This window comes from Hordeum vulgare, chromosome 4H, assembly GCF_904849725.1.
Source record: "Hordeum vulgare subsp. vulgare chromosome 4H, MorexV3_pseudomolecules_assembly, whole genome shotgun sequence".
In the NCBI taxonomy this organism is placed as follows: domain Eukaryota; kingdom Viridiplantae; phylum Streptophyta; class Magnoliopsida; order Poales; family Poaceae; genus Hordeum; species Hordeum vulgare.
The window spans coordinates 127761518-127833606 of NC_058521.1; positions in this window are offsets into that span (position 1 = coordinate 127761518).

A 72089-nucleotide genomic window follows, 5' to 3' on the forward strand; every position below is an offset into this window, starting at 1 on the left:
GTGTCAGTGTTATTTATATGTGTATCATCGCTATCAAGATTCAATATGAACAATCCTCTCACATTGGGTGCATGACCATAAAAGATATTACTCATAGAAATAGAACAACCATTATTCTCTGACTTAAACGAGTAACCGTCTCGCAATAAACAAGATCCAGATATAATGTTCATGCTTAACGCAGGCACTAAATAAGAATTATTTAAGTTCGTAACTAATTGTGATGGTAACTCAAGTGAGACTGTGCTGACGGCGATTGCATCAACCTTGGAACCATTTCCCACGCCCATCCTCACTTCATCTTTCGCCAGCCTTCGTTTATTCCGCGTTTCCTGCTTAGAGTTGCAAATATGAGCAATATAACCGGTATCGAATACCCATGCACTACTACGAGAGTTGGCTAAGTACACATCTATAACATGTATATCAAATATAACTGAATTTTCCTTGGCCGCTTCTTATCAGCCAAATACTTGGGGTAGTTGCACTTCAGTGACCTAGTCTTTTGCAATAATAACACTCTATTTCAGGCTTAGGTCTAGCCTTGGGTTTCTTCGTCGGATTGGCAACAGGCTTGCCGCTCTTCTTGGAGTTACCCTTCTTACATTTGCCGTTTCTCTTGAAACCACTGGTCTTATTGACCATCAACACTTGATGCTCTTTCCGGAGCATCGCGAATAACTCGTCAGGTGACTTGTTCATCCCTTGCATGTTATAGTTCAACAAAAAGCTCTTATAGCTAGGTGGCAGTGATTGAAGAATTCTGTCAGTGATAGCCTCTTGTGGGAGTTCAATCCCCAGCTCAGCTAGATGGTTTGAGTACCCAGACATTTTGAGCACATGTTCATCTACACACGAATTCTCCTCCATCTTGCAAGCATAGAATTTATCGAAGGTCTCATACCTCTCGATACAGGCGTTCTTATGAAATATAAACTTCAATTCCTAGAACATCTCATATGCTCCATGATGCTCAAAACGACGTTGAAGTCCCGGCTCTAAGCCATACAAGACTACACATTAAACTACTAAGTAGTCCTCCTTATCTGTTAACCAGGCGTTCAAAACATCTAGTCTTGACGTAGCGGGTGGTTCATCTCCTAGCGCGGCATTAAGGACATAATCCTTCTTCCTAGCTTGCAAGAGCAGCATTAGATTACGAGCCCAGCCTACAATGTTGCTTCCATCATTTTTCAACTTAGCTTTCTCTAGGAACGTATTAAAATTCAGGGTTGCTACTGCGTGAGCCATTGATCTACAACACAAATATTGCAAAGTGGACTTAGACTATGTTTAAGATAATTAGAGTTTAACTAATCAAATTACTGATAAACTCCCACTCGAAAAGTACATCTCTCTAGTCATTTGATTGGTACATGATCCAAATTCACTAACTCAAGTCCGATCATCACGTGAGTTGAGAATAATTTCAGTTGTAAGCATCTCTATGCTAATCATATCAACTATACGATTCATGCTCGACCTTACGGTCTCATGTGTTCCGAGGCCATATCTGCACATGCTAGGCTCGTCAAGTTTAACCCGAGTGTTTCGCGTGTGCAACTATTTTGCACCCGTTGTATGTGAAAGTTGAGTCTATCACACCCGATCATCACGTGGTGTCTCGAAATGACGAACTGTTGCAACGGTGCACAGTCAGGGAGAACACAATTTGATTTTGAAATTTTAGTGAGAGATCACCTTATAATGCTACCACAGTTCTAAGCAAAATAAGGTGCATAAAAGGATTAACATCACATGCAATTCATAAGTGACATGATATGGCCATCATCTTGTGCTTCCTGATCTCCATCACCTGAGCACCGACATGATCTTCTTGTCACCGACGCCACACCATGATCTCCATCATCGTGCTGTGATCGAGGTTGTCGTGCTATCTATGCTATTACTACTAAAGCTACGACCTAGCAATATAGTAAACGCATCTTCAAACACAAACGTTAGTTTAATGACAACCCTATGGCTCCTGCCGGTTGCCGTAGCATCGACGTGCAAGTCGATATTAACTATTACAACATAATCTTCTCATACATCCAATATATCACATCACGTCATTGGCCATATCATATCACAAGCATACCCTGCAAAAACAAGTTAGACGTCCTCTAATTTGTTGTTGCATGTTTTACGTGGCTGCTATGGGTATCTAGTATGATCACATCTTACTTATGCAAAAACCACAACGGAGATGTGCAAATTGCTATTTAACCTCTCTCCAAGGACCGCCTAGGTCAAAACCAATTCAACTAAATTTGAAGAAACCGACACCCTCCAGTCATCTTTATGCAACGGGTTGCATGTCAGTCGATGAAACCAGTCTCTCGTAAGCGTACGAGTAATGTCGGTCCGGGCCGCTTTAATCCAACAATACCGCCGAATCGAGAAAAGACTAAACAGGGCAGCAAATCGAACATCAACATCCACAAAACCTTTTGTGTTATTCTCGAGATAACATCTACGCATGAACCTAGCTCATGATGCCACTATAGGGGAACGTTGCATGGGAAACAAAAAATTTCCTGCGCAAACGAAGACCTATCATGCTGATGTCCATGTAAGAGAGGAGATTAGATCTACGTACCCTTGTAGATCGCTAAGAGGGAAGTGTTAAGAAATGCGGTTGATGTAGTGGCACAACCTCGTGATTCAAATCACCGTCGTCCCGCGATCCAACCCACGATCCGTTACGATCTAGCGCCGAACGGCTGGCACCTCCGCGTTCAGCACACGTATTGCTCGATGATGATCTCGGCCTTCTTGATCCATCAAGAGAGACGGAGAAGTAGATGAGTTCTCCGGCAGCATGACGACGCTCCGGCAGTGGTGATGATCTACTCCTGCACGGCTCTGTCCGAGCTCCGGAGAAATCCGATCTAGAGGTAAAACTATGTGGTATAGGTTTGAGTTGCACGTGGCAAAGTTGTGTCTCAAAAACCCTAAAACCACCAGTATATATAGGAGGAGGGGAGGGGTTAGCCTTGGGGCTCAAGGAACCCAAGGGTGCACCTGCCGAAGGGAGAGGAGGACTCCTTCTCCAATTCGGTTTGGGGAAGGAGGAGTCCTCCTCTTCCTTCCCACCTCCCTCTTTCCTTTTTTTCCTTTGGTTTTTTCAGTTGTTGCGCCATAGCCCTCTTGGGCTGGCTCCACCAGCCCACTAAGGGCCGGTGCGCCACCCTAGGGTTACTCTTCTCACTCCCGGGTGGGTGGGCCCTTCCCGATGAACACCCGGAACCCATTCGTCACTCCCGGTACACTCCCGGAAATGCCCAAAACTTTCTGGTGACCAAATGAAACCATCCTATATATCAATCTTCGTTTCCGGACTATTCCGGAAGTCCACGTGACATCCGTGATCTCATCCGGGACTCCGAACAACATTCAGTAACCACACATATATCTCAACTATACTAAAACATCATCGAACCTTAAGTGTGCAGACCCCGCGGGTTTGAGAACCATGCAGACATGACCCGAGACACCACTCGGTCAATATCCAATAGCGGGACCTAGATGCCCATATTGGAGCCTACATATTCCCTGAATATCTTATTGATTGAACCTCAGTGCCAAGGATTCATATAATCCCGTATGTCATTCCCTTTGTCCTTCAGTATGTTACTTGCTCACATTGCTTGCAAGGCTTGTGTGTGATGTTGTATTATGCTACCTTTTGAGCTTGCGTTGGTTTTTCCATTGAAGAGGAAAGGGTGATGCAGCACAGTAGCAGTAAGTATTTCCCTCAGTTTGAGAACCAAGGTATCAATCCAGTAGGAGTATCAAGACAAGTCACCAATGTACCTGCGCAAAAACAAACAAACTTGCACCCAACGCTATAAAGGGGTTGTCAATCCCTTCACGATTATTTGCAAGGTGAGATCTGAAGGTGGAAAGTGCAACAAAGTAAAAGTGTAGATCTAAAAATATGATGTGAAGTAGACCCGGGGTCCATAGTGTTCACTAGAGGCTTCTCTCATGATAGCAAGTATTACGGTGGGTGAACGAATTACTGTCGAGCAATTGACAGAATCGCGCAAAGTCATGACGATATCTAAGGCAATGATCATACATATATGCATCACGTCCGAGACAAGTAGACCAATACTGTCTGCATCTACTACTATTACTCCACACATCGACCGCTATCTAGCATGCATCTAGTGTATTAAGTTCATGACAAACGGAGTAACGCCTTAAGCAAGATGACATGATGTGGAGGGATAAATTTACGCAATATGATATAAACCCCATCTTTTTACCCTTGATGGCAACAACACGATACGTGCCTCGCTACCCCTTCTGTCACTAGGTGAGGACACCACACGGTATGAACCAAAAACCAAGCACTTCACCCATTGCAAGAATCATAGATCAAGTTGCCCAAACAAAACCCACAACTCGAAGAGAATTACAAGGATACAAAATCATGCATATAAGAGATCAGAGGAGACTCAAATAATATTCATAGATGATATGATCATAAATCCACAATCCATCGGATCTCGACAAACATAACACAAAATAAGATTGCATCGGATAGATCTCCATGAAGATCATGGAGAACTTTGTATTGAAGATCCAAGAGAGAGAATAAGCCATCTAGCTACTAGCTATGGACCCGAAGGTCTGTGGTGAACTACTCACGCATTATCGGAGAGGCAATGGTGTTGATGAAGAAGCCTCCGTGTCCAAATCCCCCTCCGACAGGGCACCAGAACGGTCCCCATATAGGATCTTGCGGAGACAGAAGCTTGCGGCGGCGGAAAAGTATTTTCGTGGCTCTCTCCCGTGGTTTTGGATTTTTAGAGAATTTATAGGCGGAAGAAGTGGGGAAAAGGAGCCACGGGGGGCCCACAAGTCTGCTAGGCGCGCTCCCCAGGCCGCGGCTAGGGGTCTTGTGACCTCCCCCGAGGTCCCTTGCCTTGGTTCTCAAGTCCCGTGCGTATCTTCTATTATGGAAAAAATCATTCCGCAGGTTTTATTCCGTTTGGACTCCGTTTAATATTCTTCTGTGAAAAAGTTCAAAAACACGGAAAAAAACAGAAACTAGCACTTGGCACTGAGTTAATAGGTTAGTCCCAAAAAAGATATAAAATAGCATATTAATGCATACAAAACATCCAAAGTTGAGAAAATAATAGCATGGAACCATCAAAGATTATAGATACGGTGGAGACGTATCAAGCATCCCCAAGATGAACTCCTGCTCGTCCTCGAGTAGGGAAGTGATAAAGACTGAATTTTTGATTTGGAATGCTACCTAACATATTTGTCCTTTGTAACTTCTTTATTGTGGCATGAATGTTCAGATCCGTAAGATTCGAAGCAATAGTTTACTATTGACATGAAAACAATAATACTTCAAGCATACTAGCAAAGTGATCATGAACTTTTGAAGCAGCAAGGCCAAAGAAAGTTATCCCTACAAAATCATATAGTCTGGCAATGCTCCATCATCCGCACACAACGAATTTAAATCATGCACAATCCTGGTATTGGCCAACTAATTGTTTTCGCACTCTTAATTTCTCAATCTTTTTCAACTCTCACACAATACATGAGCGTGAGCAATGGATATAGCACTATATGTGGAATAGAGTGTGGTCGAGGTTATGACGAAAAAAGGAGGAGATGGTCACATTGACTTGGCGTATCAATGGGCTATGGAGATGCCCATCAATAGATATCAATGTGAATGAGTAGGGATTACCATGCAACGGATGCACTTAGAGCTATAAGTGTGTGAAAGCTCAAAAGGAGAACTAATGGGTGTGCACCCAACAACGCAAGTTATATAATGAAAATTCCCACTAGTATAAGGAAGTATCAAAACAAGAGACTCTCTATCATGAAGAACATGGTGCTATTTTGAAGCACAAGTGTGGAAAAGGATAGTAGCATTGTCCCTTCTCTCTTTTTCTGTCTTTTTTTTGTTTGGTCTCTTTGGCCTCTTTTCATATTTTTTTATTTTTGATGCACATATTTGGCCTTTTTTTATTTCCTCACATGGGACAATGCTCAAATAATGATGATCATCACACTTTTATTTAGTCACAACTCAATACTTAGAGCAACGATGACTCTATAGGAAATTCCGCCGGCAGTGTACCAGGATGTGCAATGATCTAGCTTAGCGTATGACGTTGAAACATCTCGCTAGATATCTTACGATCATGCAATGGCAATATGAAAGTGACGGCACATGTCATGAGATGGAACGGTGGGAGTTACATGGCAATATATCTCGGAATAGATATGAAAATGCCATAATAGGTAGGTATGGCGGCTGTTTTGAGGAAGGTATATGGTGGGTTTGTGCACCGGCGAAAGTTGCGAGGCACTAGAGAGGCTAGCAATGGTGGAAGGTGAAAGTGCATCTATACCATGGACTCACATTAGTCATGAAGAACTCATATACTTATTGCGAAAGGTTTATTAGTAATCGAAACAAAGTGCTAAACGCATACTCCTAGGGGAAGGGTTGGTAGGTGTTAACCATTGCGCGATCTCGACCGCCACACAAAGGATGACAATCAATAAATCAATTATGCTCCGACTTCCTAACATAGCGGTTCACCATACGTGCATGCTACGGGAATCACTAACTTCAACACAAGTATTTCTAGATTCACAACACCCTACTAACATAACTCTAATATTACCAAATCCATATATTAAAACTTAATTTTGAGGAATCAAACTTGTCTTACTAATCAATGTACTAGAATATGGAAGTTTTTATTATATCCTCTTTGGATGCCTATCATCTTTAGGACTAATTTCATAGCTCACGCCAATTACCAAGTTACTTAGAGAGAGCACTCTCAAAAAGATATAAGTGAAGATCGAGAGTTTTTATTTCTACAAAATATGACACCGCCGTGATCTAAAAATATCTAAGTGAAGCACTAGAGCAAAGTTATCTACCTCAAAAGATATAAGTGAAACACATACGAGCTAAATTGCCTAACTCAAAAGATATAAGTGAAGCTTAATGAGTATTCTAGCAAATTCACGATGAGTGCATGTCCCTCTCAAAAATGTGTGCATCAAGGATGATTGTGACACAACAAAAAGAAAAGACTCCTATAATACACGACGCTACAAGAAAAACACATATCATGCGGTGAATAAAAATATAGCTCCAAGTAACGTTACCAATGGATTGAAGACGAAAGAGGGGATGCCTTCCCGGGGCATCCCCAAGCTTAGGCTTTTTGGTGTCCTTGAATTTGGCTTGGGATGCCTTGGGCATCCCCAAGCTTAAGCTCTTTCCACTCTTTATCCCATTGTCCGTGAGAACATCACCCAAAACTTGAAAACTTCACAACACAAAACTTCAACATAAACTCGTGATAGCATTAGCATAACAAAACAAACTACCAACTCTTCAGGTACTGTAGTAAACTTGATTTCTATTTATATTGATGTTAGATTACTGTATTCTCACTTTTCCATGGCTAATACCCCCGATACTATCCATAGTTTCACCAAAATAAGCAATCAACACAACAAAAACAAAATCTGTCAAAAACAGACCAGTCTGTAGCAATCTACATACTTCGTATACTTATGGTATTCCAACAATTCGGAACAATTATGACAATAAGGGCAATTTTCATATCAACCAGCATAAAAAAGAATCAACTCCAAAGCTCTTTGTGGATAAGAATTAAAAATAATTTTGTGAGCACAAAGTTTCTGTCTTTTTCAGCTTGATCAAACAACCATCACCAAAACTGATCATAAAGGTTTTACTTGGCACAAACACAAAAATGAACACAAAAAACACAATCATAACAGAATTATAAAGGTGTGGACACAACAAAACAGAAAGCAAAAAGCAAAGATAAATTCATTGGGTTTCCTCCGAAGAAGCGCTATTGTTTAATGCCCTTAGCTATGCATAAGGCGATAGAATCAAGTATCGTCGTCTTTGGTGCTCAAACCATAAGTAGCCCTCGTCATGGATTCATAAGGCAATCTTATTTTCTTTCTAGGAAAGTGTTCCATGCCCTTCTTTAATGGAAATTGAAATCTAATATTCCCTTGCTTCATATCGATGACAGCACCAATAGTCCTTAGGAAAGGTCTACCAAGAATGATGGGACATGTCGGATTGCAATCAATATCAAGCACAATAAAATCTACGGGTACATATTTCCTATTTGCAATCATAATAACATCATTGATCCTTCCCATAGATTTCTTAACAGTAGAATCCACAAGATGCAAATTAAGAGAGCACTCATCAATCTCGTTGAAGCCTAGAATATCACATAAAGACTTTGGAATAGCGCAAACACTAGCACCCAAATCACACAAAGAATTGCATTCATAGTTTTTAATCTTGATTTTGATAGTAGGTTCCCACTCATCATGAAGTTTTCTAGGAATAGATATCTCCAACTCAAGTTTCTCTTCAAGAGATTTCATCATAGCATCAACGATATGATCGATAAAGGCCTTATTTTGGCTATAAGCATGAGGAGAGTTTAGCATGGATTGCATCAAGGAAATACATTAAATCAAAGAGCAACTGTCAGAATTGAATTCCTTGAAATCCAAGTAGTAATTTCAATACTACTCAAAGTTTTGATATCCTCTACTCCACTTTTAGTGCTTTTAGCATCAAGATAAATAGACTCCGAATCATTGGGGTGTTTCTCAACCAAAGTTGATTCATATCCAGCCCCATCATAAACTTTTGCTGGACCCACGAGATCCGGGAAACTTCCGTGTCATCCATGACACACGGTATATCACATACCCGAGGTAAGTACCCGATCAATGCCTTTCCCCTGATGATACTAGACAAAGAGGTCCACTCGATTGGTACCCAGCCCACATGTTGTACGTCTTACGAGCACCAACTCTGGACAATACCAACCATGCGGGGACCAACAGTGTGACTAGAACTCATGAAAATGGCATAGTCGTCCTACCTGGCACGACCCCATCACGAGAGTGACCACACATCACTCCCGCCACTAGTAATGTGACTCTTTGCTAGCATCGACCAGAGTAATTAACATAGCCCCGTCCCATAAGGGGTAACGTAACGTGGTCGTACTGGTAAGGTTGGACGGTCGACACATCTTAAATCTAATCCTCTTTCCGAAACCATACTCACACAAATACTGGGTCCATCACTTCACCAAAAGTGACCACCTAATTTATCATCACCCTCGGGCATTAGTGGCACCCGACGGGGTTTTCATAAACTTTTACTTTATGTCATCATCATGCTCATGATAATACTACTTCTATCATTAGTTGTCAACATGGTATTAGCATGACCCTCAAGGGGTAGGTTCAAGCTCAATGGATGTGCTCCGGGGAGCCTTCGGTAAAATCATATCAAATGATTATCGGCACTATGATCATATGCAATGGGAATACTTGCTATTTTAATCATGCAAAGTAACATATGCTCAGTCATGGTCAATGGGCTGCTTGCATTGCTCACGTAAATCCCGGGGGTCTTCGATGTCTTTCGCTCCAACTCTGAATACTCCGTCTACCCGACAACTATCGTCAAAAACAACCACGGTAAGCCACACAGCAAGGAGAAATAAAAGTGCCACAAAAACATAAGTTTTATTTTTCTTGGACCTCTCTGGTCATAAGAAAAATACCTGAAGCCTTCCATAGGAGATTAGAATCGCCAAGGATTTTGATTGGATGGCAGGAGGAATAGGTGATTTTTGAAGAAGCCTACATAAATCATTCTCTTCAAAATGAGTGGAGGCACTCAATAAACAGAGCATGATTTTAGAAATATTTAGGAAGCTGCTTCACTGAATTTGGAGTTGAAATGATTATACTAGGATTTTTCCAGTACTGGACAAAGAGAAATAGGAAGCTATGTATTTTATGCAACAGAATAAAGCCTGATAAAAATGTTTATCAAGGCTCTCAAAATATGACATGATATAAGGACACTCTGGAAATTTGAATCACTCCATTTGGAGTTGATTTGGATCCTCTAGGAATTTGCAATGGTGGTGTTTAAAATATCTAAATGGGTATTTAGATATTAATATCACAGGAAAGTAATTTGGAAAAAGTTGCAATCCTCAGATCTGGATAGAACAGGATTTTAGAAACCTGCAGAATTTTGAATCATCAATTTTGGAGTTAGAATGGATTTGATATTGATTTTTGAAATATCTGATATAATAAAAAGGAAATGAGAACCTTCAGAGGGTTATAACACGCTCGGCACATTAGATAGACAATGGGCCGGCCTAGCTGCTCCACCACGCGGGCAGGCCGGCCATGTTGAAGGCGTAAACCCTGCTATACGCCTCCAGCACGGAGGGTTAGAGTCAGTGCCGGCGACCGGGAAGAACGGCGCACCGGCCACTGTAAGGACGAGCCGGGGTGCTCTAGAGATGCTCTAGGAGGAGAAAGGGGCCGGGGAGGCACGCGACACCCGGTTCATGGAGGCGGCCATGCTTACCGAAGAGAAAAGAGTGGAAGAGGAGGCTCGGGAGGAAGAAGGGGAGCTCGAGAGGGGACCAGGGAGAGAGGCAGAGGGTTATGGAGGCTCTAGGTGCTCGGGGGCAGCCATATGGAGGGGGAGGAGAGAAGAGAGAGCTTGGAAGCTCCTGGAGCACTCGTCGGCATGGGCGCCAGATGTCCTAGAGGAGCCTTGGAAGCTAGCTAGTGGGGACACACTGGGACATGCTAGTTCGGCTAGAAGTGCTCTACAAGAAGGAGACAAAGTGCAGAGCACCATTTCTGCACACCAGGGAGGTGGTCACCACCACACTTGGTGTCCTGGGCCACCCTTTGGCCAGGCCAAGGTGTCAAACTTGCAAGGCATGCAGGCCACAAGGCACTTGTGAGGTTTGCCCCAAGTGGAGCTGGTTTGAATAGGCTTTGACTGGTGTTAAGTTTGCCGCAGCAAACTTAGGGCTACTAATGAGGGCACTAACAGGAGAGGTAATGGTAAAAGAGCATGTCTAGCAGCCTTAGGCATGGAAGGAGTACATTCCTGCAAGGTCGCAGCCCAAACAAGGAAGTGTAGCTAGCACTTGCTGTACAAAGCTATATTTCAGCCACAATTCAACCTGAGGATGTGTTGCTCATTTCTCCACATGAGGATGCCATCTCTTGGCTTGAAATACTGCCTTCGGGTGCTAGGTACCCTCTGGAAAGAGATGGGGGCTTTGGCTTAATCATAAGTGGGGCAAGAGGGGTAAAAATAGCGATTCCATGGGTAAAATGAGAGATAGTTACATAGGGTCTCTCTCCAATAATTGACCATGGCCATGGAATGTTACTGGAGGTAAAATGTAACTATGTGAGGCTGTGGTACAAAGTTGAGCTCAAGGGTAAAAGTGGAAGGGGTATAAGAAGCCAATTTAGTGAGTGCACACAAGGTGTTTGATATGTGGTTAGGCTACCAGATGGATTCCAATGGCTATGAGACTTACGAGGATCAAATAATAGATGAAAATAAGTTGCACACCAAATTTGGGATTTTCTGGAGAACTTTTCCAATGTAGACTTGGAAAACCCCTAAAATGGGCAGAAATGGATTTCTGCTCACAACCCTATTAAATCAATTCCCACAAATCCAATATCTGTTGTAGGGGCATTATTTGAAAATTAAGGCATGCAAAAAAAGTTTGGGGTCAATTGGAGAAACTTTGTAATGTAAAGTTTCCCAAAGTCAGAAATCAACAGAGAGGGGTTTGAGGGTCTTAGGACAAGTTCTTCTGTTCTCCTTGATGCACCACTTGGTGTGGATGCAGTATTGGAGTATTAGAACATGTCCACCAAATTTGAGCAAAATTGGAGACACTTCACAATGTAGAGTTGCTCAAACTTGAATCTGGACAGATAGGGTATTAGAATAATTATGGGAGTTAAATTAACTTGGATTGAGTTGAAACTTGGCAAGATCATCAAGAATATCATAGATGACATGCTGGAATTTTACTAGGATTTATTGAGAATATTTATTATAGAAATATTTCAAAAGCTTGAAATAGGCAGGAAGGGTTTTGGAGGGGTTTGCCAATATTTTGAACATGACCATGTGTTGAAACTCATATATATGGAATAAATATATCCAATGAGTTTCCCTAAATTTTCTTAAATATTTTGAAAGCAATAAAAATAATTTTCCTTCATAAGAGACCATTTCTGGCCACACAGAAAGGCATTTAAATAAAATAGTAAAATAACTTTTAAAATAATAATATTGTGTTTTTTGGAAGACATTTTGATAATGCGTTACAAATGGAACATTTGGTGCAAAATAAGTTCCCCAATGTGAGGACTTGTAATACAATTCTCATCTCAGGGGTTTGGAAGTTTAATTCTAAGAAATGCTTTTCGTGAGAAATAATATTTGGTAAAAATAGATATTGGTCTTAAACACATGGCATGATCATTAGGCAGGAGAACATGGGATGAGGAGGTGAGTTGGAGAATAGCAAGAATTATTGGAGATCAACACAAGCATACCAGCAAGCACGCAAACAATAGTCAATTCAAGCATCACAAGCATTCACAAATTTTTTAAATTGGTCCTAATTTTTGAAATAAGCTAATTAGTCACGAAGCTAAACACAGGGTGTTACAGACCTTACCCCCTTAAGAAAATCTCGTCCCCGAGATTTGTTAAGGCGGAAACAAGGGTCTGCTCCTGCTATGCAGCAGGACTCACTAGGAGCAATAATCTAAATACGCGGTCAGGCGTGGTCACCTCAAGAGTACCACTTATTGGTGCATCTGTGTTCTACGAGGACGTTGGAGAAAGGAAAAATTGTCGTACCTGGTTGCTATTCAAACCTGGTGCTCGGTACCTACTCCGGCTGACAAGTGGGCCCAGGGTCCGCCGTCAGCCTCTTCTTCTTCCTCTTCTTCTTCTTTCCTGGGTGAGTCCCGTGCGCTGCCTCCACTTGCGGTGTCTAGGGCGTACGGTGTCCGGGGCCGCCCTGCGGTGGTGCACGGTGAGCCAACTGCCGGAGCAGCGAGCACTCACCTCGCGGGCTGGGCATGCCGGCACTGCTGTGGGATTCCGAGCGAGCACCGACGGCCGAGCGGCAAACGGGGCTGGTGGCCTGGCTAGTTGCTCTCCGAGCCTCGCTATAAATTCGCCAGGGAGTCCTTCTCGTTCTCCCACCCGGCCTCGCTACTTGCTGCTGCTCCGGTCCTCTTGTTCTTCTCCTCGCAGGTTCTTGAGGAGGGATGCCAATGGCGGACGAGACCCCGGGATGGCTCATCATCTTCCTGTCCGGGATGGTGGCGTTGCTGGTCGGGGTCTCAACGCTGTATTGCGCGATCGTCCTTGATGATCGCCATGATGCTGCTGCCTGCACGGCGGCTCTTCATGGCGGTAAGGTTCGTGATGATTAGGCATCTACTCGGCGCACGTGTGGTGTTAGTGTGCTAGTGGTGTCCGTGCGGTCTCTTCTCACGAAGGAACCGAGGTGTGCCATAGTGGCAAGTGGTTAGGCGTTGATGTGGTGTGTGGCCGTGAACGCAGTCGTGGTCCGGGTGGAGGTTGCTCCCGGTGTGTCTGTCCTTGTTGGTCTTACTGCCTTGCATGTCGTGGTCGACGTAGTCGACGTTGGAGTTGCAATAAAATGCGTCTTGCTTGTGTGTCGTCGAGGCTCCTTGATCATGTAGATGCTTCACAATGCTTGCAGAGACTGTCTTCGGTTGTCGGAGGGTTGCAATCTGTGGTGTCTGTGGCCCATCTAAACAGCACTGAGGCACTCGTCCTCTTACTGGGTGAATAAGCATGTCATCAGTGAGGATGACAACATACTTTCCCCAAACATGAGATAAGCACAGTGCTCATGAGTCCGGTGAGGAGAACGGAACTTTCTATGGGCGGCACTAGCCATATTCCGACGACTTAGAGTCGTTTTCTATGGTCGTAATTCGACCACCTTATGGCTGGTGAAGCTTTAGGGTCTCAAGGAACTCAGGATGTGGGTGATCAGTTATGTTCTCATCTTTAAGCACATTCCTCGGATGCCAGTAGTTCGACCTCTATCTCGGAACGACATCGGCTTATCCCATCAAGGATACCATCCCACACGGTCAACTCCACACCGCTCATGCTAGTCAACTCCAGAGTTGAGGGGAGAACTAACCCAAATACTACAAGTATGGTGTAGCTACGAAGCACATGCATTCCTATGCAAGAACCTCGGGAGGCATACAAGCTCCTATGATTGAATTTAAGACACTACAAATCAAATTTTGACGGGGTTCTACATAATTGTTTTGGATCCTCATAATTCACATACTACTGCAAGGATTACGTCATAGTATGTCCACCAACTTCAATACTCGTGGCCATCTAATCTCCAAGGCCAGTCCACATAGGTTTCAAACCCAATCTGACAACTCCAAGTATTCGCACTCTCTATCCACCGAAAAACATGGTATCACGATCGAAATTATCGGGCTAAATCCAATTTTCTCCGAACCATGTGGTATCTGTCATCCTCAATACTCTATTAAGATTACCTATTTAAATCGAAGAATCAAATCCAATAAGAAGTCTACTTGATACTCCAAGTCATTATGGTAAAGGCATCAAATCATGCCAACAACTTGCTAAAGTCATGTATACCACCAAGTATATTGTTGTTCACGATTATAATGGTCCTACTAAATCCAACCTTACCCCAGGAATATGTAGGTTATGCTACTATATCAACTTGTTCCACCAAATTCACCTACCTTCATAAGGGTATTGCGGTACACTAAGATAGCCTGGCTATATCCTCAAGACACATCTCATCAAGCCAATCTTTAGTCCAATACTCTTATGGCATCAGGGTCATGGTGCTATCTTAAGATTGAACGATACTTGTTCACTACGATCACTTGTTCCATTAAGAACCTGGTGCTAGGCGGGGTTCATTGGGGACCTACACGTGTTCTGGAAAGTCCGTGTACTAGACACGTGACCAGAAAATTTGAGCCAGAAAGGCTTGTGGAGGTTAGTCCGGTCTAGTGAGGTTTTCCAATCTTGAGGGAAAAGCACACTCCTACCGGTTGCGTGTGGTTAAGCATAGCAGAGTCAGTGTCTTCAGTGTCAGTCGTCCTTCGAAATGGATCCTTGGTGCATCTTGTCTTGCCGTCTTCAGTTGTTGAGAGGGGTGAGAGAGAGAGAGAGCACAGAGGGGAGTGTCTAAGGGACTTAGTGCAATCAAACAAGCATTGGAAAGTCAACTCAAACAAGTGCCAATATCATTTCGAACATCAAAATAAGACAGGCGATAAAATCGCATGCTTGTTGCTCAATCAAATGTGCGACTTATATCAAAGCACAAACAACAAAAACAAGCAACACACAACATGGTCCATCCGAACCATTTCACGGACTCGACTTCGCATAGGGGATTCACGACTCATCCTATCCTAGGTTCTGGGACTCGACAGTCGTGCTTGCTTCGTGCCTCGGAGAGGAGTCCGCTGAGTCTTCTGGACATTCTCATGGTGTTGCCACATCTCTTGCTTGTGGCTCGCCGAACTTCTGGGGTTGAGTTGAAGGGATCCTTGATGACTTCTCATCTGGGAGTTGCTCACGAAGGTAGTTCTTCATTGTTGTCATAGACAGGGTCTTCTGTTGTCCTCATGATGTTGTCATCGCCTTCTTGTCTTCTGAGGCTTCGAGAGTCTCAAGTGGACATCTTCACGCATCGATATTTGCAAGACATGATAGAGTTCTGATCTGTCAATCATACTAATTGCGATATAGACACCTAGAGCGGGGGATGAAGAGAACCATTTTCCTGCTCACTAAGGTGAGGCGGACCAAATGGCGAGGTTCTCATCCACCGGTGGTGGTCGAAACAATCCTTATAATTGACAGGGTCGCTCTATTAGTGATGCAGATCATCGTTTGCATATATTATGTCCAGACTATCGTAGGTGAAAGTGGCATCACTCTGGAATAGTGCCCAGGGTTTCACCATCTTCTAAGTCTCGATGTCCTTGTTCCTCATGGAGGTACTTCTGTTGGTGTCGTCTGGTCGTAGAGTTGTCTACTCTGTCCTTCTACACAGGTGTTTGCCTGGAAAGGTTACTTCCTTGCAGCCTACTCACGAGGATTTCAATTTATCCCGTGGTCAGAGGGCATAAGGTACCAACGACCATTTGCAAGTTTTGAAAAAGTAGACGGGGAGTGTCAAGAAAATAAGAGTGGAAGGCTAGAGTATAACCTTCACTTTCTTTGAAGATTTAGGAGACTCGAGAAAATTATATAGGTTTTGTAAGTATTTTGAAGGATCTGGGAAGCAGTTTTATCCTAAACTAACGTCTGTGCTAACTAAGGCTTCCGACAGTTAGGATGGCTCTGATACCAGCTCTGTGGGGACCCCGACTTACGAGTCGAGATCTCCGTGCTCAGTGATCCCAGAGATCAATGCTCACCGAAAACAGATACCGAATAAAAGAGTCTTACATCCATACATACCGTTTGATACAGTAAATGACCACCTCGGTCGAGTCTTACATGTATAGGGCCTTAAATGCCAACACTCCCAAACTGGACCAATAGCGGAATTATTGGTTGAAAGCGTGAACCCATGCAATCAGCCTTAACCTATAGGCATTCTGACTGGGAAGCGTCCTAGCTCGCAAGAACGTTACCGAGTTAATCTTCATCATATCCTCTACTTTCGTACCTCTTCAATGAAATAACCGGTGGCAAGCCAATGAGTACTTTTGATTGTACTCACAAACAACCCATGACATGAACAATGAAAGTGAGGGATAACAATATCATGCATCTTTCTTGTAAGTCATCTTGGTGGAACGATCATGAATATGCATCAAGTTAAAGAATTACTTTTGAAGAACATGTTACAGATATCAATATATCTGTCGAGGGCTGACCATCCGGGTTCACCCTATATGCCAAGTCACCGAACTTGGTCAAATCATTACTTTCATAACAACACCTTTTTCAACACCACACACACTCACACACACTCACACACACTTGATTTATGCGGAAATAACTGGACGTAGTTTAAGCAGGATTACCCAACTGTCCTTGACCGTGGACACGGCTATTCAAATAGTTTACACTCTGCAGAGCTAGTACGCTGGACCCACGAGATCCGGGAAACTTCCGTGTCATCCACGACTCGTGGTATATCACATACCCGAGGTAAGTACCCGATCCATGCCTTTACCCTGACGATATTAGTAAAGAGGTCCACTCGATTGGTACCCAGCCCAGATGTTGTACGTCTTACGAGCACCAACTCTGGACAATACCAACCATGCAGGGACCAACGGTGTGATTGGAACTCATAAAAATGGCATAGTCGTCCTACCTGGCACGACCCCATCACGAGAGTGACCACACATCACTCCCGCCACTAGTAATGTGACTCTTTGCTAGCATCGACCAGAGTAATTAACATAGCCCCGTCCCATAAGGGGTAACGTGGTGGTACTGGTAAGGTTGGGATGGTCGACACATCGTAAATCTAATCCTCTTTTCGAGACCATACTCACACAAATACTAGGTGCATCACTTCACCAAATGTGACCACCTAATTTATCATCACCCTCGGATATTAGTGGCACCCGACGGGATCTTCATAAACTCTTGCTTTATGTCATCATCATGCTCACGATAATACTACTTCTATCATTACTTGTCAACATGGTATTAGCATGATCCTCAAGGGGTAGGGTCAAGCTCAATGCATGTGCTCCGGGGAGCCTTCGGTAAAATCATATCAAATGATTAACGGCACAATAATCATATGCAACGGGAATACTTGCTATTTTAATCATGCAAAGTAACATATGCTCAGTCATGGTCAAAGGGTTGCTTGCCTTGCTCACATAAGTCCTCGGGGTCTTCGAGGTCTTCCGCTCCAACTCCGAATACTCCGTCTACCCGACAACTATCGTCGGAAACAATCACTTTAAGCCACACAGCAAGAAGAAATAAAAGTGCCACAAAAACAAAAGTTTTATTTTTCTTGGACCTCCCTGGTCATAAGAAAAATACGTGAAGCCTTCCATAGGAGATTTGAATCACCAAGGATTTTGAATGGATGGAAGGAGGAATAGGTGATTTTTGAAGAAGCCTACATATATCATTCTCTTAAAAATGAGTGGAGGCACTCAATCAACAGAGCATGATTTTAGAAATATTCAGGAAGTTGAGTCACTGGATTTGGAGTTGAAATGATTATACTAGGATTTTTCCAATACTGGACAAATAGCAATAGGAAGCTATTTATTTTATGCAATAGAATAAAGCCTCATAAAAATGTTGATCAAGGCTCTAAAAATAGGACATGATATAAGGAGGATCTGGAAATTTGAATCACTCCATTTGGAGTTGATTTGGCTCCTCTAGGAATTTGCAATGGTGGTGTTTAAAATATCTAAATGGGTATTTATATATTAATATCACAGGAAAGTACTTTGGAAAAAGTGCAATGCTCAGATCTGGATAGAACAGGATTTTAGAAACCTGTAGAATTTTGAATCATCAATTTTGGAGTTAGAATGGATTTGATATTGCTTTTTGAAATATCTGATATAATAAAAAGGAAAGGAGAACCTTGAAAGGGTTATGACGCGCTCGACACGTTAAATAGACAATGGGTCGGCCCAGCTGCTCCACCACGCGGGCAGGCCGGCCACGTTGAAGGCGTATACCCTGCTTTACGCCTCCAGCACGGAGAGGCGCATCCCGGCTGGGGCATCTCCACTTACAGGGCTAGGCCCGACCTGGCTGCCGCTGACGAGCGGGGCCCAACCGCCAGGTTCGTCTACCACCTCCCGTTCGAGCTGGGAGAGTGGGGAGGCGGAACAGGGTAGTGCCCGGCGTGGCTCTGATGGCTCCGGTCGTCCCCTGGCGTCGTTGCGGCCACCAGCGCATGCGGGGCGACGAGGCCAGCCTGCCTGGCTGGTCGTTCTTCGCCGGGAGCTCCGAGGCGTGCGGGATCTCTCCGATAGGAGCCAGTGCCGGCGACCGGGAAGAACAACGCATCGACCACTGGAAGGAGAGACAGCGATGGGAGGGCCCTTGCGGACGAGCCGGGGTGCTCTGGAGATGTTCTAGGAGGAGAAAGGGGCCGGGGAGGCACGCGACACCCGGTTCACGAAGGAGGCCATGCTTGCCGAAGAGAAAAGAGTGGAAGAGGAGGCTCGGGAGGAGGAAGGGGAGCTCGAGAGGGGAGTAGGGAGAGAGGGAGAGGGTTATGGAGGCTCTGGGCACTTGGGGCAGCCATATGATGAGGGAGGAGAGAAGAGAGAGCTTGGAAGCTCCTGGAGCACTCGTGGGCATGGGCGCCACATGTCCCAGAGGAGCCTTGGAAGCTAGCTAGTGGGGGGAAATGGTTTGAACGGTCAACATGAGGCCCTGAGACACAATGGGACATTTTCGTTCGGCTAGAAGTGGTCTAAAGGAAGGAGACAAAGTGCAGAGCACCATTTCTGAACACCAGGGAGGTGGTCACCACCACACTTGGTGTCCTGGGCCACCCTTTGGCCAGGCCAAGGTGTCAAACATGCAAGGCATGCATGCCACAAGGCACTGGTGAGGTTTGGCCCCAAGTGGAGCTGGTTTGAATAGGATTTGACTGGTGTTAAGTTTGCAGCAGCAAACTTAGGGCTACTAATGTGGGCACTAACAGGAGAGGTAAAGGGAAAAGAGCATGTCTAGCAGCCTTAGGCATGGAAGGACTACATTCCTGCAAGGTTGCAGCCCAAACAAGGAAGTGTAGCTAGCACTTGTTGTACAAAGCTATAATTCAGCCACAATTCAACCTGAGGATGTGCTGCTCATTTCTCCACATGATCATGCTATCTCTTGGCTTGAAACACTGCCTTGGGGTGCTAGGTACCCTCTAGAAAGAGATGGGGGCTCTGGCTTAATCATAAGTGGGGCAAGAGGGGTAAAAATAGTGATTCCAAGGGTAAAATGAGAGATAGTTACATAGGGTCTCTCTCCAATAATTGACTAGTGGCCATGGGAATGTTACTGGAGGTAAAATGTAACTATGTGAGGCTGTGGTGGAAAGTTAAGCTTAAGGGTAAAAGTGGAAGGGGTAAAAGAAACCAATTTAGTGAGTGCACACAAGGTGTTTGATCTGTGGTTAGGCTATCAGATGGATTCCAGTGGCTATGAGACTTGCCAGGATCAAATGATAGATGAAAATAAGCTTGCACACCAAATTTGGGATTTGCTGGAGAAGTTTTCCAATGTAGACTTGGGAAACCCCTAAAATGGGCAGAAATGGATTTCTGCTCACAACTCTATCAAATCAATTCCCACAAATCCAATATTTGGTGTAGGGGCATTATTTGACCATTAAGGCATGCACAAAAAGTTTGGGGTCAATTGGACAAACTTTGTATTGTAAAGTTTCCCAAAGTCAGAAATCAACAGAGGGGGTATTGAGGGTCTTAGGACAAGTTCTTATATTCTTCTTGATGTACCACTTGGTGTGGATGCATTATTGGAGTATTAGAACATGTCCACCAAATTTGATCACAATTGGAGACACTTCACAATGTAGAGTTGCTCAAATTTGAATCTGGACAGATAGGGTTTTAGAATAATTAGGGGAGTCAAATCAACTTGGATTGAGTTGAAACTTGGCAAGATCATCAAGAATATCATAGATGACATGCTGGAATTTTACTCGGATTTATTGAGAATATTTCTTATAGAAATATTTCAAAAGCTTGAAATAGGTAGGAAGGGTTTGCCCAATATATTGAACATGGCCATGTGTTGAAACTCATATATATGGAATAAATATATCCAGTGAGTTTCCCTAAATTTTCTTAAATATTTTGAAAGAAATAAAAATAACTTTCCTTCATAAGAGACCATTTCTGGTCACACAGAAAGGCATTTAAATAAAATGGTAAAATAACTTTTAAAATAATAATATTGTCATTTTTGGAAGACATTTTGATAATGGGTTTCAAATGAAACATTTGGTGCAAAATAAGTTCCCCAATTTGAGGACTTGTAATACAATTCTCATCTCACGGGTTTGGAAGTTTAATTCAAGGAAATGCTTTTCGTGAAAAATAATATTTCGTAAAAATAGATATTGGTCTTAAACACATGGCATGATCATTAGGCAGGAGAACATGGGATGAGGAGGTGAGTTGGAGAATAGCAAGAATTACTAGGAATCAACACAAACATACTAGCAAGCACGTAAACAATAGTCAATTCAAGCATCGCAAGCATTCACAAAAATTTTAAATTGGTCCTAATTTTTGAAATAAGCTAATTAGTCACGAAGCTAAACAGAGGGTGTTACACCCTGCCGCTTGCAGGCCCGAGGGCCGGCAGGGGGTGCGAGCCCCCGCTGCCTGTCTCCTGTAATCCTGGGAAAGAGTGGGGTCGGATGGCCTTCTAGGCGATGGCGATCAGCTTCATGATGTGTTCCGCCCAGGCGTCGAAGCCCCCTTGCATCGCTCGCTGGCGGAGCATCTCACTTGCCATCTGCAGCGCGTCGTGCGTGCTGAGGTCCCCCAAGTTGATGTGGCGCGTCGTGGATGCCGGGGGCGCCTCCCAGCCGCCGTGCGCCTTGGTGGAGTTGGTGGTTGCGACGGCGGAGACGATGTTGACGATCTGGTACGAGCTGTGTGATACCATAACGCATGTACACGTGCTTCCGGCCACCGTGTTATGATAGTTAGAAGCCAGCTCGATGAGGCTCTAGGAAGCTTGTTGAGTGCCGGCCATCAAAGCACCAGGGCTTAGGGAAGACGAAGCCCAGCGAAGACCTCGACAAGCCCCCTACCCGGCGTGCCAAATGTCGGATTTCGGGCTCCGGGTAACCCTAATGATTCAAACTCAGGGGCGTGTACGAAGATCTCTCACTGGCTCGCCTCACCTAGCTCGCTACTCGCTAAGAATGGCAAGGAACTCACTCGATGTTGACGAAGACACAGAACACGACAGTTTACCCTAGTTTGGGCCGCTGAGAAGCATAATACCCTACTCCTTCTTTGGTGGATTGCCTCTCTTGGAGGTGGGTAGATGAACTAGTAAAGTGCTCGGGGGACTCCGGAGGCTGGGTGGCTTTGCATGGCGCGAGTGGTTGATTCAATGAATCGAATCTGGTCCCCCCTCTACAAAGTAACCTACTCTATATATATAGTGGATGCCCCGGTCCTCTTCCTTATCGTTTCGGCGGGAAGGATCCCACAACAGCTAATTTCGAAGGGGGACAGGGGAACATCCTTCCCTGTCCAAAGGTGGTCTTCGCCTGCAAAGTGCCTGCCAACGCTGCAGAGACGGGTTCAGGGATGACGTCGGTCCTACCGGCAGGCGGCCAAGGTCTTGTTGCACCAAAATGGAAACTTTTAGGAGATGCCTTGGGAACCCCTCGTATGTCCTTGCCCCCTTTGCACTAAAGGGGAAACTGCTCCGCCCTGCCGTCTGCTGCGCACTTGTCCTTCCTCTGCGTCACCCTTGACTCCTGAGGCCGGGCCTTGCCTTGGAATATCCGCCACTTCGGAGGGGTCCCGAGGAGGCCCCCTGTGGGTCTTGATGTTGTTCCTCCCCGTGAGGCTTGGCCCCTGATGAGGGCCTTGCCTTGAGTGGTGCCGACCCCGTTGGTTTGCCTGATGAAGTGGGCCAGCCCTGGGCCGTAGGCAGGCATGTCTGCGTACCCCCATTCCTAGAACTCCGACAACAGCCGTCGCTCGCCGGCAGGGTGGTTCCCCGCAGAATGTGAGGCCACGTGGATGGACGCGCCCGTAATGATCGGTCTGTCGAGTGGGTTTTTTTACCGGATGGGTTAAAACGGTCCCTTGTATTTTATACTACCCCGAATAAGTGCTTCCTGAATATGTAAGCTTGCTTGGCTTTCACTTGGAATGGTTTTGTTTGCCTTAAGTGCTAGGCTATAGTGCCGAACAGAGGTCTTACTGATGGAGCCTTCAGGACATGTGGACCGGGACGGCCCTCGCATGAGAATTAAGGGAGCAACGAACCGGTGGACGCGCTTCCGCTCCGAGCGGCAGGAAGTGTCGGGGTAGAATCCCCTGGGGAAGGACCCCCCCCCCAAGGGCGCCCATGTCTCCAAGATAGACGCCGCACGCCTCGAGCCGGAGGGTGGGGGCCCATGTGAATTGCCCATAGCCCTAGGCTAGACGCCAAGCATGTGGGGAGTGAGCGTGGGCCCCCAAGAAGACTGTGACCCTCTCACATAATAACGAAAAGCGAGAGACCTCCAAAGGCTCTAGCTTCAGTGCTTGAAGATGTTCTGTGGTCTCGAGCGGTGAGCATGTCCAGCCTGGGGTCTCATCTATAGGGGTTCGGTCGCGGCAAAAATGAGGTCGGTGAACCATCGACTAGAGACGGTCGTCGTCGTCCTCCAACTTCTAGTCGGCGTCAGCAACAACTCTTCTCGAGAGGACGACATGACAATATTGAGGTATATCATTCTCTGGTACTAAATGTTGCGGCTGCAGCTAAGATAGCATATTCTATTCGACCATCAGATTCAGAGGCTGGTAGAGGCTTAGAGCAGATTCACACTTTGCTTCAAGCAGCGCAGCAAAAAAACTCAGTTGTATCACAGTCGCTCAATAGGTTGTACAACAATTCACTCAGAGTATGTACATTCCATTCAGTTTACATGCGAGGGTCACCTCAGCATTACGGAGACGGGGGTTACCGAGAGAATCAACACAAAAACCAAGGGTGAAACCAGTTTGCTCCCCGTTATCACCGTGATAACCACCGTCGGGTGCATTCTCCTCGGAGGAGAGGTCCGTATGTGTCCCGACACTACGACAATACGCGCCCGTTCGGTGATGAGCGGAATCCTGGATTTGATGCGAGAAATGTACTCGCCCAAAGGAGGATTGATACGGGAAGAACTCACAAAGATGGTTTTGACAGAGATCGTCCGAGTGGAAGTGGTACTGCAGTTTCTGGTCCCGAGTGCTTCAGTAGATCAATTCATTCTGCTGATATTCCCCCCAACTTTAGGTTGGCGGCTGGAATTAGCAAGTTTACACGGGAATCCAAGCCTGAAACATGGCTTGACGACTACCGAGTGCGTGTGCATATTGGCGGAGGCAATGACAGCATAGCCATGAAGCATTTGCCTCTGATATTGGATGGTTCGGCCAACGCATGGCTAAATCAGTTGGGTCCTTCTAGCATCTACTGCTGGGGGGATCTCGCCCGAGTGTTCAGCAAAACATTCAAAGGCACATGCAAGCATCCAACCAATCTGTCAGAGCTATAGCTATGTGTGCAGAAATCAAATGAGTCTTTGAGAGATTACATTCAGTGGTGGACCACCCTTCATCACACGGTGGAGAATGTTTCTGAGCACCAGACAGTGTGTGCTTTTGTAGCAACCCGACCTGAAACGGCAAAGTCTATGGTGTTTTCGTACCATCCCAAGATCATTCTGGTACACACACAGTACATCAATGTATATATCGAGAGTTCAATCACAGAACTTTATTAATCGGATCTCATATATTGTACTTTATTACAATAAAGATTACAATAAAGAGGCTGAAGGCCAAACACATGAGATAACTAAACGAAGACTAGCGGAAGCTTCAATAGTAGTAGAGTCCATCTGACTCCAGGGCATATCACCGAGCGTAGATCGTGACCTCACTCCTGGTCGGAAAAGTACTCTGCAACATGACACGTTGCAGCCGTGTAGGTCAGCATATTGAATATGCCGGCAAGTCACAAAAGAGAGAGGTGAAAAGTATCATCTATACTACATGCATATATGGCAGGTGGGGCTTGTAAGTTTTTAGCGGAAAGCGAAGTTTTCTCCTACAACAAGAGAGGGCTAAAAGCAAAATATTACTACATTGTTGGTTGTTAACGAGATGGTTCCACCAACCAATTCTCGTAACCAAGTTGTCCATGATGGTGGACACGGCCAATCGATTAGGTTTGGGTACTCTGCAGAGTTTGGCACACGTTCCCCACAAGATTTGACCGCCTTCGTTGAATGTCCTCGCACTACAGGGTGTTTGAGGATCGGATGATCAAAACATGGTCTTTCAGCGGGTTCCTCTGAGCCTCTGTCGGTGCCCATCCAATCCTACCGTTCTTCTACATCTCGTAGCACCGCCCGTCCAGAGTCGCCGCGTTGTCCAACTAAGCCAGAGACCATAATGACTTGTGGCTGTGTAGGTAAGCTTTGGGTCTTGAAGCATCCATCCATCTCTTCATGCCTAGTTGAAGCTTTCCGCAAGATGTCATGGCGCTTCTCCATGCATCTCGGGTCCTCCGCTGGTTTATCCCAGGGAGCCCGTCTGAACCGTCCTTCACCCAGAGTTGCATTTCATCACGAGGTTTCGAAAAGTCTTGATATATCCGGTCTTGATTATTAATTTTTTTCTCAGAATCACTCGTGATAGACTCTCAGCCAAAACCCCGTCTACTTAACCATAGCAAAATAAAATGTATCGTCCCGAGCCAAGTAACAAGGGTGATGGGTGCCTACCACATGATACTACATCAAGAACCAAAATTTCGAGTTCCTACTTAGCATGCAATAGGTGAAGAAAGATTGATCTACAATGCATATAAAACATAGGGAATATGATCAACTTGACTTGCCTTGATGACGACTGTCACACTCAAACGCTTCTAGATAACAAGCTTCACACTCCGGGTGATCGTACGACACAAATAAATTCACACAATAAGCACCACAATGACAAGTAATCAAAATAAAGCATCTAATAAAGGAATAGCTATAGCACAATGAGTAAAATTGTCTTTCCATAACCAAATCAGAATCAGTTTTGGTGAAAACCCCAAGATAAAATATGTTAAAAATTCTGAAACTTAACCTACTCATAAATAAGATCACTAGTGATCAGTAGCAAAAAGAATCAATTAAAAATCTATTTTTAAACTCCCGGTACTCACAAAATAAGATTTGAATCAAATCTATTTTAACCGAAATTTTATAAATTCAAATATAGTCAAATTTTATATTTTTAGAAACTACATGAAATTTGTGGTCTAATGCAAAACTAATCACGTTAATTGGATTTGTATACTAAAAGTTATTAAGAAAACAAAAACAGAACAATTTGTGTTACAGAATTAAAACAGAAAAGGAAACGGTGAAGTGGCCTGCTCTGATTGGTCTAGACCTGTGCCTGTTCGGTGTAAACTAAAAAATGACCGCACGTTAGAAGAAAACGGTTCGAGCTTTTCAGTGATCTATTAGAGGCCTAAGGATCAAGACCTAACGTTGTAAAACAAAAGAGAGAAGAAAAAAACAAAAAAGGGGTTAGCCTCACCGTGGCTGGGAGGTATTCCGGCGAGTTGGCCGGCCGGAGGTGATGTCGGCGTGGGGCGTGGAGGTGGTGGAGCTCCGGGTTTGGGGTTGAATAGGGTGCGACCGGTGTGGGGGTGTGTATGGCGGTGGAAGGTGGCGCGGGGAGTGGCGGCAACGGGTAGCAGAGGCTCCTGAGGTTCTCCTCGAGCTCGGCTCCGATGAGGTCTGCAGGGGGGGGGGGATGAGGCGGCGAAACGGGGCGGTGGTGAGGGGAATGGGGTGCGGCGGGTGGTGCGGTACTTATAGGGGGCGAGGGAGGCGCCGGGAAGGAAAGGAGAGAGAGATCAGGAAGGAGGGGATTTTGGCTCCCTGCCATGGAAAGAGCTCGTGCATAGGAGGAAGGTGACGATAGGAGGGAGACGAAGTAATCGGGCCAGATCTGATTTCATTAATGGACCAGCGATAGTTTCCTAATAAAAGAGATTTTTTTTTGAAAAACAGCAAATACACACATATAAAAGGAAATAGGATATACTCGGAATATAGGGATATTATATATCAAAATTATCACAAAAAAATTCAATAAGATGGGCATTTTCCCACGGCCAAAATAAATCCTTAAAAAATGTTTTCCAGAAAATCCCTATATTGGTTTATTTTATTTTTGCAAATTTTCTTTTCAAATAAACCTTGGGTTTTATGGTTCAAATATTTCAAAAAAATACCCTTGGCTTGGAGGATCATGTTCCTCCACTCTTTCTTGCTTGGCAAGATAATATTTCACGCATTTCGTGAGTGAAGAAAAAAATGCAAAGCAACATCGAAAGAAATTCAAATGCCACCTTTATTACAAATCAAAATGCATAGATGCTTAACTACAATTGTAAAACATTCCAAATTAGGAAATTTGGGATGTTACAAACCTACCCACCTTAAGATGAATCTCGCCCTCGAGATTCGGGTTGGCTAGAAAATAGGTGCGGGTGGTCTCGACGAAGATCTTCTTCTCGTTCCCAGGTGGCTTCTTCCTCAGTGTGATGACTCCACAAAACCTTGCAAACCTTGATTATCTTGCTGCGGGTAACTCTGTTGGCCGTCTCGAGAATCCTGACGGGTGTCTCCTCATAAGTCAGATCATTGTCAAGCTGTATGGCCTCTAGGGGCACTATATCTCTCAACGGAATATCAATCATCTCAGCATGGCATTTCTTCAAGTGGGAAACATGGAAAACATCATGAACTCCGGACAATCCTTCGGGCAATTCCATCTTGTAAGAAACTTCGCCTCTACGTTAAAGAATTTTGTAGGGGCCAATGAATCTGGGTGGTAACTTTCCTTTTACACCAAACCTCTTGATTCCTCGAAGTCGGGACACACGAAGGTATGCTCGATCTCCCACTTCATATGTTACTTCCTAGAATTTGTTGTCAGCATAACTCTACTCTCTGGACTGAGCTATCTTGAGTCGGTCACGATTTAGTTTGACCTTCTCTTCATAATCTCGGATAAGGTCGGGACCAAAAAGTTTCCGGTCACCAACACCATCCCACATCAATGTTGTTTGGCACCTCCTTCCGTATAAAGCTTCGAAAGGGGCCATCTTCAGACTGGTCTGATAGCTGTTGTTGTATGAGAACTCGGCATAAGGTAAATTTTCGTCCCAGCTAGACCCATAGTCTAGTGCACAAGCTCTCAACATGTCCTCCAGAATCTGATTGACTCTCTCGGTCTCGCCATCGGTCTGTGGGTGAAAAGTTGTACTGAACTCCAACCTCGTTCCCAAGGTTTCATGAAGTTGGTGCCAAAACTTTGACTTGAACTGCGTTCCTCTATCTGACACGATACTCCTTGGAACTCCATGCAGACATACGATCCTGCTCATATAGATCTTGGCCAGCTTAGCACTCGTGTAAGTAGTCTTCACGGGAATGAAGTGAGCTACCTTGGTCAAACGATCGACCGCTACCGAGATAGAATCATAACCTGAACGGGTCCTGGGTAATCCTGTGATGAAGTCCATACCAAGCTTCTCCCATTTCTACTCGGGTATCAGCAAAGGTTGAAGTAATCCTGCTGGTTTCTGATGCTCGGCCTTTACTCGCTGACAAACATCGCATATTGCTACAAACTCGGCAATACCCTTCTTCATTCCGGTCCACCGGAAACTTTCCTTTAAGTCCAAATACATCTTGGTGTTACTTGGATGTATCGAGTATGGGGAATAGTGGGCTTCCTGAAGTATCAACTCATCGTTGAGTCCTTCCATGAACTTTTCTTTCTTGGCCGCATCATCGGCCACATCTCCAGGTGCATATCGGGCAAGCATGCTGAATTCATCAACATACTGAGCCACAGAGCGAGTTCCCTGGCGTAAGTTGTGAAACTCACGCTTCTTCAGACTCATGGCACCAGCTGAGACATGAGCGGTGCGGAAGGCAGTTTGAACTGTTCCCAGGTGACACCAGCGATGGGATAGGTGGTGGTGTAGTTCTCCCACCAAGCAACTTTGGTACCTTTGAGTTGGTGCGTGTTAAAGCGTATCTTCTCAGCTTTAGTACATCCAGCAGTGATTAGTTCTCTCTCCATCTTGCGGAGCCAATCATCTGCCACAATGGGCTCAACGCTGCTCGAGAAAGTCGGAGGGTTCAACCTCAGAAAGCGGGTGATATTGTCGGCCTGGGGTGGATGATGGTGGTTGTTGTTGTTCTGATTCTGAATGAGCAACTACATCAGGTTGTTCTGCTGTTGGATCAACTGAGCAAGTTCCGGCAGGAAGTTGGAAGCAGGGTCACATCTCGGAGGTATCTGGTGTTTGTAGAGGGATGCGATTAGCATAGAACAAGGGTCTAAAGAGTAATTACACTACACATATGAAATGCAACAAACAATTGTCACACCACACATTTATTTATTAATCACCTCCAAAGGTTCAAACACGGGGATACAAGTTGCGATATCCTAAACATCGGCCTAAACGTTTAACGATAAGATAAATTGGTGGACTTGTCTATGTGTCCTCCTCAGAAAAGCATGGTGGTGGGTCCGTCGGTAGAGCTTGCTTCGTAGTCCTCCTCATTGCTAATCAAGGGGGCTACGTCTCCTTCAGGGTGAAGGTTCTCGCCCATGTCCAATTCTTCCTCCAGATATGCGACACGAGCCTTCAGCTTCTCGATCCTCGCCAAGAAGGCCTTCAGCTCCAATTCGTGCTCGTAGTGGGCTTCTGGGGCTTTGTCTTCGAGATCAAGTCCACAGAGCGACAGTTGCTTGATCCTCTTCGTGTCCTTGCCAACACGAATCTCCAAAGTTCTGATATGTGCCTCCATGGTCTGGGCATAGGACAGGAGAGCATCTTCAGTCTTGGTCAGAATGATTTCTCCATCAGGTCCTCTCCGAGAGATCGTGAATAAGTCTGGTGAGATGGGACAGCCTCTGTACTCCTCCTTGATTCTTCTGAGTGCACAGTGAACCGCTATGTCCCTTCCGAGAATCCAGCTGGGTGCAATGAACTTGAACTCCACAGGTTCTGTGCGCGGCTCAAAAGTTCTTCCGGGGATGTGCACCTCAATCCTGTAGCGTGTATCTTCATGGTAATACGAGGTAGGCTTTCCGGTGATGGTTGGCAGAGAAATCGTTAAGTCCTTGGTTATCTGCATCAGCTCCTTTCCAAAGGGCATTGAGGCGTCGGGCTGGCAAACCTCCGTGATCTTAACGGGGATGAAGGTGGCCATCTAGAAAATATTGGAAGATCGGAGAGAAGTCAGAAATTGGCAGAAGAGAAAATATAGAAGACTTAAAGATATAATAAAATAGTTTTCTTCCTAAGGCTTTTCCAATCCTAGAGGTTACGTCCTACGGCAAGCGTGTGCTCTGATACCATATCTGTAGCGACCCGACCTGAAACGGCCAAGTCTCTGGTGTTTCTGTACCATCCCAAGATCATGCTGGTACACACACAGTACATTAATGTATATATCGAGAGTTCAATCACACAACTTTATTAATCAGATCTCATATCGAGTACTTTATTACAATAAAGATTACAATTAAGAGGTTGAAGGCCAAACTCATGAGATAACTAAACGAAGACTTGGGGAAGATTCAAAAGTAGTAGAGTCCATCTGACTCCACGACATATCACCAAGCATAGATCGTGACCTCACTCCTGGTCGGAAAAGTACTCTGCAACATGACTAGTTGCAGCGGTGTAGGTGAGCATATTTAATATGCCGACAAGTCACAAAAGAGAGAGGTGAAAAGTATCATCTATACTACATGCATATATGGCAGGTGGGGCTTGTAAGTTTTTAGCGGAAAGCAAAGTTTTCTCCTACAACAAGAGAGGGCTAAAAGCAAAATATTACTACATTGTTGGTTGTTAACGAGATGGTTCCACCAACCAATTATCATACCCAAGTTGTCAATAACACCCCATAATTATTAATTGTGTGGACACGGCTAATCGATTAGGTTTGGGTACTGTGCAGAGTTTTGCACACGTTCCCCACAAGATTCGATCGCCTCCGTTGAATGTCCTCGTACTAAAGGGTGTTTGAGGACCGGATGATCAAAACATGGTCTTTCAACGGGTTCCTCTCAGCCTCTGTCGGTTCCCATCCAATCCTACCGTTCTTCTACATCTTGTAGCACCGCCCGTCCAGAGTCGCCGCAATGTCCAACCAAGCCAGAGCCCATAATGAGTTGTGGCTGTGCAGGTAAGCCTTGGGTCTTGAAGCATCCATCCATCTCTTCGTGCCTGGGTGAAGCTTTCTGCAAGATGTCATGGCGCTTCTCCATGCATCCCGGGTCCTCCGCTGGTTTATCCCAGGGAACCCATCTGAACCATCCTTCACCCAGAGTTGCATTTCATCACGAGGTCTCGAAAAGTCTTGACATATCCGGTCTTGATTAATAAAATTTTATCACAATCACTCGTGATAGACTCTCAGCCAATAGCCCGTCTACTTAAGCATAGCAAAATAAAATGTATCGTCCCGGGCCAAGTAGCAAGGGTGATGGGTGCCTACCACATGATACTACATCAAGAACCAAATTTTCAAGTTCCTACTTAGCATGAATAGGTGAAGAAAGATTGATCTACAATGCATATAAAACATAGGGAATATGATCAACGTGACTTGCCTTGCTGATGACTATCGAACTCGAACGCTTCTAGATAACAAGCTTCGCACTCCGGGTGATCGAACGACACAAATAAATTCACACAATAAGCACCACAATGACAAGTAATCAAAATAAAGCATCTAATAAAGGAATAGCTATAGCACAATGAGTAAAATTGTCTTTCCATAACCAAATCAGAATCTGTTTTGGTGAAAACCCCAAGATAAAATATCTTAAAAATTCTGAAATTTATCCTACTGATAAATGAGATCACTAGTGATCAGTAGCAAAAAGAATCAATTAAAAATCTATATTTAAACTCCCGGTACTCACAAAATAAGATTTGAATCAAATCTGTTTTACCTCAAATTTTATAAACTGGAACATTGTCAAATTTTAGATTTTCACAAACTACATGAAATTTTTGATCTAATGCCAAAATAATCACCTTAATTGGATTTGTAGATTAAAAGTTATTAATAAAACAAAAACAGAACTATTTCTGTTACATAATTAAAACAGAAAAGGAAACGGTGACGTGGCGTGCCCTGATTGGTCTAGACCTGTGCATCTTCGGTGTAAAGTAACAAACGACTCCACGTTAGAAGAAAATGGTTCAGGCTTTTAAGTGATCTATTAGAGGCCTTAGGATCAAGATCTAACATTTTAAAACAAAAGAGAGAAGAAAAAAAACAAAAAACAAAAAAGCGGTTAGCCTCACCGTGGCTGGGAGGTATTACGGTGAGTTGGCCGGCCGGAGGTGATGTCGGCGTGGGGCGTGGAGGTGGTGGAGCTCGGGTCCTGGGGGGAATGGAGTGCGTCCAAGGTGGTGGTGTGTCTGGCGGCGGCAGGTGTTACAACTTTCAAAGCTGGCGTCAGCTACAGAGAGCTTTACTTGAAGTTCGGTCGTACACGCGACATGTCCATGAGCAAGATGATGGAGATTGATGCCCGATACGCCAACGACAAAGAGGAAGACAACATATGCTGCGGTAAAGGGAAAGGATTCGACAACGATGGTGGCGGCAATTCCAATCAGAAGCATAAGCGCAAGGCTGATGGTTCCCCTCGAGCATAAGCAGCCGCCCTGGTGGCACAAGGAAAATTCAAGGGAAAGTCCAAAGGACCGTTTTCCCCCTAGAAGTCCAAGGGTCAGTCGGATGTTCTGGATCAGCCGTGGGTACTTCACACAAAGAAAAATGACGATGGCAATCTGATATTGTCTAAGCACACCACTCGTCAGTGCACAGTGTTGATCCAACAGTTTAAAGAGGATTAGTCGAGTGGAAAAGATCCTGAAAAGGAGAACGACAAAGAAAAAGATGATTTCCTTGAAGTCCAAGCAACTGTGATGGTTTTTGCTGACGTATAGAGAATAAGTCGACTGAAGGTCATCAACACAGAAGTCAACATGGCAGTACCCTCCACCACCACATACCCCAAGTGGTCGCAGACCCCTATAATGTTTGATTAGTCAGATCACCCAACTCATGTCCCTACTCCTGGTCAACAGGCTTTGGTGGTTGATCCAATTGTGGAGGGTGTTCGCCTTTGCAAGGTCCTGACGGATGGAGGAAGCGCGCTGAATATATTGTATGTAGAAACTCTCAAGGGGATGGGCATTCTGATGTCCCGACTCAGTGAGAGCACCATGCAGTTTCATGGAGTCATTCCAGGAAAGAAGGCCATGTCACTCGGCCAGATTGCATTGGATGTTGTTTTCGGCTCTGATAAGAACTTCTGCAAGGTGAAGCTGACATTCGAGGTGGTGGATTTCCAGAGTGCATATCATGCCATCCTGGGTTGTCCAGCCTATGCTCGTTTCATGGCCCGACCATGTTACGTGTATCTAAAGATGAAGATGCCAGGACCCAAGGGAGTCATCACAGTCTCGGGCAATCGACGGAACGCTGAAGAGTGCTTGCAACAAGGCTCTAAAATTGTTGATCAACAGATGGCTGTGGTCGAACTGGAGGAATATCGGAAGAATGCCAACCCTGCTGACTTGATGCGCTCCAAGAAGCCCGCTTTTGAGTCTGGTTGTTAGTCGGCACGCGAGTCAAACCAGTGAACATCCACCCGACGGATCCCAATGCTGCTCTGACCAACATATCCACAACATTCGATGGAAATAGGAAGCCAAGCTCATCCAGTTCCTCTATGAGAACTGGGACATCTTTGCATGGAACCCTGCTCACATGCTGGGTGTACCCAGGGAACTGGCTGAGCACCGACTGAGAGTAGATCCGAAGGCAAAGTCTGTCAAAGAGCATTTGCGTCGGTCCGCAGTAGAAAAGCAAAAAAACAATCGGCTAGGAGGTTGCGCGACTCTTGGAGGCTAAGTTCATATGCCAGGTCTACCACTCCAAGTGGCTCGCGAATGTCTTCATGGTCCCCAAGAAGGACAAGTCCCTTCGTATGTGTACTGATTTCATGAACATTCATAAGGTCTGCCCGAAAGATTACTTTCCACTCCCCCGCATTGATCAAATTGTTGACTCAACTGCGGGGTGTGAGAACTTACCTTTTCTTGATGCCTATTCCGGTTTCCATCAGATCCATCTGTTTGGCCGAGATGAAATAAAAACGACCTTCATCACCCCTTTCGGGTGTTTCTGTTATATCACCATGCCTTTTGGTCTGAAGAATGCCGGTGCCACTTTCATGCGTATGATCTAGAAGTGCCTGCTCGCTCAGATCAGTCGAAATGTTGAAGCATACATGGATGATATTGTGGTCAAGTGACGCAAAGATTCTGTCGGGGATATACCCCGCGGTATGACTCAGCAATCCGGTCGTAAGCCGCCCGGAACTCAGCAATCCGTTTGTAAGTAGCCCGGGACTCAGCAATCCGTTTGTAAGTAGACCGGGACTCAACAATCTGTTTGTAAGTAGCCCGGGACTCAACAATCTATTTGTAAGTAGTCCGGGACTCAGCAATCCGTTTGTAAGTCGCCCGGGACTCAGCAATCCGGTGGTAAGCCGCCCGGGAATCAGCAATTCGTTCGTAAGTCGCCCGGGACTCAGCAATTCGTTCGTAAGTCGCCCGGACTCAGAAGCCCACGAAGAGAAGCCCGTGATAAAGAGTCATAATATGCTAAGCCTAAATCCGGCTTGGACTCTATATGTAACTCGCCCCTTCAGCTTATATAAGGAGGGGCGAGACACCCCAAAAGGGTTAGGTTTTTTAGAGGTCTCAATAGACAGATTCACAGCTTAGGTCTATACAAGACAAATGATGAGATAGACAGATTAGACACCCACGAGATTAGAGGTGCCGAGTCTGCACCCTTGTAATCGAGATCATCATCTTCATCAATGAAACACAAGCAGGACGTAGGCTTTTACCTCCATCGGAGGCGCCAAACCTGGGTAAACTCGCGTCTCTTGATTCCGACCAACCCCTTCAAGCCGCCACATGGTTGCGATGGCCTCACACCTAAGTCCTTATACGAGGACATCTGTCGTGACAAAAACCACGACAGTTGGCGCCCACCGTAGGGCTTGTCGCACGGTGGTTTTGTGTTCTTGAAGGGAAATTCTGAGGGATTAAGGAGTTCTCAATTTATCGAATGAGGAAGAGCTGACACAGAAATATTTACATCAACTCCTTTTTCATGGAGGCCTGTGCGCTCGATGTCTAATTCTCACCGAGACACAGATCTATTCCGTTTGATTCGATTACATCGACTGAAGCAGGCGCGTCAAAAACAGCCCTCGTACAAGTCCGATTACAGCGGCACAATTTATGAGTCATCGTCGTTGCTCAACATCCAACCGTCCAAGCCTGGGGGGATCAGAAACATCCAACACGATCAACTGGTGCACTGGTGAGCAGGATGGCTGGTTGCTGCCTCGAGAGGTGTCCTGATTAAACCAAGCACACGCACATGAGTCAAAAGGTCTACTATACAATACATGCGAAGACAAAAGCTGGATGCAGCGGGTCGGGCAACACAACAAAAACATAAGATCTCGCTCCGAGTCCGCCTCTGCATCACCTTGTCTCGAGCCGACTCGCCCCCGCCGCATCTTGAGTCGTTCCCGCGCGAGCTGCATCCTCGCCGACCTGCCCCGTCACGTGCGTTGCACTGTTTCTCGACCCAGGCGTCGCTTTGCGTGAGTTGCCACCTCGCCGCGCTCACCTTGTTGGGCCTCGTTGCGTGGCCCCGTCGTTGAGGCCGCACCTCGCGAGGCGCGCCTTGAGCCAGCTCTACTGTGCCTCGCCGGTCTCACTTCGTGTCGCCTTGGCCACTCTGTGCCACTCCGACCTGTGCCATTATGGCTTGCTCCGCGCGCCTACACCCGCGCAGCGCTCCACCTCCGCGCCCGCCGGTGTGGCTCGCTCCGCACTCGCTATCTCCTACCTTGCTCCGTTCTCGCCTCGCCCTGAGCCGGTCTGTTGCTCCCTACTCATCACGCTTGCCGAGCCGCTTCGCACCATTGCTGGATGTGCCGACGTTGAAGATGGCATTCACATGAAAGACGGAGCTAAGGAACGATGGACACACAACATACTGGTCAGGGTGTTCTAGCCTGACGCGTTTACTTACAATGTGTTAAGTAGCTTCTCGTTGTTGTGATTCTGGTATACACGAAGGATGAGAAGGAAGAAGCTTCCCAGGCCACAATCAGAAGGTGCGGGAGATGAGAAGTACTGGTCTTCATAAGGATTAGAGGATGAAGGTTATCCGCATAAAAAGAATCAGAGGGAGCACATATACAGTAAAACTACTGCTACTTCTGCCCACTCGGAGCAAGGCTGTGGTCACGAATTTTGGGGCGACGACGCGGATCAAGCTCCTCACACGTCGCCGGCATTGCCTCAATCCGCCTTATCGTGATGACTCCGTCATGTTTTCTTCTCTCGTTGCCATGGTCGCACCCCGCCTCCGCATGCGCCTCTCTCAATTGTGCTCAGGGTCGGCCTCGTTTCCAAGCCGCCGGTCACCTCGCCTCGACCCGCCGCTGTCCTCCGTTGTCGTCTTGTCAACCGCCCCGACCGAGCCGCCACTGTGTCCCGCCTGTATTGTTGTCATGGTCGATGGCTCGCCACCACCCAAAGCGATCTGTACGGAGGATGACTGGAGCGGCAAGGGCGAGTCGTGTGTGCTTCGGTCTGAGGTGGCCTCGAGTCGTCGCCTTCGAGTCATCTCAAATCAATCGTTAATGGGCTGATGTGATCGGCCGCGGGTGTTGCTGCTCGACGTCAGGTTATTTGATGTGATGCCATCATTCCTTTGTCTCTACTAGAAATTATAGGACCAAGTTCCGAAAAGAAAAAAAGCATCTGCCATGTACGCTGCTCCACATGTCAAGGACAACCAAGAAAAAGTGAAATTACCGAAGCACCATGAATTAGTATTCATTTATTATCTGGTGGGGTGGCATATGCGCGGTTCAAAGAAGGGCAGCTGCACGTACTGGACAAAGCCACACCGAGCAAAAATACATCCACTGCTCACAACAATTATAGTGGTGCAGTCGATTCTGATCTATAGTTGCACGGACTACACATCCTGTCCAATTCCAATCCATCTGGACCCATTATCAATATGGTCATATGTGCATAGATCACCTGCCGTGAAAAAACATCAGGTGATATTTATCCGTTTTATTTTATTAATACACATATTATTATTATTTTTGAAAACAATTACTTCGCCCATGATATTTTCCTGTGAAGAAGAAGCGCTCATTACAAAGGCGATATAATATTGTGGATATGGAGCTCATGTTAATCACGCGCCGGCATCCATCCACGCTACATCAATCCGAGGTAGCCAACTCGCTGTCTACGCCGGTTTACAAATGACGTTGTTAATTTGTCGTCCACACCGGTTTCCAATGGAGTGATCAACTCGCCGTCATCGACGGTTTACAATGGCGCGGCCAATTCTCACGTCCGCACGACCAAGACGGCTTACAATGACGCGGCCAACTCTCACGTCCACGCAATCCAAGACAATTACAATGATGACCGATTCTCGAGTCCATGCCAAAAACATCAGACAACTCTCTCATGTCAAGACCAACCCGCCGGTGCAGTGCTCGCCTATACGAGCCGCCCAACAGACAGACGCAAGATGTGCCCCCACGGCCCGGTTTATATTAACTCGCCGGTGCAGTGCTTGCTTGTACGAGCCCCCCAACAGACGGACGCAAGATGCCTCTCCCATGGTCCGGTTTATATCAACCCACCGGTGCAGTTCTCGCTCATACGAGTCGCCCAACAGACGGATGCAAGACGCCACCATCACGGTCACGACGACATCAACATATCCATGCAGTACTCACTTATATGAACCGTCCAACAGACCTGTGCAACTATCAACATTATACCGGCTTATGTCAAAATCAAGTATGGAGACTCTCAAGCCGCCTCTTTGAGTCGACTTAAGACTCGGGGGCTACATGGACATGGCTCGGCAGACTCAACTGGGATGAATAATTCAAGAACCCCGGGTCGTTACATAATAATTAAGCCGGACTCGGGGGCTGATGCCTCATTGACGAGATTATTTAAAGATCGCCTAAGAAGACAAGTCGCCATGATGCGACCACCCAAACATGGGTGCCCATCCTTATTGGCGGATGATTCATAAGCCGTCCAACCATGGACGCTATCAGTATCAAAGAGCATAAGTCGCCATGCTGCACTTATTTCAAAACTGGATACTGGTAAGCCAAAGAGGACCAAAGTTGCCACCTTGCACGGTTCAAACATGGGCACCTTATACGGTTTTTAGGATTAAGCCGACTTACTTGGGGGCTACTAGCTCCCAAGTCATTTTGCAGTACGAGCGTATACGCTTCTGCAATCATATGTCTGGCTTTTCCCTAATCATAGGTCACTTGGGAGCTTCCACTCACTGAGTTCAGCCTGAATACCCTCTTGGCTAGCGAAAAATTTACGCATTACAAATGGTTATACTGGACTGTGTGTTGTACAAATCGCTCTATGATCCCATGTACTCTTGGCGATTCAATCCGTTTTTGGACCCTGAACTTGCCTTGGTTAAAACATGAAAGGTACTAGCAAGAACCAACGCATGGAAAATAGACAAACCATTGGTTCACTGAACCTACTTCACTGAAGCCTGACTCGCGCCTGATCAGCCGGTCTAAATAATTCAGGCTGTTGCAAAAGCCGTCTTGGGGTAACACTAGAGTTTTGCAAACTCATCTTGTCTTGTCGCGACTCATCTAGCCGACGAATTTTATGATTATCTTTGTGGCACTGCCATAAAGTTTTCATAAAAAGTTTTATAACTTGTCGAGACTCACTGAGCCGGCCGCCGTGACTCACTGAGCCGGCTTAACCTCTTTTGGGTACCACTAGAGCCTTGAGAGCTCGTCTTACCCGCCGAGACTCAATGAGCCGGCTATGGTGTAACCAACACTATTCTGTCATATACATGCATCATATTGCATTGCATCATGCATCATACATACATATCATGCCGGTCTTCAAACCGGGTCAAAGCATAATTTTTTGCAGGAGCAAATATATCTTTGAATAGCCAGTTGGGCTGGATTTTCATCATGGTTTATCATAACCAGTGTTAAATGATTGGGGTTTTTAAGGATAGCTCGAAAGAATTTACTATTGTCAAAGAGCCGCCCTATCACATATAATGCGGAGTCATCTAATTGACCGGCCCTTGGATTTCTTCAATTTGTGCTCTGTAGTAAACTATAACACTTATGGATTTATCCGACATATGGATTTCTCAAGGATATATTTGCCGGGTTACATTGCAACCACTGTCAAGGATTTCTTTTATCACAAAGGCATCATCAGCTCACAGAGTGGATATGATTTTATTCTACAATGGAAGGAATAGCCCCGAGTCGCTGCAGGCACACAACCCGGCACTTGGTGGCTACATTATTCAAATGAAGATTACATCAAAGTATGAAAGTCCCATGTCGCTGCAAGCATGCACCTTGACACTTGGGGGCTAATGAAATCCGCTTTTCAAATCATCACATCATCAACAGACCCGCCTACATATCGCTTTTTATTCAAGTATGGATTCAAGGAAGAACCGACTCATCATTTTTATAATGACCAGGTCCTTGGGGGCTACACATTGCTGCTCAAGGTTCCATCGTCAGCTCTACAAAGTCTCTTCTCAATATTGCATAGTGACCCGGCCCTTAGGGGCTACATCATATGAAGTTTTCTTTTCAAAAGAGAAGAACGTGGAAGTCCTGAGTCGCCACAAGTAATCGACCCGACCCTAGGGGGCTACACTATTCAGATCATAATTTCTAAAGTCCCATGTTGCCGCAGGCAAGACAACTCGGCACTTGAGGGCTACAACACTAAGATGTTTCACAGATCATGAGGTTCAAGTTGAAGACCCGGCCCATCACACATTGATGACCCGGCCCTTGGGGGCTATAGGTAATATGGATATATAACAAAATTGAAGAGCACATTTTATTTCTCATGGAGGTGAAGTATTGGGAGACCGCCTCAACATCACACGGATTTCTTTATCCCCAATAATTTGATATAGTCAATTTGAGTTCAGTTGTTTGACAGGGCATTACCAATAATCATGACCCTCCATTAGCAATCATGACCCGCCATTGTCAAACATAACCCGCCGAAGCAAGAGAAGTTGGTTCAAGATTGTGTAGATTTCTTATTCCCCAAATTTTCATCAAGCCAAAGCATTGGAGGCTGACTCAATGGCATATGTATTTATTTTGCAAAGGACATGGACCTGCAAGATGATTGTGAAAACGACTCATTCATATGGAGAAGAGACCGAATATTTGAGGAGCAACTTCATAAACCAGCCAAGGGAGAGAGTCGGTCACTTAGCATATTTGCTATTCTTATTTCAGGAGTTTACCATGAATAAATTCAAGCTAACCTGGGGGCTAATGCCGGGGATATACCCCGCGGTATGACTCAGCAATCCGGTCGTAAGCCGCTCGGGACTCAACAATCCGTTTGTAAGTAGCCCGGGACTCAACAATTCGTTTGTAAGTAGCCAGGGACTCAGCAATCTGTTTGTAAGTAGCCCGGGACTCAGCAATCTATTTGTAAGTAGCCCGGGACTCAGCAATCTATTTCTAAGTAGCCTGGGACTCAGCAATCCGTTTGTAAGTCGCCCGGGACTCAGCAATCCGGTCGTAACCCGCCCGGGACTCAGCAATCCATTCGTAAGTCGCCCGGGACTCAGCAATCCATTCGAAGTCGCCCGGGACTCAGTAATCCGTTCGTAAGTCGCCCGGACTCAGAAGCCCACGAAGAGAAGCCCGTGATGGATAGTCATAATAAGCTAAGCCTAAATCCGGCTTGGAATCTATATGTAACTCACCCCTTCAACTTATATAAGGAGGGGCGAGACACCCCAAGAGGGTTAGGTTTTTAGAGGTCTCAATAGACAGATTCACAGCTTAGGTCTAGACAAGACAAATCATGAGGTAGACAGATTAGACACCCACGAGATTAGAGGTGCTGAGTCTGCACCCTTGTAATCGAGATCATCATCTTCATCAATGAAACACAAGCAGGACGTAGGATTTTACCTCCATCGAAGGGGACGAACCTGGGTAAACTGGCGTCTCTCGATTCCGACCAACCCCTTCAAGCCGCCACATGGTGGCGATGACCTCAGACCTAAGTCCTTGTACGAGGACATCTGCCGTGACAAAACCATGACAGGTTCCGACCTATTGACTGACCTAGCAGAGACATTTGCGAACCTGAGGAAGAATGACATCAAGATGTACCCACCTAAGTCCACTTTCGGAGTCCCTGGAGGCAAGCTACTCGGTTTCCTCATTTCTGAACGTGGGATCGATGTTATCCCCGAGAAGATCGGCGCCAACATCCGGATGCAAACCCCTGTGCGGGTGCATGATGTCCAGAAATTCACAGGCTGTCTGGCAGCATTGAGTCGGTTCATCTCTCGCATCAGTGAGAAGGCATTGCCTTTATACCAACTGATGATAAAATCCGATTTGTTCGAGTGGAATGATGAAGCAGAGGCAGCGTTTGTCGAGCTCAAAGCTCTGCTTTCCACCCAGCCGGTGCTTGCTGCTCCGACAGCAAAGAACCTCTGCTCTTATACATCGCAGCTACCAATCAGGTCATCTGCACGGTTCTGATCAACGAGCGAGAAGAAGAAGGCAAAGCCTAGAAGGTCCAGTGCCTAGTCTATTACATCTCTGAAGTATTGACCCCTTCGAAGCAAAGGTATCCTCATTACCAGAAGCTCCTTTATGGAATATACTTGACATCGAAGAAGATGACGCATTACTTCCAAGATCATTCTATATCAGTCATCGGCGATGCTCCACTATTAGAGATTCTTCACAACTGAGACGCATCGGGTCGTGTGGCTAAATGGGCCATTGAGCTGTTATATTTTGACATCAAATTTGAGGCAAAGAAATCTATCAAGTCTCAGGCCCTTGCTGATTTCATGGCCAGTGGGTGGAACATCATCAACAAGCTCAGGTTCACTCGGCACACTGGACTATGTTCTTTGATGGCTCCAAAATGTTAAATGGGTCCGATGCTGGTGTGGTATTGGTATCCCCAAAAGGCGACTAGCTCAATTATGTTCTCCATATTCACATGGACTCCTCCAACGATGAGGCCAAATATGAAGCCCTCCTCTACGGGTTGCGTATGCCCATCTCACTCGGCGTCTGACGCCTGATGGTATACGGCAACTCAGATTTGATGGTGAATCAAGTAATGAAGGAATGGGATGTCAGGAACCCCACCATGACTACATACTACTATGCAGTAAGGAAACTTGAGAAGAAGTTTGAACGTCTGGAGCTTCATCATGTACCCCGACTGAAAAACCAAGCAGCTGATGAACTGGCCAAGATTGGATCCACTCGGAAAACTGTCCCCAACAATGTGTTCCTCGAGCATTTTCATACTCCTTCGGTGCAAGAGGATCCTTTCACTCAAGAGCCACCACAACCGATGAGCACCTCCAATCCGACTGAGATTGACGTCCCAGCAGTGGTTGATCTAGTTATGGAAACCCTGGTGATCACACCTGAGTGGACAGTACTATATGTTGCATACATCCTGAGAAGAGAACTCCCTGAAGATGAAGCTGAAGCTAATAAGATTGTCGCAGATCGAAGGCTTTTACTATGATGGGCGATCAGCTATATAGAGAAAGTGTTACCGGCGTAGCTCAACAGTGCATCTCCCCTGAGGAGGTTGGTTGATCCTGTAAGAAATCCACTCGGGGGCCTGTGGTCATCATGTGTCCTCTCGGACCATTGTTGCCAAAGCATACCGAACTGTGTTCTTCTGGCCGCGCGCTAATGAGATGGCCAAAGATATCATTGATCACTGCGAAGGTTGCCAATTCTATTCCAATCTGTCCCACAAGCCTGCGTCTGCCTTGAAGACCATCCCACACATCTGGCCATTTGCTGTTTGGGGTCTGGATTTGGTCGTCCCCTTCCGAACATGTCAGAGTGGATTTACACACTTGCTTGTTGCAGTCGACAAGTTTACTAAATGGATTGAAGCCAGGCTAATAATGAAGTTGGACTCGCACACCGCAATCATGTTCATGAGAGAAATAACATTTCGGTACGGAGTTCCTCACAGCATCATAATGGACAATGGCTCTAACTTCGATTCAGAAGAGTTCAGGCGCTTTTGCTCTGCTCAAGGCACTTGGGTGGATTATGCGTCCGTCGCACACCCCCAAACCAATGGACAACCTGAGCGGACAATAGTCCTTATCCTTCAAGGGCTAAAACCGCGACTCATGCGGGACTTGGAACATGCTGCTGGGGCCTAGGTGAATGAACTATCATCTGTTTTGTGGGGCCTAAGAACAACCCCTAACCGGTCAACTGGTCGCACACCCTTCTTCCTGGTGTATGGAGCTAAAGCTGTCTTGCCGAGTGATATCCTTCATAATTCTCCCGTGTGGATTTGTACTCGGAAGCTGAAGCTGAACACACGCGGAAAGACGGAGTGGATGTCTTGGAGGAAGAGAGTGAGATGGCCTTAATTCGGTAGACTACATATCAACACGATCTTCGTCGCTTTAATGCAAGACATGTCAGGAGTCGAGCGTTCCATGAAGGCGATCTAGTGCTCCTAATGGATCAATAGAGACCTCACAAGCTAGCCCCTACGTTGGAAGGATCATTCGTCGTCATCAAGGTACTGAACAATGGAGCTTACCGCCTCTACAACCTCAAGAAGAGAGCCAACGAACCCCGAGCTTGGAATGCAAACTTGTTCTGACGTTTTTATGCTTGACAACCAGTTGGATTGATGTAATGAGAGAGTTTACTGAACAATGTTGCTTGTTGAAGTCATAATTTCTTCAATTCGTCTAGATTCGATCGAGCTGTTTCTCACCCAAAACACACTCCGAGTGAAGAGAAATCCTCTCACTCGGGGGCTTGGCTGCGAACATGTTTTCGCCTAAGTTAAAAACCCTTCCGAGTGAATAAATATTTATTCACTCGGATGCTTATCTGCGAACCAGTATTCGCCTAAGTATAGAAACTACTCCGAGTGAAGAGAAATCCTATCACTCGGGGCCTTAGCTGCGAATATGTTTTCGCCTAAGTTAAAAACCCTTCCGAGTGAATAACGATTTATTCACTCGGATGCTTAGCTGCGAACCAGTCTTCGCCTAAGTATAGAAACAACTCCGAATGAAGAGCAATCCTCTCACTCGCGGGCTTAGCTGCGGACATGTTTTCGCCTAAGTTAAAAACCGTTCCGAGTGAATATCGATTTATTCACTCGGATGCTTAGCTGCGAACCAGTCTTCGCCTAAGTATAGAAACTAATCTGAGTGAAGAGCAATCCTTTCAGTCGGGGGCTTAGGTGCAAACATGTTTAGCCTAAGTTAAAAAACCTTCCGAGTGGATAAAAAACTATTCACACGGATGCTTAGCTGCGAACCAGTCTTCGCCTAAGTATAGAAACTACTCTGAGTGAAGAGCAATTCTCTCACTCGGGGGCTTAGCTGCGAACATGTGTCGCCTAAGTTCAAAAACGCTTCCGAGTGAATAACAAACTATTCACTGAGATGCTTAGCTGCGAACCAGTCTTTTCCTAAGTATAGGAACTATTCCGAGTGAAGAGCAATCCTCTCACTCGGGGGCTTAGCTGAGAACATGTTTTCTCCTAAGTTAAAAAATCCTTCTGAGTCAATAACAACTCATTCACTCACATGCTTAGCTGCGAATCAATCTTCGAGTAAAGAACAATCCTTTTACTCGGGGGGCCTAGCCGCGATTCAATCGCCTAAGTTAAAAACTTTTCTGAATGAATAGCAACCTATTCACTCGAGAACATTCAAAAATCAAACAAACTCCAAATGCAGATAAATTCAAAGGAATCCAACACATATTAAAGTCATCCATGCAGACGTAAAGTACTCGGGTTCCACACCCGAACGAAGTTTTAACGATATAGTAAAACTCGGCATACCGAGGCGAATTAAAGTTTGGCAGTGATCATAGTTTCATCTCAAGGCTCACCAGTTTCATCTCAAGTTCCACATCGCGTAGCAGACTTCTTCCACGCCTACACCCTATCGATAATCTGACCCAGGCGGCTCATCATAGCTTCCAGATCAGTCTGGAAAGTGTCTTTAGGCCACAACTCCTTGTCAATTTTCCCCACACTAGCACGTAGTCGGGCAACGTACCCTTGGACCTTCAAGAGGCGTGCATTGAGACGGAACATGTCTATGACCATAGCATCTGGAATAGGTGACTTGGTGGGATCCAGATATGTCTTCACCTGTTTAGTCTCCTGATACGTCCTAAACGTATCTATAATTTTTGCTTGTTCCATGATCTTTTGGGTGACATTGTTATATGTTTTGCTACACTTTTATATCTTTTTACACATATTTGGACTAACCTACTAACTCAGTGCACCCAGTGTTAGTTTATGTCTACTGATGTCTTTTTTGCAGGGGCTTTTACCTAATTTTCCAAATCCCCAAAACTCCCGAAAAAAATATTAAAGAAAATCAGCATACCGGAAGCTTCCAGATCACCGAAGTTGGGCCAGAGGGGGACCAGGGGCCGTCCAGGCGACCTCCTGGCGTGGCCTACCCCCTGGCCGCACCCACAGGCCACCTGGGTGGGTCCCACGCCCTCCGGCGCCCTCCTTTCGCCTATATTTACCCCTTGATGAGGAAAACCCTAGATGGGATCTAGAATCGCGAATTTCTCCATCGTTCCGTCGCCGCAGCGCTTCAGAGATCGAGAGCATCAGCAGACCTCTTCCCGGCACCCTGCCGAAGGGAGGTTTGACCTCCAGGAGCTTCTCCACCGCCATGGACGCTTCCCGGACCTGCCGTGAGTAGTCTCCTTGGACCATGAGTCCATGACTAGTATCTGTGTGATGTCTTCTCTCCAATCTTGTGCTTCAATGGTTAGTCCTTGTGAGCTGCCCTACATGATCAAGGCATCTATGTAATTCTCTTGCTATTGCTATGCTCGGTTTGTTGGGATCCGATGTATTATGAGATTATGTTCAGATTGTTATGAGTTATATATTTGATTATGCTTTTATATTATGTTCCTTAGTGATTCATGCAGGTTCTCCGTTGCTATTTATTGCTTTGGCCGAGTAGTAGATTGTAACTCCAAGAGGGAGCGTTATGCATGATTGTGGTTCATGCCCCTCCATGTCTAGCTTGAGTGACAGAAACATGAGACTAGGGGATGTGTTGTTGCCACCAGGGAGAAAACAATGGTGCTTGTGACCACAATTGCAAGGATTGTTTACCATATGCATAGTTCGTTAATGTAGTTGTCCATTGCTTTGAGTTTACACTTTGGATGGCGCTCGCAACTTAATACTGGCGAGATGTTCCGGATAGATATCTCAAGGTGGCTGATTAGTAAGTAGATGCTGATGAATAAATGGTCTACTTGTCTTGACGTACTGCCCATTACTATTGAACCTCTAGCTATCAAGTAGCATAATTAGCATTGCGGTGCGTTCATAATTCTGTCAATTGCCCAACTGTAATTTGTTTACCCAAGCATAGTTGTTTATCATCTTTTGGGAGAGCGACATCACTAGTGAACATCATGTGACTCCGGTCCATATCACCATCATTGTTTACACCTCCATCATTTACCGTTTTCATTTACTTTTCCGTTGCAATCACTATTACTTTTCCCGCTTGTGTTTTGATTCTTTGCAAACTACAAGGCCGGAGAGATTGAAATCCTCTCTATACTCGTTGGGAGCAAAGTTTTTTTGTGTGTGCAGGTCCACGTCTTCTGCTAGCGCCAGGGTGGGAGACACCGACTTGTTGATCCTAGGAGTCCTCCTGGTTCGATAAACCTTACAGTCTTGGTGTAAGGGAAAACTTGCTGCTGACTACATCTCAACCTTCCACTTGGGGTAACCAACGAGGAGCGAGAAGTATACACATCATCTCGCCATCATCTCCTTGTTAAAGTCCAGGCAGAATTCTATGCGGGAAAAAAATGAGAAATCGGTCACAATTCATTAGGAGAAGTTCATAAATGTTCACTCAGTGAAGGAAGCATACCAGTAACCATCGCGAGCATCTTGGTTAGGAAGTCTTTCAGAAACTTTTCCATGGCGTTTCCCCTCTTCGCCATTGGATCAAGCTTTTCCCCCCATTCGAGTCATTCTTTCTTCAACTTCATGATTTCTTCTTGCAACTTACCAACGTCCAAGAGCTTCTTCTTAGCAGCCTCGGACCTTTCTTTAACCTCTTCAAGGACCTTGTCCTTGTCTTCGAGTGTCTTCTTCAAGGCATCAAAGTCATTGATCTTCACCTCCAAATCCAGGTGAAGTTGGTTCTTCGCTGATTCCACCTTGGCGTACTTAAATCTAATCTCACAGGCTTTTTGAAAAACATCAAGGGAATAATTCAGTTGACACTAGTATTTTTTCTACTTCCGAGTGAAGCAATACAGTTCGTTCGACCAAATTGCGGCCCACCGCACTCATCCAAGCAAGTTCTTAACACTAATTCCCTTCGTAAATGATCGACATTAGTCTCGGGGACAACACCCAATGGGTGCACTTAGCCTGCCCCCACTGGAAATGAAACCACTCGACTAGGTAAGCCCTGGCCGAGTCACGAAAAAGAAACGGAGCGTGTTTTCCAGTTAGACCCATGTCAAGGCAAGCACTTGACAGCGGTCTCAGGGACTACACCCAATGGGTGCACTGAGCGTGCCCCCACTGGATACAAAACCACCCGACCAGGTCTGGCCTGGCTGAGTCAAAAATGAAGAATAACTTTTCAAATCAGACCCCTGCCTTTGCAAGCATTCGACAACGGTCTCGAGGACTACACCTAGTGGGTTCACTCAGCGTTCCCCCACTAGAATAGAGACAAACAACCACACAGCGTACCCCTAGTGGGTGTAAAAGCAAGATTAACAAGACTCAATCTAAAAGCAAGATTGACAAGATTCAATCAGAAATTAACTTACAATTGCACTTACTCGGATGTTCGCTTGAAGCATCGAACCAGCACCGTATGCCAACTGACTAGCCTCGTACGTCTCTCGAGTCCGCTGCATCATCAGTCCGGCTTGAATCATAGCTTCTTTCACGGCTCCAGTTTGATCCTTCGGGGCATGTTGTATAGAATATGCAAGTGTTGAAGGAGTCAGTATCACAACAGTGGTAACGAGAGTTACCGGACGATGCGTAGCCAACACAGTTGTCACAACATTTGAACCAGTCGGAGGAGTTGTAATCAGAGCAGTCAGACTGGTTGGAGGAACACTCGACATACGTGCCGCAGGCATGTCCTGAATTTGTTCGGAAGTCGTATGTTGCGGTTCTTCCTCATCATCCAAGAGAATGACGTCTGTGGCTGTCAATCGACAGTGTCAGTTAGTTCAGTCAATGGATTCAATCTAGAAATGAGAGTAAAACAAATACTTACCACACCTTCTTGAGGAGCAGGCATGTCCACATCGTCCAGGTCCATGGGATCTTCTTTGGGCCCAACAGGCGTCGTCACTGAGGTAGCAACTCTGGCAAGTAAAATTCACTCGGTCGTCAGAGACACAGAAAGTCACAATGACAAAACAAAGAAAGAGACGAATACTCACGCTGAAGCAACTGGCACGACAATCCTCATCCGGGGTTGGGCCTTCCGAGGCTTAGGGGCATCATGCTTAGGTTGCTTGGCAACTTTTTCTGTAGAATCAGTCGCGATAGCTCTATCGTGCTTCACGTTCCCGCTGCTGGGTGCTAAGGTCTTTCTTCGAGCAGCCGTTGGATCATGGCGATGCTTGGACCAAGATTCGGCGCGTGAAGTAGACTGGTCTTCTTCCTCACTGTCGCCCGAGTCATCCTCACTCTCCTCGTTGTCCTCAGCGTAATCGCTGTCAACGTTGCCACCGTCACTTTCCCCTTTGATGTCAAATTGATCCTTGTTAGGTACGGGACAATGCAAGTTCGTCCACTCCTACAAGGAACAAGAGTAGCAAAATCAGTCAGTCAAATATCCCGTCACTCGATAGAGACATGAAAGCAATCGGAAAGGATATAACTTACCAGTTTCCATGGTTTGTTCTCAGCAGAATAAGGTGCAACCCGCTTGGTTCCTATCGGATTGTCACAGGGTCCGATGATGCTCTTGATCCACTGGGCTACGGTTTCTTCCGAAACCTCCTCAGGATGCGACTGAGTGGAGTCCCCAAGGCCCGAGTAGTGCCACATGGTGTGGTCTCTCGCCTGAAGAGGTTGGATGCGTCGGCCAAGGAATGTCTCGAGTAGATCCATCCCCGTCACTCCACCTCGGACCAAGTTAATCACCTCGGCTACCAACATCCCCACTTTAGTCTTCTCATCTTCGAACACATTTATCGACCTAGGAGCAGTCGGTCCCTCCGAGGTGAATGGAGGAAGGTCAGTCGACATGTTTGGAGACGCAACATCATTGCAGTAGAACCATGTCGACTGCCAATTCCGAACAAATTCAGGAAGGGTCATTTGGGGATACATACTCCTACCCCTCTTTTGGATCCCTAGACCGCCGCACAGCTAGATGACTTGAGTCCTACTATCACTCGGGTTCGCTTTCTTCACTTCTTGGGATCGCACGGAGAAGATGTGCTTGAACAGTCCCAGTGAGGAGGATAGCCCAGGAAGCACTCACATAGCATGATGAATCTGGAGAGATGTGCAATGGAGTTTGGAGGGAGATGATGAAATTGCCCTCCGAAATAATAGAGAAACCCACGGATAAAAGGATGCGGGACTTGTTCCCCTTCACGAGGCTCCGAAATAATAGAGAAACCCAGGAGAAGGACTTGTTCCCCTTCACGAGGCTCCGGCTCGAGCTCTCCTTTTGGCAACCTCCAAGATTTTTTGGACACCATCCCATGCTCAACAAGCTCCAGGACTTCCTCCTTCTTGACGGTGGACAGGAGAAAGTCTCCCTGAATCCATCCCGGTGGCGGTGCAGATCGGCCATCTGGTTTCTTTGATTTCCAACCCTTCTTGGCGCGCTCAAGCTTGCTTATCTTACCCTCCGTTATTGCCGCAGCAGCGGAGACGAACCCAAGCAGATCCTGTGAAACGGAGGTGGAGAGAAGGCGGGGAAGAATCAAGGGAAAGCACTGCCTCAACCCTAACGCTGGCCGGATTAGTATAATCGCCCGAGTGAGTCGCTGACTGGTGGACCCGCCAGATCTTTGCCTATCCCGATAATAGAGGAGATGTGACGCGTGATGATAATGACAATGCGATAATCAATGCGTCGTTGCCCCATTTGCCCTGGTGGTTGCGTCATCATCACGCAGTGCGCGGAACCCAAAATTTCGAATCCCGTGAAATCCGGACCTGATGAAGTGATCCGTCACATCTCAGGATCTCGTCAGTCACTCGGATTAACTTCAAGTACTTAAATTCACTCGGACGTACTTCGCTACAGAATCGATCAAGGTGAATGGAGAAGACTTGAGTCGACACGAAGTTCTATCAAACCCAGAAGTACGTTCTAGATCAGTATGGCTCGATAGAATCCGCAATGATCCCTTCCTCACTCGAACCTCGATCCATTCGGGGGCTAATGATGGGGATATGTACCTAGGGTAGGGTCACATGCCTGACCTAAGTTTCCTATCTAATGGTACCTCATTATTAGCTGGGAGGTCACAAAGAAGATTCCGACTGGATGGCCATGGCATTTAAAAGTCACTCGGTAAGAAGTCATTCAGAAGATGATTCCCCTTCACTCGACACCAACTTCCACTCGGAAGACACCAGTAGACAAAGAAGACCATAAGCCACCTCCAAGGAGGCCAACGGGAGAGGGTTCGGATGATGGTCATGAATAACATTAATTACATACATACGTTATCAGTAACATACACCTTTAAACCCTATTGATCGAACCCTTAGATGTTGGGGCCTTGATGAGGGGTAGCGCAATCTATATAAGCCACCCCTCCCCTCTGGCACAAGGGTTCGCACCCCCTGTAACACACATTCCGCTCTGCAAGAGCTCCCGAGCACTGAGACATAGGGCTGTTACCCACACGAGAGGGGCCTGAACTCATACATCTTGCGTACAAGCTTGACGTAGCTAGGACTCTGCCCTCTCCATTCGTACCCTACACCTCTACTCTCAGGTTCATTCCCATGACATTAACCTCACTCTTGGAATGGACTGGTTGAAAGCTCATACGGCTTCAATCATTTGTGCCACCAAAACCGTCCACCTCCTACATCATTCAGATGAAATAATAAGCTAACATGCTCATCTCGTTCGAGATGCTGAAGTGCGGCTATATGCCTTCAACGCGTTAAATGTGTCACTTCTTAAGGGGATCGAAAATTTGCAATTGTCCGGGAATTCCAAAATGTCTTTCGAGAAGAACTTCAAGGGATTCCCTGTACTAGAGGTGTCGAGTTTGTCATCGACTTGGTACCCGGTACCACTCATATTGCCAAGCATCCTTCTAAGATGCCACCACATGAACTCCTTGAACTTAAGAAAGAAATCGACAATTCGCTTTGTATCGGTTTCATTCGTCCTAGTTCATCTGCTTGGGGAGAACCATCTCTCTTTGTTAAGAAGAAGGATGGAACAAATCATTTGGTTCAAGATTACCTCCTATCAATTGGGACACTATTCCAAAACAAATATCCTCTTCCTCGGATAAATGATCTATATGATTAACTTGTTGGTTCCTCAGTCTTCTCTAAGATGAACTTGAGGCTGGGATACCACCAGATCTATGTTCGTGAAGAGGATTTCCCAAAAACTGCCTTCATCACTCAATATGGATCATACAAGTACATCGTCATGTCCTTCGGCTTAACCAATGCTCCGGCAACCTTCTCTCGGTTGGTGAATTATATCTTCATGGACTACCTTGACAAATTCATTGTAGTTTATCTGTATGATATCTTGGTGTACTCCAAGAATAAAGGAGAACATGCCGAACATCTTCGTATTGTATTGGAAAAGCTTCAGGAGAATCAACTTTATGTAAAGTACTCCAAGTGTGAATTATGGCTCGATGAATCTCAATCCCGAACGAGTTCAAGCTATTCTTGACTCGACTCCCTCGAAGAATGTCAAACAAGTCAAAAGTTTTCTCGGACTCGCCAGCTATTGTCGTCGGTTCGTCGAGAACTTATCGAATATTGCAAAACCCTTAACCAATGTAATTCACAAAGGTCTTAAGTATGAGCGGACGGATAAATGTCAGGAAAGTTTCCACGCACTCAAGGACAAGCTGACATCTTCTCTAATACTTGCTCCTCGGATACTAAAAAGGATTTCGTCATATATTGTGACGCTTCTCGTCAAGGAATTGGTTGTGTCCTAATGCAAGAGCGCAAAGTGATTGCTTATGCCCTCTCATCAGTTACGTGCTCATGAAGAGAACTATCCAGTTCATGACCTCGAACTTGTTGCAGTAATACATCCACTAAACGAGTGGCGGCATTACCTTCTTGGTAACCATTGCGAGATGTTCATCTATCACCAAAGTCTGAAGTACGAGTTTACTCAGCCGGATCTGAACCTCCATCAATAGAGATGGATGGAGCGCATAGAAGATTTCAACTTGGGTATTTCTTATACACCTAGCAAGGCTAATGTAATGGTTGATGCCTTGAGGCACAAGTCATATTGCAACTACCTCTAGGTTCATAAGGTTCACGGCAATCTTCAAGAAGAATTCATTAAGTTGAACATCCATATTGTTCCTGAGGGTTATCTTGTTCCTCCTCTTGAAGAGTTCCGCAAGATGGACCTCCATGTTATTAATTAGGGTTCCCTCACCAATCTAGTTGTTGAACCAGATCTCATGAGATGCATCAAAATTATTCAACTCTTTGATGCTGGAGTCGATAAGATTAAAGGCTACCTTGAATAAGGTAAACCCTCTTGCTTCACTCTTCCTAATGATGGCGCCTTGTACTTCAAGGGTCATCTGTACGTGCCAAGTAAGAGGGAAAACCTGAGTATTACTGGAAGAGTGATGAAAGAAGCTCATGGTACACCGTTGTATATTCATCTGGGTAGTAACAAGATGTACGAAGGCATCCATGAACGATTCTGGTGGTCAAATATGAAACAAGACATTGCATGCTATGTTGCAGAATGTGATATCTGTCGTCGAATCAAAGTAGAACATCAAATGACTACTAGAAGTGCAACCTATCTCTACTCCTAAATGGAAATGGGACCATTCAGAAAGATAATAATACTATTCTTGTCATCATTGACCGACTGCCCAAAGTTGCACATTTTCTGGCCATCAAGGAAACAATCACTGCTAATCAGCTCGCAGATCTATATATGTCCAGAATTGTCTCACCCCACTGTATTCCTTTGGTAATCACCTCACACCGTGGCAGCTTGTTCACTTCAAAATTCTGGGAATGTTTCCAGAAAGCTATGGGACCTCATCTGTCTTTTAGCAACGTATTGCACCCTCAGTCCCAAGGACAAGTTCAAAGAGTCAACTAAATTTGCAAAGACATGCTTCGCGCTTGTGTCATTTTCGATAATAAATGGGAGGAATCTCTCCCGTATGCCGAGTTCTCCTACAACAATAGCTATCAAGCTAGTCTGAAGATGGCTCCCTTTGTAGTGATGTATGGATGAAGGTTTCGAACTCCTATGACTTGGTCGGAAACTGGGGAATGAACACTCTTCGGTCCGGATATTATCCAACATTCTGAAGATCAAGTCTACATTATTTGTGAGAATCTGAAGGCTGCTCAGTCTCGTGAGAAAAGTCAGTATGACCGTCATCATCAAGATATGTTCTATCAACCTGGCGAAAAGGCTTATCTTCAAGTCACACCATTGAGAGGTGCACACCGCTTCACGATCAAGGGCAAGCTAGCTCCCCACTTTATTGGTCCATTCACCATCCTCGAAAGGCGTGGAAAGGTGGCATATCAATTGAGCTACAATCAGACTTCTGAGGTTCATGATGTCTTCCATGTGTCTCAGCTCCTCCGCTACTGCGAGGATCCTGTTCGAGCAGTGGATCATGATATGCTTGAGCTACAACAAGACCTCTCTTACAAAGAGCATCCAGTCCGCATTCCTAATCAAACTGAACATCGAACTCATCAAAAGGTCACCAAGTTCCTCAAGGTGTAGTGCTCAAATTATTCCAAGGATGAAGACACTTGGGAATGCAAGGATCATCTTCGTGATGAATACTCCGAGCTCTTTCCTTCTACCTCTTAATTCTCGAGATGAGAATTTCTTGTAGTAGGAAAGACTTTACACTGATGAATGTAATTAATTTATGGTAACATGAGGATTAAGCTAATCCATTTTGCTATTCCATGTGTGATCACCTTAGGAATCAAATTCTAATTCATTTTAAGTATGGATTCAAAAGTTTTGCGAACCTCTAAATAAGAATCATTGATGGGTTGCAAATATTCCATAATCAATTATGAGATTGTAACCAACATTTTACAAATTATTTTGGTGCATGAAAATTGATAAAACAAAGGCCAAATCAATTATTAAACCCCTTTTAAATTATGAAGTATTCCAATAAAGTCAAAAGGCCCCGAACTTTTTGTGGTAGTGCCAAATATTACAACTTTAATATTTGGCCAAGTGGTATAATTTTACAAAAATATTTTTCTCACTAAAATAAATAAAACAAAAAAGGAAAATGAAAAAGTAAAAAGAGAGAAAAAGAAAAAAGGAGGACATCAACTCTAACCCTAAGATCTTCCCATCCCCCCCTCAGCCGGACCACTCCCCCCCTCAACCACCCCAGCCTATAAAAGGGCCTATCAACACTAACCCTAAGATCTTCCCCCTTCCTCCCCACTTCCTACCCGACCGGTGATGCCTCGATCTCCCCCTGCATCCCCTTCGACCGAACCCCCCACACCCCTCCGTGGCTGGCCCACGCCGCCCCGTCGTCGCCCCCCTCACCTGGCCTCATCAACTCCTCCCTACCGGCTATCACGATCCTCGTCGACCACCTTCTCACAATGGACATGAGCACCCACCCCCTCCTCGCCTTCCACCCCCTCCGGTCCAGCCACCCCTCCGACGAACCCTTGCACCGCTACCCCCCCCCCCCCCAAGTGCTCGCAGCCCCCGATGCCGGCCGCTCGCCCCGAGACCCCCCAGAAACTGCCATGCTCCAGCATTGGCCACGCCCCGCGGCCGCTTGTGCCCTCGTTGCTCGCCCTGCCATCAGTGGCTGCCGCAGGCCCGAAACACCACACCGCCCCTCTATCCACCAGCCTGTTGGTCCCGCACCTGCCCCCTCTGGCCATGGCTCGGATGGCCTCAGCCTCAGCTGGCCCTGGCCGACCCTGTTAATCGTGGGGATAACCCCGAGTGGGGCTAATCCCCCTCCCCCCACCGCATGAAAAATGGGGCCGAGCCCTTAAAACGAAAATAGAAATAGAAATATGTAATATATAAAAAATAATTATTAATAAGTTAATTGGTTACCTTAATTAACTTCTAATTAATATGCCTAATTAATTAGATTAATTAAACCTAATGTGTCTAGTTAATTTTATAATTAATTAGCAGAGTATGACATGTGGGTCCCACTGATTAGTTTGACCTGTCAAACTAGACCATTGACTCATGATGTCAGCATGATGTCATAATTGCATTTTTGAATTAAAATAAATCTGTTTAATTTCAGAATAATAATAAAAGTTTAAAAATTAATATAAAATAACCTGTAACTTGGATGAAAATACTTTGTACATGAAACTTGCTTAGAAAAACGAGAAGAACCCGAATACGATGTCCGTTCATTTATCACATGCCCCTAGCATAACAAACATGGAACTTTTCCATCAAATTACACATGTCCGGTAGTAGCCAAAGACCTGGGAAATATCGTCAGATATTTTCCTACTCCGGCCATGACCTGTAGTACTGCGTTAGCTTATGCCTAGCACTCCATATAGCCATGCCATGCATCCTTATGCACCTGCTTGCTCTTATTTATTGTTTCTTCCCCCTCTTCTCTCCGGTAGACGCCGACGCTGACGCTGCAACCGGTTAGGACTACCCTCCTGACGACCAGCCTTTTGCAGCAGAGCAACAAGGCAAGCAACCCCCCCCCCCTTGATCATTCCCATATCGCCCATTCTTTCTCCCTCATGCTTGCATGATATTTTGCTACTGTTGTAGATAGCTCCTATTCGGATGCATAGCTTGTTTAAACAAGGAGGTCATCAACTCTATCAAAAGAGTTACATAATGCACTGAACAATATGGAATGCAGGAATAAACATCCGAACAATATGGTAACAAGCAAACTGCCATATATACACCATGGTTCATACACACCATAATATAGTTCGGTACAAGCCCAAGCCGAAGAGCAAACTACTGAAAAGATGATACAACTTATGAGAGGCATTCCAAGGTTCCTATACATTATTTATCTATGCCTCCGGAGCTCAACTCACACCTCAGTCATATTCCACAAGACCTCAAGGGGGAATTTCCATGGATGGGGAGTGGCTCTAGATTACGTGTCGCCGCCAGCATGTTGTCGACGGGATTAGAAAAGTGACCCGGGGGCTTCTAGAACCTCTGAGTCGGCGATCGGGCCGGGGGAGGCTGAGCCGACTCCACCTGTTTGTCCGTCTGGCGAGGTGCATCCTGTCACGTGCCCGGCGTGCGCGGGCTGGTGCATAGTCGAGAGGGTACAAGATCTGCCGGGAGTCCTATTCGATGCGTTCTCTGGTGTACTGCGTCAGAAGCATTCTAGCGGCGCTGTAGCTGCCAAGCCTCAGTCTGCTACCGCTTGGACTCATTATTGATCTGAGCTTGTAGTCCTGCCAAACGATTGCTCTCAGCATCAACCTCACGCTGCGTTTTAACCATCTCCTCTAGCAGCTTGGCCAATTCCCTGTTAATTTCTTCCTGGTTCTCCATTGTGACAGGGGTCGCAAGGATCCTTACCATCTCTCCCATCAGATCCGCCATGGCCTGAGCTGGCGTCTTGCCTGACCCGCTAGTGCCTGCTGCGATAGCTGCTCCTGGTTGGTCCTGAGCCGCCACAGCCCCCGCCATGTAGATGGCGACTTGGCGAGGTGGTTCTTGTGGCCCCTCAGAAATTTATGGCTCACAAAAGCCCCTAAGTCCCCGATCGTAAAGGTGACAAATTGCCCCATGGATGATTCGCCGTCGGGATTGACACGGCTGTTTCCGCCAGCCGCCGGCTCGTCCTGGAGGCCGATGCCTTATGTGAAGCCAACAAAGACATGATCCCGACCGACACAACATCGGCCGAGTTGATGCTAACCGGATGGGGTGAACCGAGCCAGCTCGACGATATTGGTGCAAATGTCCGACTCATGTACGTGTGCGCCGATCTTGCCAATGAAGACGTGCATCTTACCGAAGGGCGCCGATAACCAGATTTGATTGAATCGGCCTCAGGACCCGACCTCGTAGCTCCCAAATCCTGGAAGGGCTCCCTTCAGGAACTCAATTCCACCGTGCGATAGCCCCACGGTGGGCGCCAATTGTCATGGTTTTGTCACGACAGATGTCCTCGCGAAAGGACTTAGTGATGAGGCCATCGTTGCTATGTGGCTAGTCAAAGGGCTTAATCCAGAATGAGGCTCGGGTTTACCTAGGTTCGGCCCCTCCGATGGAGGTAAGAGCCTACGTCCTGCTTTCTGTGTATTGATAATGATACGGATTACAAGGAGGGCTAACTCGCGTGACCTAGCTATCGATTGACTGTAACCTAACTTTCCCAATCCAGGGGCTCGCCTTTATATACAGGCTAAGTCCCAGTGTTTTACAATAGTCCTAGTCGTGTTATGATTCATGTCCCGGCGATAGTCTAACTCGCCTTGCCTTTCAAGCAAGGACTTCTACCAACCTTCAGCCCTACTGGCCTTGTCTTGATGTCTTTGAGCTATGAGTCGCCTTGTATTTTTGGCCCTATGTGCTAAGGCCCACCTTGAGTCTTTTGTCAAGCTGCCTCAATTATATCCTGGCCTTCATAGGGCAGTTTATACCACAGGGTAATGTCCTCAACATTACGCCTCAAATTGACTTGAATTTATTCACGTCAATATCTTTTTTTGGTCTTGACGGCTTCTTGCAGCCCTCGTCTTTGACCTCTCTTTAGTAGAAATGTCGGCTTATGAACCTTTAATAAGTTAGCCGTTTCTTGCTTTGCTCAACAATGACATCATCCACCATAGATTCTAGGGTTTTATTAATGCCATCTCATCGGATCTTTTCATTTATCTCTTCCAACCTGAAAATCGAGGCGTCGTGAGCCCCAAAATTTATGGAAACTTCTAGACTCCTATGCTTGTGTTTCCACTTCAGCCCTAGGTCTTTAAATACTTTGTAGGGGTTTGTCACTTTTCACGTTGCCTTCCTGCTTCTTCTTCTTCTTCGTCGAGCTCATGCATGTTCACCGCGTTGCCATTGTTGCCTTCTTTCACCGGCAGTCATTCATGGCTGGAATCTTGACGGCGTTGGACCTGACCCCATCACGGCTGATCTTCTCCACCGCCACCATCAGTGTTATCAAGTTAGTTCTCCTTACCGTGAGATGTGTTCATCTTTTCTTCAGTGTTTTTGTAGTTCATCGAATCCCTAATATCTCGGATGCCAACGGTCGTCCTCACGACATTTCTGCCGAACTTTCCCATCATTAAACCGCGGTAGATGCGTTATCATTTATTCCATGCATTATACCCTATAGATCCCCATGTTTTTCGCAAGAATACGCACCCTTATTTCTGCGCCGCTCTATCTAGGTTAGTAATGTTTTCCTTTTTGAGCCTTTAGTAGATCTGTAATTTTAGATACTGCGATTGAAACGTGTTTGTCTAGTACTTTAGCATACGAGAAAACAGAATTCCTAAGAATTGTATGACTCGCCTTAAACTTTTCGCTACTCTTGAACATGATTGCAAAACGCCCTCCTTCTAGCTCCATCTTTGTCGCTCCATGCGGCGACTCATATTTGTGTGACTTTAAGAATAATTCTGTTGTTTGTAGTCACCTAAACTATTTCCATCAAAATATTTTTCTTCTCGCGTTTTTCTAGATAACCCGCCAAATATGCTTCTGTAGCTCTTGTCTTTCTGAAAAAACCAACATGACGAAAACGTCCACATGCAACTGGGTGCCCTATCTGATCACAAACAAAGTACTCAATGAATACGTAGCTGGTGGAATCTTGGCATCCCAGGAGATCGTTGGTTGGCGAAGCGCCTATGGGGAAGAAAGACCCGCACCCGCTGAAGGAGAAGTTGTAATTTTTGCCGACCACCTTGAGCGGGGTTTTACTCCTCCAGGGTAAAAAAATCACAGATGTCTTGCATTTTTACAACCTACATGCTCAAGACTTGGGCCCTAATTCCATAACCAACTTATGCCAATTCCAAGTATTTTCTGAAGATTACCTGGAGATAGATCCTTGTGTTCTTTTATTCCATGAATTCTTTTATCTTAATCATCAGACTGAAATTTCTGATGGACCCTGCTTGGAGCTTAGCGGGGTCAATATCCAAAGGCATAGGAAGTGTGGATTTCAGCTGCCACATTGCCCAGCCACCCTAAGGGATGGTGTAAGACCTGGTTTTACTGCAGGGATACATCCCTCGCTAATGAGAATCATGTGCCGGGTTACAGAGCCGAGCGCCTCCCAATGAACTTTTAGCTACCCGACCTAATTACTGATGCACAGCGTATTCAACTCGCTGATATATATCCTAAGCCTAGAGCTCTGACGGCTAATAGGTTAACCGATGTTGATCTGACCTGGTGTTGGTTGGACTAGTGTATCTTTCCCTTGAGTCACCGTAGCTTATTAATGTGTCAATATGACAATGACTTGATCAGCCCTCTGCATTTTAACAACGCCATGCTTGACACTGATGACATCAACAAAATCGTGAAGAAATTGCTGGGTAAAAATAAAGATGTTTGTAGCAAAAGTGGGCCGAAACCTTTCTACACTCAAAATCCTGCTCCTGAGGTAACAAACCTTTTCATACCTCATTTTATTTTTCAAGGATTTTCATTGTTTAATACTTTCTTATCCTTTGCTAACACCACCGCAGGCTAACTCGCCATTATGGAAACGATGTCAAGCCAAATTTGTTGCCACCAAACCCAAAGCCGCCACGAAGAAGTCAAAGAAGAAAGCCACTATAGCAGAATCATCAGCTATGAGCGAGTCTAAGCCTGTAGACGACCATTCTGAGGTAAAACCTTTATTTTTCTAAACCGCCCTTTAGTTGAACTTGCTAACGCCTCCTTATTGCAGAGTCATAAATAAGATAGTCAGGATGAAGCTGTCGAGGTAATTTCTATCTCCCGTGGCTCACAAAACTCATTTCCAAGGCCACTAAAGCGGGTCGTTAGGAAAGTTCCTTTATCTCATCGAGAGGCTTATTTGGATCCTGATTTCCTTTTGAAGAAATGTCTTTATACTCCAAGGCACCATACCCGAAGTGCTTCGGGTGAACATGTATCTGGGCTACCCAATATGTCAGCCTCTTGAAAGCATCCAAACAAGGTGCTTCTCATTCCAACTCTTTATTTTAAAAAAGCTGACCTTTTCTGCCATCCTCTTCAACCTTTTCACTCAAATTATTAGGTGTCGCCCCCATCATCACGCGACTCAACTGCCGCCGCTTATCATCAATCCAGTGTAAGATTATTACTTTCCGTCAGTAATATTAGTTTGACAGCTTTAAGCTTTGTATATACCTTGATGTATTACTTTCGTTATGCAGGGCCGAAGCCAAAAAGAGGAAGATAAGTGGGTCATCAATGACTCCAAGTGCAAATGAAATGAAAACACAAGAGCTTAATCCTCCTAAACTTGTTAATCCCTCTAAAACTCGTGTTTAATCCCCCAAGGCTCGCTAAGACACTTGTGATGATCTACCTTCTCGTGATGAACTGGTGAATACTGGTGAAGTCGTCATGGAGGCAAGCCAACAAGTTGATCCCAACCCACTAGGTCTTCTTAAGACAACCAAATATTCTGCTCCTTCTGAAGAAGTTGTTGTTACTAGGATGGGTTTTAATGTTCCCGTCTTTACTGCGTTGGCCAAGCACACTACCAAGGATGAAACACTTGATTTTGACAAAGGGAAAAACAAACTTGAGATTCCCAATATTGAAAAACTTTCCTTTGAAAACTGCACTGTGGTTATCTGAATCGCCTATCCATAAGGCGAGAAATGGAGACCGGCCTAATGGGCACGATGAGGAAATGGTATGAGATATATCTGCACTTATCTCATACTCCATCCCCACTTATGTAGCCCCAAGGGCCAAGTCATCTTTTTGAAGATGAGTTGGGCCTTGATATAAAATTGTTGAAATTCGACTTGTAGCCCCAAGGGTCAGGTCATCTTCTTGGAGATGAGCCGAGTCTTGATATAAATAGTAGAAATTCAAGCTATAGCCCCCAAGGGCCGGGTCATACTCTTGGAAATGAGTCGGGTTTGGATATGAAATAGTTGAAATTCAACCTGTAGCCCCCAAGGGACGAGTCATTTTCTTGGAGATGACACGGGTCTTGGTATAAAATAGTTGAACTTCGACCTATAGCCCCCAAGGGCCGAGCCATCCTCTTGGAGATGAGTCAGGTCTTGATATGAAATAGTTAAAATTCGACCTATAGCCCCCAAGGGCCGGGTTATCTTCTTGGAGATGGGTCGGATCTTGATACAGAATAGTTGAAATTCGACATGTAGCCCCCAAGGGCCGGGTCATATTCTTGGAGATGAGTCGGGTCTTTTGATGGACTGAAAACTGATATACGTTAGCCCCCAAGTGTCAAGTATATTGCTGGCAATCTGCTTGAGACTTGTGATAATCCTTCTGACAGCCCACAAACATTATTATGCACCTAGTTGTCAGCTCAAAAAATGAATTTTATACTCATATGGATATGTTGTAATGCAGGAGACTCTAACTCTGGACGATTCTAAACTGGCTAGCATGTGAAAAATCCATGGGCAACAACAGGATGCCCGAGCCAGAACTGATGAAAAAGTCCGGGTCGCTTGTGAGGAGATAGAGAGAGTTAAAGATGACTTCAAGGCTTTCAAAGAAACTTCGGAGACTGAAAAAGCCGCTTTGATTAAGTGTGTTGAAGTCGTCGAGAAAAAGCTAAAGCCAATTACTGAAGAGTTGACTCGCCTAAAACACTATATCTCAAAGATGACTATTGTTCTCTTTGGTAAGTAGTATATGATGAACTTCTTATGATAACCTGTGATGATCAAATCTGTCATAGAATAAAGACCCGCCAGGCGATTTATGTGCTTGAAAACTTTTTTGCAGGCCTCCGGACTCGCAATTTTCAGGATGATTGTATTTTAAAATTGAAAGCTTTATATACTCTTATAGAGCAGCTGCATGCTAGATGCTTGATGACAATCAGAGCTGTAATGGGAGAAAAGGACCCTGCAAAGTTCATCCCTGATGTGGTGAGACGGCTCTCGACAATCCCCAAGCTAATCAAGGAATTGAATAGGTCGGCCGCCTGGACAGGTGCTATAGCTGCATTGAGCCGGGCCTTGGCCTACGCACCTGAACTCAAACCGGAATACATCACTTGAGGTTTCCCTGAAACCAAAGAGGACGGATCGCCTTTTACTCAGGAGGATTATAACAATTGTGTAAGGGTGTCTCATGTGCCGGTGAGTCATCTAGCAGCGGGCGTTAACCTAAAGTCTTATCAGCCAGCTTACAATGATGACAATGTACGAGTTCGACCGCCCACTTATGAGCCGATCAACTTAACTCCTTAACGCCATAAGCCTCTCTTTGCCCCTGAAGTTGACATGTCCCCAGTTTTGCACGAAGAAGCTGAATTACACACTTTAACCCATTGCAATTGGGATATGGGTAACCTTCAAATGTAGGACCCAGAAGACCCGCCACAGGCTGAAACGGAAGCAGCTTAACCACCCGGATTTTTTCGGCGTTGACCCGACAAAGCTTGGAAGGGGGATGAAATACGTAATTGCATAAAAACTTTGATGCAACTCCTTTGGGCTCTTTGTAGACTTGTAATAGCCATAGAGTCAAAACTTATGTTCTGTGTTATGCCTTCGTGCATGTTTAATCCTTTATCCCTTACTAGATGTTTTATCGATGATCTGCAAGATAAACCAATTCACGCTCTTTTGCATATGATCCTTTGGCACAATAAAATGACTGTCATAAATGACGTAATCCTTGAAAAAGGTTAAGATAAACACTTAACAGCGCTAACAAGCCGGCTCAGTGATACGCGGCAGGGAGACGGGCTTTTAAGTCTCAAATCATACCCCAAATTGAGATAAGCTGGCTCAGTGAGACGCGGCGATGTAAATAATTTAGACTGGTTGATCAGGCGCAAGTCAGGCTTTAGTGAAGCAGGTTACATGAACCCATGGTTTCTCCATATTCCATATGGTGGCTCTCACATGGTACCACAATTTTTATACTATTGACAAGTGTAGGGTCCATATGGATTGACTTGCCAAAAAACACGCACGGGTCAATAGGGTGAGTCGTACAAGCATACAGTCAGGTATAACCATCGTAAAGTGATAATTTTTCGCAAGCCAAGAGGGTAAGAAAGCAAAACTCAGTGATTTAGAAGCTCCCAAGTGACCATGATCAGGGACAAGCTCAATCTAGGATTGTAGAAGACAATGCTATTACTTGTAAACAACCTCGAGGCCAGTGACCCCCAGATAAGCTGGCTTATTTCTACTGACCACAATAGGTGCCTATGTTTGAATTGTGCGGCATGGGAATCAAGCCCTCCTTGGATTATTAGCATCTATGTTTAAATGACCGCAACATGGCGATTCATCATCTTTGACACTAATAGCGCTCATGTGTGAACGGTCGCCTTGGCAGCGACTCCTCCTCTTGGGTGGCTGAATTTAAACAATAAAGACTCATGCTCAATATGTAGGCAGAAATGACAGAGACCCCAAATTTTGAGGGTGTCGGCTTTATTATAAGAAACATAAATATGTATGTAGAAAGGTTGTAGAAGATACATAATTAAGGAGTCACTGGCTCTAAGTGTAATAGGGCCAAAGATGAGCAATTTTCCAAGGCCAGGTTGACTCCTCTTGAGAAGTGTATGAATCAGGCTGTAGGTCCATCACATAGTAAGAACCGTTGTTGAGATTCCTGCTGAGGACAAAGGGACCCTCACAAGGTGGTTAAAGCTTGTGGATGACAGTGTGATCTTGAATCAATTGAAGCACCAAGTCCCCTCCTGGAAAGTCTGGCTCTTAACCCTATGGCTATGATAATGGTGTATGTCTTGCTGATATATAGCTGATCTTGCTGCTGCCAAGTCACGTTCTTCTTCTAAGTCGTCCAAATAGTCATGTTGTGCCCGCTCATTATCTGCTTCAACATAAGTGGTGACTCGCAGAGAATCATGGCGTATGTCACTTTGCAAAACCGCCTCCGCTCCGTAAACGAGAAAGAAAGGAGTATAACCAGTGGATCTATTGGGAGTCGTCCTGGTACTCCAAAGTACTGCACGGAGCTCCTCAACCCAACATCCTGGGGTGCGTTGTAATCGAACCATGAGCCGGGGCCTAATTCCTTGCAAAACTTCCTGGTTAGATCGCTCGGTTTGCCCATTAGATTGCGGATGCACCACCGCGGATACATCAAGCCGGATATGCTCCTTCTGGGAAAACCGTTCCATAGCTCCCTTCGAAAAATTGGTGCCATTATCAGTAATAATGATATGAGGGTAACCAAAATGAAAGATCAATTTCGTCAGAAATTTGACTCCTATATCCGCCTCGCAATTGCTGACAGGTTCTGCCGCAACCCACTTGGTGAACTTATCAACGTATTTTTATCAAAAGACATCTTGAACGGGTCGACCATATCGATCCACAAGACCACAAACGGCCAAGTGATCGGGATCATGCGTAATTCCTGAGCCGGCACATGAGCTTGTCGAGCAAACTTATGGTATCCATCGCATCTGCGTATAATATCTTCCACGTCTGCATGAGCTGTGAGCCAATAAAACCCATGAAAAAAAGATTTAGATACCAAGGATCATGAGCCAGCATGATGTCGACAGTCACCAGCGTGTATCTCATTGAGAATCTCCTGGCATTCCTCGGGAAAGACGAACCGCTGAAAAATCCCTCAAGTGCTTCGCTTATGTAACATGTTGTTATGGATAATCATGGACGTGCACCGTCGTATGATCTGACGAGCGATAAGTTCATCCGCTGGTAACTCTCCTCGAGCTAGGTAGGCCTTATATGGAACCGTCCAGTTAGGAATCACCCGGAGAGCCGCCACCAGCCGTGACTCCGGATAAGGGACAGCTATATCCTCCTCAGATGGTAATTTTATGGAGGGATTGTGAAGAAAATCCAAGAACACATTAGGCGTGATCGGCTTACGCTGAGATCCGAGTCTTGACAATGCATCCGCTCCTTCATTAAGTCGGCGATCAATCTGGTCCACTCGGTAACCCTGAAAATGACCCCCACCAGAGAAACTATCCGTCGGTAAGACGCAATTAGGGGGTCCTTTGAATCCCAAGTCCTAGAAACATGTTGTGCCACCAAATCTGAGTCGCCAAAGCATCTAACCCGGCTAACGTTCATCTCCTTAGCCATCCTGAGACTGTGTAAAAGAGCTTTGTACTCAGCTGCATTGTTAGTACAGGGGAACATGAGCCGCAAGACATAACGAAATTTGTCACCTCGGGCAGAAGATAGCACCACACCAGCAATGAAATTCTTCGTCAAAATGTATAGTCCGGTATGTGCTATCGGCCCTATCTACAGGAATCTGTAACTCACTCTAGTCGTTTATGAAGGCCACCAAAGCTTGAGATTTGATGGCAGTGCGGGGCATGTATTTCATATGATGAGGACCAAGCTCGATTGCCCACTTAGCAATTCAGCCCGTGGCCTCTGTGTTCTGCAGGATGTCACCAAGTGGTGTTGAACTAACCAAATTAATTGGGTGTTCCTAGAAATAGTGCTTCAACTTGCGACTCGCCATGAATATCCCAAAGACCAGGTTCTGCCAATGTTGGTATCGTTCTTTAGACAGAGTTAAAACCTCGCTAACAAAATACACCAGCCATTGAACCAGTATCCCTTTCCTGCCTCCTTGCGCTCGACAACAACTGCAACACTTACGTATTTATTATTAGCGGCAATGTAGAGGAACATAGGCTCTTTGTTAGTTGGGGCGGCTAGGACGGGTGGCTTAGCCAACTGCCTCTTGAGAGCTATCGGCGTTCTGGAATGGGGGTACTCAGACATGCCTGCCTACGGCCTAGGGCTGGCCCACTTCATCGACCTAACACTACTGGAATTTATAATTTTGTCGTCTGCCATGGCTGACGGCAAAGGGGGGGGTACAACGGACGGCAAATGCTTTGCCGTCGGTCAGCAGATGGCAAAGTAGATGGCAAAAAAATCCGGTGAAGAGGTTCTTTGCCGTCTGCTTTTTTAAAGAAGACGGCAAAGAATCTTTGCCATGAGGGGGCACACGGCAAATTAAATGGCACTGCAGATACACGAACGGTCCCGTTAAGTGTTAGCGGTAGGCCTCCTCTCTTTACCGTCTGCCCTCCCCCCTTTGCCATGCGGGGGTTGACGGCAAAGGGGGGAACTAAGCCCCTCTCTCTCCCCCTCTTTGCCGTCTGCCATCCCCCCTTTGCCATGTGGGGGCAGACAACAAAGGGGGGAACCAAGCCCCTCTCTCTCCCCACTTTTCCGTCTGCCATCCCCCCTTTGCCATGTGGGGACAGACGGCAAAGGGGGGAACCAAGCCCCTCTCTCTCCCCCTCTTTGCCGTCTGCCATCCCCCCTTTGCCATGTGGGGGCAGACAGCAAAGGGGGGGAACCAAGCCCCTCTCTCCCCACTTTGCCGTCTGCCATCCCCCCTTTGCCATGTGGGGACAGAAGGCAGAGGGGGGAACCAAGCCCCTCTCTCTCCCCTCTTCGCCGTCTGCCATCCCCCCTTTGTGAAGTGGGGGTAGACGGCAAAGGGGGGAACCAACCCCTTTTTATTTTATTTCTTATTATATCCAGCAATTTTCACAATAATCAGGATATATATATATATATATATATATATTTTACAAAAATAAATTTGTTTCCGTACTCATAACCATATTAAAATAACTTTCATCCATAGTACATACATATTATGCAAGTTCCATCCGTACCAAACCATATATTACACCAGTTTCATCCACATGCATACAAACTTTCATATATATCCATATACTACAGTAGTTTCAATACAAGCTTCTGTGAATCCATGGTACAAAAAATCATCTTCAAGCATTCCATCAATATAATCCAAGCTTCCCGTGAAGTGAATGTAATCTGCAAAATGACAAATAAGAAAGTTAGAAGAATAATACTAGATGAAGAAGTATATAGGTTATTTCGGAGAGAAATTAGCTAAGTATAGGCCATTTAATAGCTAAGTTAGGTGGAATAGGTCATCTTGGAGCTACATAGCCTTATTATGTCTCTTCTTCTTCTTCTTCCTTCCTTTTATTTTTCCTCTTTCTTCTCCTCTTGTCCCCTTCTTCGGGCTAAATTATCTAAGAATGCCTTTTTGGAGCTATTTATGTCATTTCGAGGATAATTAGCTAAGTATAGGTCATGTTTTATTAAATAGACCATTTTGGAGCTAACTAAGCTAATTATGTCATTTATGTGGAAGCCTAGCTAACTATAGGTCATTTCGGAGCTACTTGGGTAAAATATGTCTTTCCGGAGCAAACTATGCTTATTAAGCCATTTTGGTTCTAGCTAAGCTAATTATAGGCCATTTAATACCTTAGTTAGGGGGAATAGGTCATCTTGCAGCTATGTAAGCCTTATTATGTCATTTAGGAGAGAACTTAGCTAACTATAGGTCACTTTTTATTAAATAGGTCATTTTGGAGCTAGCTAAGCTAATTATGTCATTTAGGTGGAAGCCTAGCTAACTATAGGTCGTTTCGGAGCTCACTTGGGTTAAATATGTCATTTTGGAGCTAACTATGCTTATTAAGCCATATTGGAGCTAAATTGGTTAATTATATCATTTAGGTGGAAGCCAAGCTAAGTATATAATATTCATGAGCTAACCAAGGTTCTTATGCATTTTGAGCTTATTATTTCATTTATAGCTAAATTGGTCATTTTAATGAGCTAACCAAGGTTCTTATGATGTTTTCACCTAACTAAGCTAATTATGTCATTTTGTAGGATAATTAGCCAATTTAGTCTTTCTTGGATGAGTCTAAGCTCGTAGAAGAAGAGAAAGAGAAGAAGCAAGAAGAGAAGAAGAAGTAAAAGAAGAAGGGGGAGGAGGAGGAGAAGGAGAAGGAAGAGGAGAAGAAGAAGAAAAGAAGAAGGAGAAGGAGAAGGAGGAAGAAGGAGGAAGAAGAAGGAGAAGGAGGAGCTCCTTCTCCTTCTTCTCCTCCTTCTTCTCCTTCTTCTTATCCTTCTTCTTCTCTTCTTCTTCTTCTTTCTTCCTTTCATTTTTCCTCTTTCTTCTCCTCTTGTCCCTCTTCGGGCTAAATTAGCTAAGAATGCCTTTTTGGAGCTAATTATGTCATTTCGAGGATAATTAGCTAATTATAGGACATGTTTTTTTAAATAGACCATTTTGGAGCTAACTAAGCTAATTATGTCATTTATGTGGAAGCCTAGCTAACTATAGGTCATTTGGGAGCTAACTTGGGTAAAATGTGTCATTCCGGAGCAAACTATGCTTATTAAGCCATTTTGGATCTAGCTAAGCTAAATATAGGCCATTTAATACCTAAGTTAGGCGAATAGGTCGCTACATAAGCCTTATTATGTCATTTAGGAGAGAACTTAGCTAACTATAGGTCATTTTTTATTAAATAGGTCATTTTGGAGCTAACTAAGCTAATTATGTCATTTAGGTGGAAGCCTAGCTAACTATAGGTTGTTTCGGAGCTCACTTGGGTTAGATATGTCATTTTGGAGCTAACTATGCTTATTAAGCCATATTGAAGCTAAATTGGCCAATTATATCATTTAGGTGGAAGCCAAGCTAAGTATATAGTATTCATGAGCTAACCAAGGTTCTTATGCCATTTTGAGCTTATTATTTCCTTTTTTAGCTAAATTGGTCATTTTAATGAGCTAACCAAGGTTCTTATGATGTTTTCACCTAACTAAGCTAGTTATGTCATTTTGTAGGATAATTAGCCAATTTAGTCTTTCTTGGATGAGTCTAAGATACGTAGAAGAAGAGAAAGAGAAGAAGCAAGAAGAGAAGAAGATGTAAAAGAAGGAGGCGGAGGAGGAGGAGGAGGAGAAGGAGAAGGAAGAGGAGAAGAAGTAGAAAAGAAGAAGGAGAAGGAGAAGGAGGAAGAAGACGGAAAAAGAAGGAGAAGGAAGAACTCCTTCTACTTCTTCTCCTCCTCCTTCTCCTTCTTCTTATCCTTCTTCTTCTCTTCTTCTTCTTCCTTCCTTTCATTTTTCCTCTTTCTTCTCCTCTTGTCCCCTTCTTCAGGCTAAATTAGCTAAGAATGCCTTTTTCGAGCTAATTATGTCATTTCGAGGATAATTAGCTAAGTATAGGTCATGTTTTATTAAATAGACCATTTTGGAGCTAACTAGGCTAATTATGTCATTTAGGTGGAAGCCTAGCTAACTATAGATCATTTCGGAGCTAACTTGGGTAAAATGTGTCATTCCGGAGCAAACTATGCTTATTAAGCCATTTTGGATCAAGCTAATCTAATTATAGGCCACTTATACCTAAGTTACGGGGAATAGGTCATCTTGCAGCTACGTAAGCCTTATTATGTTATTTAGGAGAGAACTTACCTAACTATAGGTCATTTTTTATTAAATAGGTTATTTTGGAGCTAACTAAGCTAATTATGTCATTTAGGTGGAAGCCTAGCTAACTATAGGTCGTTTCGGAGCTCACTTGGGTTAAATATGTCATTTTGGACCTAACTATGCTTATTAAGCCATATTGGAGCTAAATTGGCTAATTATATCATTTAGGTGGAAGCCAAGCTAAGTATATAATATTCATGAGCTAACCAAGGTTATTATGCCATTTTGAGCTTATTATTTCCTTTTTAGCTAAATTGGTCATTTTAATGAGCTAACCAAGGTTCTTATGATGTTTTCACCTAACTAAGCTAATTATGTCGTTTTGTAGGATAATTAGCCAATTTAGTCTTTCTTTGATGAGTCTAAGCTACGTAGAAGAAGAGAAAGAGAAGAAGCAAGATGAGAAGAAGAAGTAAAAGAAGAAGGAGGAGGAGGAGGAGGAGGAGGAGAAGGAAGAGGAGAAGAAGAAGAAAAGAAGAAGGATAAGGAGAAGGAGGAAGAAGGAGGAAGAAGAAGGAGAAGGTGGAGCAACTTCTCCTTCTTCTCCTCCTTCTCCTTCTTCTTATCCTGCTTCTTCTCTTCTTCTTCTTTCTTCCTTTCATTTTTCCACTTTCTTCTCCTCTTGTCCCCTTCTTCGGGCTAAATTAGCTAAGAATGCCTTTTTGGAGCTAATTATCTCATTTCGAGGATAATTAGCTAAGTATATGTCATGTTTTATTAAATAGACCATTTTGGAGCTAACTAAGCTAATTATGTCATTCAGGTGGAAGCCTAGCTAACTATAGGTCATTTCGGAGCTAACTTGGGTAAAATGTGTCATTCCGGAGCAAACTATGCTTATTAAGCCATTTCGGATCAAGCTAAGCTAATTATAGGCCATTTAATACCTAATTTATGGGGAATAGGTCATCTTGCAGCTATGTAAGCCTTATTATGTCATTTAGGAGAGAACATAGCTAACTATAGGTCATTTTTTATTAAATACGTCATTTTAGAGCTAACTAAGCTAAGTATGTCATTTAGGTGGAAGCCTAGCTAACTATAGGTCGTTTCGGAGCTCACTTGGGTTAAATATGTCATTTTGGAGCTAACTACGCTTATTAAGGCATATTGGAGCTAAATTGGCCAATTATATCATTTAGGTGGAAGCCAAGCTAAGTATATAATATTCATGAGCTAACCAAGGTTCTTATGCCATTTTGAGATTATTATTTCATTTTTTAGCTAAATTGGTCATTTTAATGAGCTAACCAAGGTTCTTATGATGGTTTCACCTAACTAAGCTAATTATGTCATTTTATAGGATAATTAGCCAATTTACTCTTTCTTGGATGAGTCTAAGCTTCGTAGAAGAAGAGAAAGAGAAGAAGCAAGAAGAGAAGCAGAAGTAAAAGAAGAAGAAGGAGGAGGAGGAGGAGAAGGAGAAGGAAGAGGAGAAGAAGAAGAAAAGAAGAAGGAGAAGGAGAAGGAGGAAAAAGGAGGAAGAAGAAGGAGAAGGAGGAGCTCCTTCTCCTTCTTCTCCTCCTTCTTCTCCTTCTTCTTATCCTTCTTCTTCTCTTCTTCTTCTTCTTTTCTTCTTCTTCTTCTTCCTTCCTTTCATTTTTCCTCTTTCCTCTCCTCTTGTCCCCTTCTTCGGGCTAAATTAGCTAAGAATGCCTTTTTGGAGCTAATTATGTCATTTCGAGGATAATTAGCTAAGTATAGGTCATGTTTTATTAAATAGACCATTTTGGAGCTAACTAAGCTAATTCTGTAATTTAGGTGGAAGCCTAGCTAACTATAGGTCATTTCGGAGCTAACTTGGGTAAAATGTGTCATTCGGGAGCAAACTATGCTTATTAAGCCATTTCGGATCTAGCTAAGCTAATTATAGGCCATTTAATACCTAAGTTAGGGGGAATAGGTCACCTTGCAGCTACGTAAGCCTTATTATGTCATTTAGGAGAGAACTTAGGTAACTATAGGTCATTTTTTATTAAATAGGTCATTTTGGAGCTAACTAAGCTAATTATGTCATTTAGGTGGAAGCCTAGCTAACTATAGGCCGTTTCGGAGCGCACTTGGATTAAATATGTCATTTTGGAGCTTATGCTTATTAAGCCATATTGGAGCTAAATTGGCTAATTATATCATTTAGGTGGAAGCCAAGCTAAGTATATAGTATTCATGAGCTAACCAAGGTTCTTATGCCATTTTGAGCTTATTATTTCATTTTTTAGCTAAATTGGTCATTTTAATGAGCTAACCAAGGTTCTTATGATGTTTTCACCTAACTAAGCTAATTATGTCATTTTGTAGG